The sequence below is a fragment of the Capricornis sumatraensis genome, chromosome 6, assembly GCF_032405125.1.
Source record: "Capricornis sumatraensis isolate serow.1 chromosome 6, serow.2, whole genome shotgun sequence".
Lineage (NCBI taxonomy): Eukaryota > Metazoa > Chordata > Mammalia > Artiodactyla > Bovidae > Capricornis > Capricornis sumatraensis.
Genome location: NC_091074.1, coordinates 78,808,159 through 78,863,169, shown reverse-complemented (window position 1 = coordinate 78,863,169; position 55,011 = coordinate 78,808,159). Strand labels below are relative to the sequence as shown.

The following is a 55,011-nucleotide window of genomic DNA, read 5'->3' as shown; positions in this document are numbered from 1 at the left end:
CCACCCTTATGGCAGAAAGCAAAGAGGAACTAAAAAGCCTCTTGATGAAGGTGAAAGAGAATGGAAAAGCTGGCTTAAAACTCAACATTCAAAAAACTAAGATCATGGCATCCGGCCCCATCACTTCATGGCAAATAGATGGAGAAACAATGGAAACAGTGACAGACTTTATTTTCTTGGACTCCAAAATCACTGCAGATGGTGACTGCAGCCTTGAAATTAAAAAACACTTGCTCCTTGGAAGAAAAGCTACGACAAACATAGACAGCATATTAAAAAGCAGAAACATTACTTTGCCGGCAGAGGTCCGTATAGTCAAAGCTATGGTTTTTCCAGTGGTCACGTATGGATATGAGAGTTGGACTATAAAGAAAGCTGAGTGCTGAAGAATTGATGCTTTTGAACTGTGGTGTTGGAGAAGACTCTTGAGAGTCCCTTGGACTTCAAGGAGATCAAACCAGTCAATCCCAAAGGAAATCAACCCTGAATCTTCATTGGAAGGACTGATGCTGAAGCTGAAACTCTTAATACTTTGGCCACCTGATTTGAAGAGCTGAGTCATTAGGAAAGACCCTGATGTTGGGAAAGATAGAAGGTAGGAGGAGAAGGGGATGACAGAAGATGAGATGGTAGGACGGCATGACTGACTCAATGGACATGAGTTTGAGCAAGCTCTGGGAGATAGTGAAGGACAGGGAAGCCTGGAATGCTGCAGTCCATGGAGTCGAAAAGAGTCGGACACAATTGAGCGACTGAACAACAAATATTCTCCAAGTTTCAAACCATAGATTTGTACGAGTGAAAACAGTATGACAGAAAGTTCTTTTTAGGAGACACTGTCCATCACTGATAAAGTCATGGGCTCCATTAAAAAATAAGTTAATCATTTTAAAGTGAGCATGTTACACTATCTGAGGTTCCTTCTAAAGTGAAAGTGAAAGTCGCTCACTCATGTCTGACTCTTTGCAACCCCATGGACTTTACAGTCCACGGAATTCTCCAGGCCAGAATACTGGAGTCGGTAGCCTTTCCCTTCTCTAGGGGATCTTCCCAACCCAGGTCTCCAGCACTGCAGGCAGATTCTTTACCAGCTGAGCCACAAGGGAAGCCCAAGACTACTGGAGTGGGTAGCCTACCCCTTCTCCAGTGGATCTTCCTGACCCAGGAATCAAACTGGGGTCTCCTGCATTGCAGGCAGAATCTTTACCAACTAAAACCCCTCTCCAAATGTAAGGTGGACCAGTAAAAGGAAGCTTTGTTAGTGAGACATCATCGCCACCTTGTGTTCAACAGTTTTCATTACACCCACCTTACTGCAAAAGATGACAGGATTCAACAGTTAGAGAATATAGCTTTATTTATAGAATCTTACAAATAAAAACATTTACAGTCCACATAACTTAAGTTTATTTTATTTTCTAATTTATCTTCATAACACCTGAGTCATTTAAAAAAATACTGTGTTGGAATTGCAGAACTGTAAAATAAAATATGAATAATAAAAGCTAACCTCTCTCTTTTGCAAAAATCAGACAACCTTTTGTTTCTTTCAAAGCCGATTTCCAACATATTGCTATCTCCATATTACCATGTGGAAGAGGATTTACTAAAAACAGGTCTTAGGATACCATAAAAGAGAAGCTTTCTTTTTAAAACCCAGGGTGAAGGACCAGTGAAAGGGAGACCTAAGTTGACACGAGACACAAAAACCCTTGGAGGCAAGGACAGGAGACCTCCAAGACAGGGGAGGATGAAAAGCAGCAGACGCCCTCCTCTGGAGTCACGGCTCCTGCACGTTCCACATACTTTCTTGGTTATCCTTGGAGAAAGGTGATCCACAAAGGGAGAGAGGCTGAAGACGCTAATGCCAGACGTGAAATAAGTCCTCAGAACTTGCTACTCCTCAGACTTCTAATGTGTACAAATGCTTGACACAGCAAACCCAACACTTCAAAAAGAAACTGCCACATTTTCGATTCACGAGGCAAATCTGTTGCACAATTTCAGTGTCTCTACCCCTTCTAAGCTCCAACTGGGACTGGCCTCTGGACCAATTACAGTTTGCAAACAACTCCCCTTTGAAGAAGGTGTCTGTGAAAGCACAGTCAGCTCTTAATATGGATGTGCACGAGAAGGGAAAACACCCTACTGCTCACATTTCATTTTTTAAATTTGCTCAAGGTTACATTTTTGGGCTCTTTTCCTAAAACTAGAAACCCACTAACGCTTACTTAGGATTCTACTCCACAGATACCAGTGTCTGTAAGGAAGGACAGATCTACAGGGAATGCTAAAATTATCAAGTTAATACTTCGATGTAAATTAAGGGAAGCAAAATCGTCTAAGGTCCTAAGGTTTGAGTGTTATTTCCTGCTAGCTCCTGAAAGCAGTCTGAGAAAAGTGAAACAGAAGAGACAAGGATTTGTTTCAAAACAGTTAACAGTGACAATAATAACGACAGTATAAAAAGTTAGATTCCAACATTCAAATTGGTTCTTTGGTAAAAACTGGACTGTAATCCTACCAGGAAGTCTGTCCTGACAATTCATCTAGAATCTTGAAAACTGAGTTTTCTTCCTCCTTCCGCCCATTCTCAAATCTATCCAAGTCAACAGGCAAGATGAGAAAAACTTGTAAAGCATCACCAGCGGTTTTCCTGCTCATGTTCAAGAATAGTTCCGGTTTGAGGGATGTTTCCCAAAGGAAAAAAAAAAAAGAAAAAAACCCAGAGTCGATGCTTTCAATTATTGTAGAGTGGAAAAGCTTTCCTGTCAGAACAGAAATGTGCTCGGGTGGTGGCGACGGACCAGCGCTGGTCAGCCACGCGCAGAGGTCGGTCTGCGAGCACAGCCTCTGGGCTGCGACCGCGGGCACCACTGAGGAAGGCTTCTGGAGAGGTCGGCTCCCCAGAGTGGCTGAGGAATCTCGCGTTATCAATATGATAATAATACAGCAATTCACCTAGTGAACCTGGAGACTAGCTCCCCTCACAGGCGGAGCTCTGTGGAGAGGGCTCCACAGGGCAAGCAGGTGACCTACGGTCTCCCACACACGAGTCTATCAATTCATTTTCTGAAGAGTTATTAGCATAATTCATATTCAGTTTCATACAGGATTCGCCCTTTCTGGTGTGGGGTGAGGGCGGAAGGGGGACCCAGCTGGAACTCCTGGGCCCCCTATTCTGTCAACACCAAGGACGCTCCCCTCCCAGCTCAGAGTTCTATCGCGTGTACTGTTACTTGTGGCATTAGTGAGTCCTCAGTGTTGCCTGCCCTGACTGCGCCTCCGATTACCCTTGTCAAGAAGACCCCAAGCGGCACTCCAGTACTGAAAGTCAACTTGTCACTTGGCAGCACGAGTTGTTGTCCAGGGAGGTGAATTTGTGCGGTCTCCCCTCCAACGCGGGTGTCATCACTGTGCTTAGAGTGTGCTGCCGGGGAGGCAGTGGAAAAGTCTCTCAGGAGATGGGGGTGGGGGCTGAGGCGTGGGAATTGTAGCTAACCCATTGGATTTCTCAGAGGTCTCTTCTCTGCCCTCCCGCGTCCGCCAGTGTTCATCTGAAAGGAGGGGAGGTTCAGGCAACACAAACTACTCGCTGCTCACCTGGACAACCACAAAACACCAGGTGCAGAACCAATTTTGGCCCAGGGTCCCAGTGGGAGTAAGTGACCATCCTGACAAGACACACTCCCCTCGCCCACACACAAGGATCCTTGCCTCTCCTCCAGCCCTACTCATCTGATTCCAGCTTTGACTTCTCTTTGACAGAACAGGCAACCGAACAGACTTTGAAAATATAAGAGAGATTCCTGTCCTTTGTATTTTTGCTGTAAAAGAAACAGGCAAATTCACTTAAAAATGGGTCACCCTGAGGCCCAGGAAACACACTGAGATTTTATGAGCCCCAAACTGTAGGTTCACCTCCTACTATTACTCACCAAGCTGTGAGCCCTGGCTCTCTTTCTGTGTCACCTGGCCAAGGATTCAGAATGTCTCAGTGCTGGTTGGGAGAGAAAGTGGCCAAGGTAACCAGAGGGAAAAGTTAGGCTTGTCTTTTGAGCTGCGTTGAGAAGAGGAAAGGGACAGAGGCACTACCGAGAGGCTGGTTACCAGGGCAGCTTATTCCTTGGATAGAGCATTTTTAAAACCAGCTGACATTTGAATGTAGGAATAGAGTCTGTGTCACAGTTTTTAATAGAACTGCCTCTTCTGAAGCGCTTCCTGGATGAGGCGTCCTTAGGCAGCCCAGGGCCGGACTGCCAACCCCGCTGGCTCCTGGCGGGGCCCTATCCGATCTGGATATGTCCCGAGTACATGGTGAGGACTAGCATGATGCCAAAACCAGTCAAGAGGCCCAGGTTCTGGATGACAAAGGGGATCAAGAAACTGCCCTTGCGTTCATCCTCTTGGCTCACCTCGTTCATCTCAGGGAACTGGGAAAGAAAAGGAGAGAACATGGGAGCTGCAGTTCTTTTCTTCTTGCAGCTCCTTCAAGTGCAAGACAATTCAGTTATATACACTATTGAATAATCATTAATGTTTATTATTATTATATTTTTATGTGAAAATAACACATCATCCGTGTACATGATTATTATAACTATTATATATAATATTTAATCAAGATGCATGCACGCAAGCTCAGTTCCTCAGTCATGTCTGACTCTGTGATCCCGTGGACTGTAGCCTGCCATGTCCGTACGATTCTCCAGGCAAGAATACTGGAGTGGGTTGCCATTTCCTTCTCTAAGGGATGTTCCTGACCCAGGGATTGAACCCACGTCTCCTGCATTGACAGGCAGATTCTTTTACTGCTAAGCCACCAGGGTATATTAAAAAAAAAGGATTGCTTTACAAAGAAAATCAATAGCAGTAACTTCTAGAACTTAAACATTATCACCTTTCTCCAAGGTGGTTGCCACTGCTTTGCAACTATGGAGGTGAAACAAAGTACTATACATATATGTAACCCTGGATGTTTTTAGAGGCTGGTTAAAAATAACCACTCTAATAAAACTGCCACTTGTTTAGGAAACTGTGTAAGGGGCCTGAAAATGGAGCTAAGTATCACAATGACTCAAGGTCTCCTGCATCTGGCTAGCAAGGCATGCATGCTCAGTCATGTTCGACTCTCTGCGACCCCATGCACTGTAGCTCTACAGGCTCTTCTAGTCATGGGATTTCCGAGGCAAGAATACTGGAGTGGGTTGCCATTTCCTTCTCCAGGGGATCTTCCTGACCCAAGGATTGAACAAAAAATATCCTAACCCACTGGCTGAGGATGGACCGTGGTGGTCAGTACTCTCATCATCTCATCAAAAACACTACTTTTCAGGACTTCCCTGGTAGTCTAATGGTTAAGAATCTGTCTCCCAGTGCAGGGGACATGGGTTCCAGCCCTGGAAGGCGAAGATCCCACATGCGTTGGAGCAACTAAGCCTGTGCTTCACAATTAATGAGTCTGTGAGCCCTAAAGCCTGTGCTCCACAACAAGTGAAGCAATGAGAAGCCCATGAACCGCAAGGAAGAGTAGCCTCAGCTCGCCACAACCAGAGAGAGCCTGCATGTAGCAATGAAGACCCAGTGCAGCCAAAAATAAACAAACACATGATTTTTTTAAAATAATACATTCCAAAAAAATAAATAAATAAACAATACATTCCAAGGATACAGAACATAATGCATTCAAACACGCCAAAGAATATGTCATGCCCTTAAGGAAAGAAATCAACTGCGTTAGAGAAAAAGATGCAACAAATCAGATATTAAACTAGCAAACTCAAACAAACGTTAGTGGGCACAGTACAATGTACACTTTCAGACACTGCTAATAACGTAAAGGAAGGTTAAGCTTTTTTAGAAAGCAACCTGGCAATATGTATTAAAACCTCAAACTAATGCAGCCTTTCTGAGCCAGTGATTCTTGTTCTGGATCAAGTACATTCTCTCACCAAATAATACCAGCAGTGGAGATGACGCCTTTTTTGGTTTTGTTTTGGTGTGCCACGCTGGATCTTAGTCCCCCAAACAGGGATCATACCCACAGCCCTTGACGTGGAAGTGTGGCACTCTAACCACTGGACTGACAGGGAATTCCCTGAAAAGGATGCCTTTAAAGAATATACAGCATGAAAAACGTCTAGGACGTATTAAGTGAAAAAAGAAACTAGGATACAGAAGTGTATATTCAGTGTGATTAGTTGTTTAAAAACAAACATGCTGCATTGTGAAGAAACAAGAAATAAACCCAAGTGGTAGTATTCTGAGGGAGAATAATTATGGGTAATTTTCCTTCCTTCCCTCCCTTCCTGCCTCCTTCTTTCTATTTATCTATGAATATCTAAAAGATATTTAGGTAAGGACCCTGGAGTTGAGATAGATCATTTTCTTCAGTGACATATGCCCAAGGAACATAGGCTTTTTATCCTTTAAAAATCTAATATCCCTTTAAAAAAAGCGTTGTATACTTTAAATAGGTAAATGGTGTGGTATACAAATTTGGACTTCTCACATGGCCGAGTGGTAGAGAATCCACCTGCCTATGCAGGAGACATATGAGATCTGGGTTTGATCCCTGGGTCGGCAAGACCTCCTGGAGGAGGGCATGGCAACCCACTCCAGTATTCTTGCCTAGAAAATCCCATGGACAGAAGAGCCTGACAGGCTACTAGTCCATAGGGTCGCAAAGACTTGGACACGACTGAAGCGACTTAGCTCGTGTGCACACACATGAACTGACTTGTTGATAAAGTTATTATTAAAAACAAAGTAACTAATGCAGCTTAGCTGTCATCCCACTCAATGAACTTAACTTAATAACCTGATCCAGTTTTGCCTACAAGGCATTAAAACTACGGAAGACTTACCATATCAGCCAGCGAAATATACAAGAACATTCCTCCAGCCAGTGCAAAGATCCAGTTGGCAGAGAAGTGGCTGCCGGCTAAGATGCCGAAGCCCAGGCCCACGTAACAGCAGCAGGCGGAGAGGAAGTTGAAGAAGAGAGCCTGCTGGAGACTCATGCCGGCGTTGAGCAGGATGACAAAGTCTCCTACAGCAGGGAGGACGAGAAGGGAGGGTGTGGACACAAGAGTCATATTAGGTTGGGGGACACACAGCTTGATGAGGACAGACTGCCTAAACGTTGGATGGAGTCTGGGTGAAAATCCTGATAGCCCCAGACTAGAGCTCATAATGACAGACTAAGGGCCCCTTGACCTCCACACCAAGGATGCTTGCAAGCTTGCATCTATGAGGCTGGCCATATGCGTCCAGCCTAGAGGCTGAACACAATGCACAGGATTTTCAAAAGAGAAAACCACCTAGCAATGGCTTCATGTCTCTTTTGATTGATGGTGAAATAGAAGGAGCTTCCTTCCTCAGAACTGTAATGCATGGTGTTTTTAGGAAACAAAATCAAGATGAGATGTTAAGTCATTTGCGCAAATTCACAAGCCAATAAATGGCAAAGCCAGGATATGACCTTGAATATCTGAGCCTCAAAAAAATCTAGGCTTTTTACACTTTCCCTCTGATAAAACCAAGGACTTTCCAACTGGCTCATCTCTTTCTTCTACCCACCAGACCTCAAACATGCAGCTCAGCCTTCGGAATATTAATAGGATGTAAGAGATAACCGATACTGAAAACTTAAGTCTAGTGAATGGCATGCCATAAGCCCTTTTCACTATTTTTTTTTCCTCCATGTTTCTCACAATGAATCAACGAGCTAGGTACCACTATTAATCCCAGTGTAGAAGTGAGGAAACTAAGCCACAGGTTATAGGACTCAAGGGAAACAAACATGCTGGTAAAAACTCCATCATTTCCAATGATCAATTTTTTGGGTTTTTTTGGCCATACTGTGTGACATGCAGCACCTTAGTTCCCTGACCAGGGATCAAACCTGTGCCCCGTACAGTGGAAGTGCAGAGTCTTAATCACTGGACCTCCAAGGACATCCTTATCCAATGATTGATTTTCAGTGACTGATTTGGTTGTTGAGAATCAGTGGTTTGATTTCACATAGCACATAGAATGTGTTCACTGAACTTGGTCTGTGTTCTGAAGGGCTGCGGGGAGGCAGCACAATGGACCAGGCTGGGGTGGGGGCAGTGCCCAGGCCCCTACCAAGCTCATGTGGGAACTCCTCACACAGGATGGCCACTGATGTGCTGATTCCCTGGAAGACGGACACAGTGAAGGAGGCGCCGATAGCCAGGCCATCGATGAAGTTGTGGAGACCGTCGCTCAGGGTGATCATCCAGGCCAGAGTGCCGATGTCTGAGTAACGTACGCCTTTCAGCCAGTGGCAGGCGCTCTGGGAAGCCTGCAGGTCCTGCCGGGAAGCCCGACCCCAAGGCCCCCAGGTCAAAGGGTGGATGACAGACCTTCAGGGCAGGCCTGAGTCATCAAGGCTGTTACTGTGCAAGCCCTTCCCACCTCCCAATCCCCACCTGCATCCCCCAGCAGAGGACGGCCTGCTGACCTGAACGGATAGGGAGCCCACGATGACCTTCTCGTCCACCACAGGGGTCTTCCCGTCCAGCTCCCCGCTGCAGTGCTGAGGAATCATATGATCCAGATCCCCATTCTGCAGCTTCTCTGTCACCCCCTCTTCCTGGTCCTTCTGGGAGGGGAGCGTCTCAGAGGTATAATGGCTGTGTCCGTGATGATGCTGGAGGCACCATGCAGAGGGGGTCAAACCAGAGCAACGCTCACCAAAACCATCCACCCAGCATGGGCCACGAGCACCGGGAGGACCTCACTCCCACTGTCTGGGAAACCATGAGCAGGCAATGGAGAGACAGAAGCTGAGGGCAAGGTAATGGAGAAAGCTGAAAGGGGCGGGGTGGGGCGTGGGGCTGGCATGAGATGGATCTCAGAGCAGTGACTGAGGGGCCAGTGCTTATTCTTGGCAGGAGGCACAGCACAGGTACTTAGGGAGGCTCCTCACAACGGCTGATTGTATCCCATTCAGCAACTGTTTAGGGGGAAACTAGGAGCCAGGCACCAAAGGCAACTTCTGGGAACTACACCATAAAAACTGGTCTCACTTCCTTGCGGACATACTTCATATATGGTGCCCTTCCTACATCTCCTCAAAGGCTAAAAATCTGTTAAAGAAATAATCTAGAATAAGATTAAAGAGGGCGAGTGGCTGCCTGGGAGGAGGCACACAGGCCAGACCTGGTTTCTGGTTCGCCCTTGCCCCTGCTTGTCCCCTTTCTGAGGTGAGGTGGGTTTTATCTACTCAGGAAGTTTGTGGGTTTGAATCCATGGTGGGAAGATCCAGGTAAGCTCACTGGATCAGCAGTGAGGTTAACAGCACGCCTGGGACACATTTCTGAGACAGATGCTCTCCCGAGAGGCACTTCCTTTACCAACAATTAGGCCTCACCTCGTTTTTCTGTTTAAGGAGCATCTTCAAGATCTTCTCTGTGAAAAAGAAGAGATAAAAGCCCCCGAACACCACTGCAGACTTGGAGACGTAATAGTCTTCCATGGGGTTGAAACCAAAAGCCTGTGGACCCAGGAAAACAAAATGAGTTGAACTTCCCTGGTCCCCTTTCCTCTCTTTCACCACCTCCTTGACTCCAAGAAAGGAAGAGACTGGGACAACTATGCCATCTACCTCATCTTTTTCCAGCAAAATCTAACCCTTGATGTTTTCCTCATGTCATGCCACCAGACCTGCTGGGTTTTGTCTAGCTGATTTTCTGACATCAGATCGTCTTCCGAATTTTACTTTCAGCAAGAACAGCCTCAGACAAGGCTGCAGAACATTTAACAACAACCCTGTCTTTACTTTCTCCTGGTGCTTTGTAATAAGGGCAGACTCTGCCGGCAAATTCCGTATTTAAGGAGGAGACACTTGTGTTTATTTTTGTTGTTATCTAGTCTCCCTGGATGACCTGCATGTAAACACACAGGGAGATGGCATAATTAAACCTTCTAAAATGGGAAATCCTTTCCCTGATGGAACAGTAAGAATTGCAGCATCTTTCTGACCGCAGACCTCCCAGTGACCACAAAGCTAAGGGAGCAGACAGTATTACTGCATGTATCAATCTGGGGAAGTTTGTTTTGGGTTCTTGAAACTTCGCTTATTCTGGCAGGAAAAAAAAAAAATCCTTGGGAAAGCAGACAGGAGTAGAAGTTAGGAGAATACCATTCCCAGTGAAGCTCCTAACTTGTGTGCAGCAGGTAGGGGAACTTGAGAAAGTGTCTGCTGATCTGCTCCTCAGTTTTCTGATAGAAAATGGGCCTCATGAGCAAACACCAGCCATCTCATGGATGGGCCCCAGATAAAAGTGGCTATCAGAACCAGGAACTCTGGGTTGCTTAAAAAATAAGTGTTTTTTCCTTTTCTCTTTTAAAGAGACAAAATGCAGTCTCTACTCCTGTAGAGTTTTCTAAGAGACATTAAAGGTCAAGTTCTAGAATAGAAATGACTCATTCAGGCCAACTTTCCAAGAGAGTCAAATTAAGGAAAAGTGGAGTGGACAGAGGCAACGAACAGTTCTCCACTAAAAGAACCAGGACATAAGCTCTTGTGCAGGCCGGGTTCTGCATCTGTTAAACAGACCAAACAGGCCTTGTTTCCTACACATCGCTTCCAGAAGCGATCTGAGGATCAACTCAGGAAACACAAAACCACAGCGTGGAAAACGAAGTGCTACAGGAGCGCAGGGCATCATCTTTCTGCTTCACCTCTGGCTGGTCCGGGCCTGTCAGACCGCCCACAGTGAAGCACCTCATGCTTGCTTCCTGCATCAGTGGGTCTACAAGGAGACCACACGGCATCAGAAACTCCTTCTTGGCCCTGCTAAACCTTACAAGCACAGGGCTCCTCCTCTGCCATGGAGGGTGTCCTGGTTAGCCCAGGTGAAGGGGCAGTGGGGCCGTCAACAAGTGTGAGGCCAGATTGCTGGGTTCAGTTTACTTTCTGATGCAAAAGACAGAGGGTCTTGAGAAGTTTATGCCCTACTGAGAACTAATTTTTTTTCACTGAGACCTATTGATTCTGGTTTTAGAAATCCTTTGATTTCCAAAGCTCCAAACTGGGGGCCATCATGTGACCTAATTCCACTATCTCTCTTCACCCAGTAGGTAGCGAGCACCAGGTGATTTATGAACATGAACTCATAGACCCCTCATGACCTCATCCTGAGGTCCAGCCTATTATTTTCCCCCTTTTCTGCATGGGGAACCTGCAGCAGAGAGGGGTTAGGTGACCTCCCCTAGTGCACAAGTGGAGCCGGGGTCTGTACCAGCTCTCAGACCTACTCCCTGCTCAAACTGCCTCTCCCTGCTCGTGTCTGCGTCCCGTCTTCACTTTCCAAAAGGAGAGATCTCCTCGCTACACCATCCGTGGAGATGGGGGGGGGGTCCTCCCACTGCACCCCGCAGTCCCCCAGGAGGCGGCGTGCTCCCGAGAGGGCCCTGGCTCGTCATACCTCAGGGATGAGCTGGAAGAGGGCGTTGGAGTAGAGGGTTCCAATCGCCAGAGCTATGAAGTAGAGCAGGAGCCTCTTGTAAAAAGTCTTCTTCATGAAGGGCACAACGCTGGCCCCCAGGAGGGAGCAGAGGGAGATGACGGTCACGCAGAGGAGACCGTATCCCCAAACTGCCATGGAGTAGGGGAGCCAGCCCCACCCGGGACAGAGACGAGGGCCAACGCCCCAGGGTATGGCAGCCACCATTGAGGGAAGGCAGGTGGTGGTGGGGGCGGAGGGAGTGGTCAGGAGGCGTTTGGTTGACAGATATTAACAAGGAAACAAAAGAAGAATCAGAGAGAGACAAGCAGGGAGGGAGAGAGAAACAGAACATTTGTTAGTGATTCAAGTCTGATGAAATTTCCTTCAATCAAGTTCAGGAGAAATGGGGGAGGAGCTTGAGGTGGTCTTGGAACGCTGTTTCTCTCCTGCCCCTGTTGCCTGGTGGCCGAGTCCCACCTGCCTGCTGCTGTGCCTGGCGGGGCAGCTGCTGTCTTGGCCGAAGTGTCCCCACCTGCCTGCTGCTGTGCCTGGCAGGGCAGTTGCTGTCTTAGCCGAAGTGTCCCCAGGCCAGGCCAGAGGCTGCCTGGCGGACTTTGGACTCAAGTGCCATCTGAGAGAGGAAATGAGAGCCCGGAAAGAGACTGTTGTGCTGCATGTGTTTGCACGTCTGCCCACGCTGCAGGCACATGGACACTCCTCGCACCTGGTCTGCACTGCACAGGACGCAACCAGGTCAGAAGTGCAGGGCAGAAAGGATAAACAAGGCCCGATGCCCGAAGAATTCATTCTCTTAACAGCCCAGGTTTTCTGGCCATTTTTTTCCTCTATGTTTTTTGTTTGTTTTTTCTTTTGGCCGCATGGCTTGTGCAATCTTAGTTCCCCAACAGGGGACTGAACCCAGGCCACAGCAGTGAAAGCCCGGAGCCCTAACCACAAGACAACCAGAGAACTCCCTCAGGTTTTGTTTCCATTTGCTTTGAGAGGGCTACAGCACAGAGAATAGAGTTCCAAGATCACCCCACCAAAAAATATTTCCTCTTCCATTTCTCAGGGTCGCATACTCCGGGCAGGACAAAACCGAGCCAGGACGAGGCCTCCCCTGTGAGTCCAGGGGTAGAGTATGCACCATTACTGTATTTCTATTCAATAGGCAACACAGCATGTCATTTCCGATCTTGAAAAAAAAATTAATAAATTTAATTTCCAGAGCTGGAAAAAAAATAGCCCAAGATGAGGCCTGCCCTGAGAAGTGCTTGCTAGATTCAGGTGCAATTCTGACATAGCATCAAGATGGTTCACCTTAAACCAAATTTCTTCTCTTATCATGAAGCAGGAACAGTAAGGCAAGGCCAGCATCCCATAGAGGTTGTTTTTTTTTGGTTGCTAGTACAGCATATAGGATCTAGTTCCATGACCAGGAACTGAACCCAGGCCCCCTGCATTGGGAACTCAGAGTCTTAGCCACTGGACCACCAGGGAAATCCCCATGAAGTCTTCTGATTGGGAAAGGCGGGCAGCTGCCTATGGAAGGCAAAGCCAACATTCTCTAAGTGGAGGTGGGGGGGCACATGTCACCCACTGCCCCACTGCACGTCCTTGCCTGAGTAGACGGGTGGGCAGACTGTCACCTTGGGCCTTTTTTTTTTTTTTAAGCTCCTCAGTGGTGACAATTAAAGAACAAAATTAACGAGTATTTCAAAACAGTCAAGTCAGGGCGCCAGGAAGTCATTCCTGTCAGGAAGAAGTCAAGATGCAAGGTGTGAAGGGCTGCAGGTCACTTTCACTTTTGTTTCATAGTCGTGATTCCATGTTTGGCTCTGTGTCCTGCAGATTGTTTTTGTTTAGTCCTAAGTAGTGGCTCTTTTGTAACCCCATGGACTGCGGCCTACCAGGTTCCTCTGTCTATGGGATTTCCCAGGCAAGAATACTGGAGTGGGTTGCCATCTCCTCCTCCAGAGGATCTTCTCGACCCAGCAATCGAACCCATGTCTTCTGCATTGGCAGGTGGACTCTTTACCACTGAGCCACCAGGGAAGCCCATACTGTGTGGCTTAGGGCCTGCTTAAAAAAAAGGATCTTTTAAAGCCAGTTCCACTTTCCAGTTGGTAACCTCTTTCCTTCCACCTCATTCCAGGTGGATCATCTCTTGGTGGCCACACCTGAGTACTGCCAGGGCCTCTACTTAGAATGACAGGGGTCAGGAGGACCAAGGGTAGGGGCAGCCACCACTGACCACTTTCCTTTCAAGCCCTGCCAACAGGGCTTAGGAAAGGCACTGACTGGGGAAGGAGGCTGATAGGTCCCCAGCATGGTGATGGTGTGGTGGTGGTGATGCGGGTGAGTGCTAACAGCCTTGCATCTGACAACCCCTGAAAAGGCCAGAGGTCGACCTGGGTGCCCCAGGAATGACAGGAGGCCCTGGAGATTCAGAGGCAGAAGTCATTCGGGTCCCTTGACTAGAAGAAGACGTCAATGTTTCAGGTGGTGGCTGTCAGGGGCCTTGGAGCACAGGTTGGGGCAGGGACGCCCCGGGGAGAGAGGACGCGCACGCTTCCGTTCTACTGCACCTCTGGGATGAGCTGGAAGAGCGCGTTAGAAAGCAGCGTTCCAATGGACAGGGCGATGAAGTAAGTGAGCACACGGCTGAAAAATGCTCTCTCCGTGCAGGGCAGGACGAGGACTCCCAGGAGAGAGGCCAGGTTAATCAGTGAGACACTGAGAAAACCAAAGCCCCACACTGTGGAGGAACAAGAACAGATGAGGGCCGCCATTACTGTGGGCGGGGGTGCTCTTGCTGCTGGGGGTGCGTGCCACCCCCCATTCTGAACTCAGCCACAACCAGGGCAGACGGAGTTCCACCAGCCCATCAGTAAATGCTTGCCAAGTGTCTCTTGCTGGGTGCTGTGAAGAAGCCTGAAAACATACACCAAAGTTGCTATCCAAAGCAGCTTACCTTTCAGATGGAGGGGCAGGTGAACCCATGAAAAGCTAAAGACCACAGGAGTTAAATAATGACGTGGGGCAGGACACAGGTGGCATGTGCCAGGTACCAAATGCTGGCAGCTCACACCAGGAGGACAGGATTGCAGGAGCTCCATCCAGGCCCAAGGGAGCCACGTGCACACACGTGAACCACTGTGGCTGGAGCAGAGGTCCAGGCAGAGGAGGAGGGTAGGTGGATGAAGGGGGACGAGGGCAGACTGTGAAAGGCCTGAAATGCTAAACTCAAAAAACCAAGGCATTGGCCCCCTGGTAGTTTAATGAAAACTGAAAGGGAAAAGTGGTCCAAAAGCCTCACCCTGACTGCTCACCAGCCACACTGCCCAGCCTGGTGACGTGCTGGACTGGTCTCGTGAGCATGGGAGATATCAGTTTAGACATTACTTCAGTTCACCCCTCCTGACGATGATAAGAGGAAGATAGCCGGTTAATCATTCAGTGAGCTGCTCTATCTGATCAGCCCAGTGGTCCCTGTGCTGACAAGCATGGACACCAGGCCCTGCCTCCCCGTCCCGGCTCACCTTCCACCGAGCTGGGCCTCCCCTCTTCCGTCTGCTCGTTCTCCTCATTCTCCTGGTTCTCGGAGGAGCAGGCCCTGGAGTCCAGCTGCTGGAGGATGGTGGGGCAGAACTCCTGGAACTCACGCTCCCCGATCTGCGACTGGTGGCTGAGGTTGTGGGCAGCAAAGAGTTCTCCAGAACTAAAGCACTGAAACCAAGAGGGAGGGGCAGAAAGCCTCTTAGGACCCAAGGTCACATCTTGCCCCTGAGGAGCCCTCCAAGATGAAGAATAGAAGACGGACCTGTCTAACTTTCATGGAATCTGCAGGCTAATTTCCAAGGATGAGAGCAAAGTAGTCCCTAAACTTAAAACACTGATAAGTAATCTTAAGAGATTACTTATACTTAAGAGATGGCCACCCAGACATGCCTTCCACACGCCCATCTATGAATGGCTACCCAGAAGTTCTGGCAACAACTGAATTCCAATCATTATGACCAGGGTGTGGCTGCTGGAAAACATGCCTCTGTGCATACCTGAAGATGCAATTTCTCCCAGATACCCAATCTGGCTCCACATCATAATAGCCTTGGGAGCTGTTATAGTAAAATGCAGATTTCAGATGCTTCTCCAGAGCCACTGAGCACAGGTGTCTACGGGAACAGGGGTCTCCTGGGCCATGTGCAGTAATGTCTGCAGCCTGAAGAATGTGCTGGCAGAGACTGGGGAAGGGTGGAGGGGTACCTGAAGATTCAGGGTCTGCCAGGGAGAGGCATGGGCTGCCCAGTGGGCTTGGGCTCTCAGTTCCCTGGGAGGCATCAGCTAAGTGGTTCTCACATACCATTCCCCTGAAACACTGCCATTTCACTTCTAGTTAGACACTCACACGTCAGTCTTTCACTGAGTGTGGTTTTACGTGGGTCTGTGTCTAATGAGCCAGCCCTCTGGAAGGGCTGATGAAGGAGGGTTTCCTGGGTCTACAAAGCTGGGGGCTGGACTTGGTGACCCCCAAAATCCTTGTGCTGCACCCGAAGGCCGCTGGGGTCAGGCTGCAAGAGCCCCAATCCGGGGCAGGCTCCCCTCTGACTCAGAGCTACACCATGCCCCCATGGTTCCACATCTACGCCACATGGTCCCCCACTTCTGGCCACCTGACCTCTCTGAACTCTGCTCTCCTTCAAGGTGAAGCTCCAGAACACCCCACCCACAAAGCTTCCTTGACCAGTGAGCCCATACTCACCCACTCCTGTCATTTCTGAATCTGAAAATGACTCTCCAACCCACAGCCTCTTAACACTTCATCTAAGTATCAGCTAACTCTGTCTTTGGTTGGTTGAGCTCCCCATCTGAACAGTAAACTCCCTGAAGATGACTCATTTTTTCTGTCTTTCTCACAACACTCAGCACAGGGAACAGAGGACATGTATGAAGACATTGCAGGGTGACTTATATTTGGCTGCCACACGCGGCCTCAGACTCTGATTAGCCAAGATGACATGGAAGACAGAAGAGAGAATCAGAAGCTAAAACACCCGAGTCTTAATCCCGGTCCCTGCTGTATCCCAGTATATTGTTGTTGCTTAGTTACTCAGTAGTGTTCCACTCTTTGCAACCCCATGGACTGTAGCCTGCCAGGCTCCTCTGTCCATGGATTCTTCCAGGCAAGAATACTGGAGTGGGTTGCCATTTCCTTCTCCAGGGTATTGTCCCAACCCAGGGATTGAACCTGCATCTCCTGCATTGGCAGGTGGATTCTCTACTGTCAAGTCACCACGGAAGCCCATCTCTCAGCTCAGTTCAGTTCAGTCGCTCAGTCGTGTCCGACTCTTTGTAACCCCATGGATCGCAGCACGCCAGGCCTCCCTGTCCATCACCAACTCCCGGAGTTCACTCAGACTCATGTCCATCAAGTCAGTGGTGCCATCCAGCCTTCTCATCCTCTGTCGTCCCCTTCTCCTCCTGCCCCCAATCCCTCCCAGCATCAGAGTCTTTTCCAATGAGTCAACTCTTCGCATTAGGAGGCCAAAGTACTGGAGCTTCAGCTTTAGCATCATTCCTTCCAAAGAAATCCCAGGGCTGATCTCCTTCAGAATGGACTGGTTGGATCTCCGTGCAGTCCAAGGGACTCTCAAGAGTCTTCTCCAACACCACAATTCAAAGGCATCAATTCTTCGGCGCTCAGCCTTCTTCACAGTCCAACTCTCACATCCATACATGACCACAGGAAAAACCATAGCCTTGACTAGACGGACCTTAACAGTAATGTCTCTGCTTTTGAATATGCTATCTAGGTTGGTCATAACTTTCCTTCCAAGGAGTAAGCGTCTTTTAATTTCATGGCTGCAGTCACCATCTGCAGTGATTCTGGAGCCCATAAAAATAAAGTCTGACACTGTTTCCACTGTTTCCCCATCTATTTCCTATGAAGTGATGGGACCGGATGCCACGATCTTTGTTTTCTGAATGTTGAGCGTTAAGCCAACTTTTTCACTCTCCTCTTTCACTTTCATCAAGAGGCTTTTTAGTTCCTCTTCACTTTCTGCCATAAGGGTGGTGTCATCTGCATATCTGAGGTTACTGAGATTTTTCCAGAGTTTATTGTGATCCACACAGTAAAAGGCTTTGGCATAGTCAATAAAGATGTTTTTCTGGAACTCTCTTGCTTTTTCTATGATGCAGCAGATGTTGGCAATTTGATCTCTGGTTCCTCTGCCTTTTCTAAAACCAGCTTGAACATCAGGAAGTTCACTGTTCACATATTGCTGAAGCCTGGCTTGGAGAATTTTCAGTATTACTTTACTAGCGTGTGAGATGAGTACAATTGTGCGGTAGTTTGAGCATTCATCTCACTGTATACAGGATATAATGAAGATCTGCCACCTGCACCTGGAGGTACTTTGAGGCTCACCCAGGATGATGGACAAAGGGCTTTGCAAAAACTCTGTTAGAAACACAAGCTGACCCAGGAGCCCCAGCCTAACAGCAGTTCCAGGAGCTCCCAGTACAGCTCTGTGGCAGGGTCTGGATGGTGGGCAGCCCCTACTGCATAGCTGTCTTGGGCTAAGGGCTTCAACACACCCATGGAGAAGGTTGTGAGGTGCAGCTGGAGTCTCAGACCAGCTGACTCAGACTGCAGGGCAAGAAGTGGCCCCTCTGCTCTGTCATCAAGGCTCACCTGGCCCCCACCTAGACTGTGAACCTTGAAAGGGTAGAGTCAGTGCCGGGTGGAGCTGAGGACCTTACCGTCGAGAGGTTCCTCGGGCCCTGCACGGGCTGGGAGATGTTGCCCCGGCCTACTCCCACGTCCAGGTGGTTGAGCAGGGCCTTCAGCTGCTGAAGGGTAAGGCTGTCACCCTCCCCATAGCGATGCATAAGGTTTTGCAGAAAAGAGGCTGCACTGATGGTGGGCATCCCTGTGGACACAGTACGAGCCTCAGAAGCAGCCGTCCATATGCTGAGCAGGGTCAGCAGGAAGTAGCTGGGGAGGGCTGGGCACAGCAGCTTCATGGTGACGGATGAGCCTGCAAGAACGAAGAGCCAGGTGAGAGACCCACCCTTTCCTTCCATACCAGACCCACAGGGCTGCTCCAGACAGGAGGGTCTCTCCTCAGACTCTGGATCCAGTCAGTACCAAAGCTGACCCTTCACCCCTTCTCTAAGTCTCTGCCTAACTTTTGAGAACCGTCCTTCTTTTGTAACAGAAAATAAAAATAAATTCAACAGGTCTGACTAAATTTTTAAAAAGTAGGGACTTCCCTTGTGGTCCATGTGGCTAAGACTCCAGGCTTCCAGTGCAGGGGGCCCAGGTTCGATCCCTGGTCAGGAAACTAGGTTCCACATGCCACAACTTAAGAGTTCACATGTCACAACTAAGAGTTTGCATGCTACAACAAAGACTGACGATCTCCAGTGCTACAACCAGGACACAGCACAGTCAAATAATTATATGTAATTTTTTTTTTAAAGGGAAAGAAAAACTATGTGTGTGTGTGTGTTTTAATTAACTTTTTTTTTGGCTGTGCTGGGTCTTCCTTGCTGCACATGGCCTGTCTCTAGTTGCGGCAAGCAGAGGGCTACTCTAGTCGCCGTGTGTGGGCTTCTTATGAAGGTGGCTTCTCTTGTTGCAGAGTGCAGGCTCGAGGGCGCAGGCTCAGTAGCTGTGGTGCACAGTTTACTCACTGCACATGGTATCTTCCCAGACCTGGGATGGAACCCAGGTCCCCTGCACTGGCAGGTGAACTCTTGCTAGTGGACCACCAGGCAAGTCATGTGGTTATGTTTTTCTTTTAAAGTCTGTATCTTTTTAGAGATAGTGAGATTATCCTGGATTAAGTATTTTACTTGGGATTTTCTTCATAATAACAAAGGAGGGAATATTTGCATTAGAGTACAGATGAGATAAGATTAGGCATGAGTTGACAACTAGGCATGAGTTGGAACTAAGTGATGAGAAACCATTATACTACTCTCTCTACTTTTGTATATGTTTGAAATTCTTCAAAGGAAAAATCTAAAAAAAAAAAAAAAGGAAAGTACAACTAAAAGGTGGGGGGGCAGCAGACTGGGGAAAATATACACCATCAAACATGCCAAAGAGGTATTTCTATATGAAAACGACTAGTCTTGGAATTCCCTGGTGGTCCAGTGGTTAAGAATCCTCCTGCCAAGGCAGGGGACATGGATTTTTGATCCCTGGTCCGGGAAGACTCCACATGCCTCAAGGCAACTAAGCTGGTGATTCACAACTACTGAAGCCCGCATGCCCTAGAGCCCATGCTCCACAACAAGAGAAGCCACCACACCACAACTAGAGAGTAATCTCCACTCGATCCCAACAAGAGAAAGCCGCAAGAAGACCCAGTACAGCCAATTAAAAACAAAAACCAAAAAAAGCCCAAAACTTGGTCTCCCTGGTTTAATATAAATTTAAAAGATGGAGGGTGCTACTTTGCTACTTATTAAGATAGCAAAACATTTTTTTAAAAAGATGAAAAATCAAATGTTAGTGAGGTTAAACAACCACTTCCACTGCTATCTAAATGACTCTGGAAAAGTTATATGATAATAAATGTATCTCAATCCTTTAATAATTCTACTTCTTCTAGAATTTACACTAATAGAAGCAATCCCAAAATAAAAAAGCCATTGGCAGAAAGATGTGTTGTGGTCAAGTGAATTATATCGATTTCACGCAACAGTATGCAGCGATAAAAAGCAGAATCATGAGTTTAACATTAAATAAAGAAGTGGAACAATTATGTAAACAGAGTTAAGAATGAGAAACAGAGAAAAACGAAACCTTCTGGTAGCACAACTGACAATTTTTCTTTAGTTAATCATTCCCCCCCTTTAGTTAATCATTTCCCTTAGTCATTTCCCATAATTTAATTTGTGAAATAAATCCCAGTAGGGGGAAGTGCACCTCCTATTTAATCTGGGGCCCAGGAACCCGGGTGCTTCAGTCACTTCCACATCTCCCTGGGCACCCAGGGCTCTGGCACAGTGCCTGGTGTGGATAGAGGCACCAGAGAGTGGGTAACAGCAGGCCTGCTAGCAGCCCAACTCTGCCATTTACCAGCTGTGTGATCTTGGGCAAGTTCTCTAACCAGAGTCAACATTCTAGAATCACTGTGAGCAGTGATGCAGTGTACTATGGCCCTCAGGGTCAAAAGACTTGGCTTGAATTTTCATGCCGCTGATTCCCAGAAGTGACCTTGGCCAAGTTACGTGGCCTCTCTCCACACCTCGGTTTTCTCATCTGTAAAATTGGTACCCACATCATTGGACTATTGTGAAAACTTAATGACATGAGCTTTGGCAAGTGACTAGATGCAAGACAGCACTCGATAAAACAGGGCTATAATGATTATATGACTAATCATTAGCAGGGTTCCCCCACTTCGATTCCCTCTCAGTCAGATACTAAGCTGCCAAAGGAAGCACTGTGGCTGGCTTTGCACCAGGCCTGCAACGCACACAGGACACAAGTTCCAACTGCAAGCACAGCTGGGACATCCTAGGCTCTAGGTCCCACACATGAGGCACACAACAGAATCTGGGACGTAAACCATTACTCCAGTGAATATATACCAGTGAATGGATTAGGCATCAGCCAAGAGGGTAGTTTATAAAAGTGCTATTTTGGGACTAAAAACTCTCAAATCTTTACCAAGCACCAAAGTTAAATCATGGTTAGTTAGCAGGGTGGATCTTAAGTCTAAAACAGCTAAACCTCGCTGTACAAAGAAGTCTGTTTTCTGCGGGACCATAGTGGGATTTGTCTAAGGCATGTGCTGTGCTGTTAAAACGAAGTAGGGGAGGTCTGCATGATTTAGGAAAGGGGAGGCAAACAGCTGATGAGATAAGCTGCTAGCGGTCCCAGTACTTTACTGAAGCATCTGACATTCACCAATGCCTTTAAGAGAAGGTAGAATACTTATCTGTGCCTAACAAATGAGGGCTTCCCTGGTGGCTCAGTAGTAAAGAACTTGCCTGCTAATGCAGGAGACATGAGTTTGATCCCTGGGTCAGGAAGATTCCCTGGAGAAGGAAATGGCAACCCACTCCAGTACTCTTGCCTAAAGAATACCATGGACAGAGGAGCCTGGTAGGCTACAGTCCATGGGGCTGCAAAGAGTTGGACTGACTCAGTGACTCAGCAACAACAGATGAAGCTTAAGGATTAGGGAGCGTGACCCATGGCCAGTAAGTAGACCAATGAAGCCAGAAATCAAATTTTCTTGATCTGAAGCTGGGTCTGAGTGACACTAAAGTCAGGGCGCACTTAACCACTGTCCCTGCTGTGTGGAGATACACACATACACGCCCCAGGTCTCGTGGAGAAGCCACCAAAGCCTGTGTGTCTCTGGGCAGATCTACCCCAGTCTCTATCAGTCCCAGTAAGTACCCCAAACCCAGGCGTAAGATGCCCTAAAGACTCGTGGAGGGAAACTGCCCAAGTGTGTCTCAGGGGACAGGCCATGTTATAAGTTTAAAACAAGCAATGCATCACAGAGGAGGACATGGCAACCTACTCCAGTATTCTCGCCTGGAGAATCCCTTGGACAGAGGCGCCTAGTGGGCTATGCTCCATAGGGTCGCAGAGAGTTGGACACGACTGAAGCGACTTAGCATGCACGTATGCAAGGGCTACAGATCATAATCTGAGCCATATCCTTTAATACTGGAGCCCCCACCAGATGGAAGAAGTTGACTAAATCACGACCAGAATTTAGCCACGACGTAAGTTGCTCCATCTTACACAATCTAGAGAGTTTACCTCAAGGAAATGGTAACAAACTGATCCTGGAATTGAAAATTAACTGTACTTAAAACACTGATCAGACCACCACATGAACATTTCAAGGTGACTGTGCCCCTCTGTATGTAGCCACCCCTCTGTACCAGTGCATTCCTGAAATTTCCCCTTTAAAATCTCTTGCTCCCTGATCAGCAAATGGGGATTTGGTTCTTTGGAACAGGAGTCCAGCTTCTCCCCAAGACTGTTGGCTTCCCCAATAAAGTTATCTTTGCTTTTGGCTCCCCCACCCCCAAAAAACCAAGCAATCCAATTAATCCGCAGCAACTTCAGAATACTTAGAAACGACAGAGACACAGGACCTCCCTGGTGATCCAGTGGCTAAGACTCCATGCTCCCAATATAGAGGTCGGGGGTTCAATCCCTGGTCGGGGAACTAGATCCTACATGCCTCAACAAAGACTGAAGACCCCATGTGCCACAACTAAGACCAAGCACAGCCAAATAAATAATTTTTTTTTTTAAAGAAAGAAATAAGAGACATGCAAAAACACTTCAAGGATGAGAGGCTCAAGATACTGTAATTGTACCTGGATGGGCATGGATGTGAAGGTAAGCATCTACTCAGCATCTGCTCTTTAAGGAACCCAGTAGACCCCCAACCATGGCAGCCAAGAGTGGGTGATGGCAGAGCCTTCCTGCCTGGCCCTCACGCCAGACATACCCCCCCACCCCGCCCCAATCCACCTGAGAGTCAGAGGAGAATCTATAAACAATTGGAGGGTAGTAAGAAGTCTTGGTCCAGGGATCCCGGAGTCACTAAAGACACTTCAAACCCCAGTGACCCTGGCCTTTTGGCAGACACGTGAGGGGAGCTTTCTGCTCCAATGGACACTGAAGTTATTCTAAGGCAGGGGTGGTGGGGGGGGAGGGAACTTTATAAGAGATTCTTAGGAGGAAACAAAGAAGAAAGGAAGAAAATACATACACTCTGGGAGCGGCTGGATGGTGAGGCTGGGAAGGGGTCCTCGATGCGTGGCCCCAGCTGCAGGAGGAAGCTCAAGCCCGCTCTATTAAGGGCATGGAAATGGGCGGTCCCAGGTGGGCTGCTCCCCCCAGACCCTGCCTTCCCCCCAGGGAGCTGAGCCAGCTGCCCCAGGGCCACCTTCCTTCCAGGAGGAGCAAGAAGAGCAAGTGGGGCCAGGCATTAAAAACAAGCTACAGAGACAAAGGCTTGAGTATGCTGTTGGCTCAGAGGACCAGGCTCCCCCTCTGAACAGAAGCTGGAGTCGCTCCACCCCTTTGTTCACTTGGCTCAGGTTCAAAGAAGTAAATTACTTTAGTGCTTCAGGTCTGTCTTCAAGGCGCCAGAACTAACCCTCCCCCCAGCGGCAGGGGCGGGGGCAGGGGGAATGAGAGTCAACAGGACACACTTGCTCTCAACCTGCTATGGAAGTTCAGAAGTTCCTTCCCTCCTTGGAGGAGGCTCAGTCAGGATTTTACCTGCCCATCCATCGTCCCTTCCCGTGGCCCAGAAGCACCTCTTCCTGGATGCGGCGCTCTGTCCTGTAGCATACGTTGCTGTTACATTCACCATGCCTCTCTTTCTCCATGCCCACTCCGTCTCAGAGATGAGCAAACATTTACTTCTCCTTGTGTGGTAGTGCCTTGCCATGTTGCTTGGTCCAGAGGCTGGACACTGATGTGAGCAAAATGGGCAACAGAGACCTGGGGGGCCTGGGAGCCGCTGGCCCTTCTAACATCCAGTCCTTTCCCTGACCACGAATTGGCCACGTGGTCTGCTGTTCTCCCTCTCAGATTCCTCTGGGCTGAGGAATGGAACATGGAAGATAAGATCTAGTGCTCCCAGAGACAAACTTGGCTAAGGCACAGCGATTTCCAAGGCCACCTGGCGAGCCACAGGAAACAGGCAAAGGATGTGTTTGGGACCCTACCTGCCCTATGCCTGCTTGGTGCCCGCTAAAGCACAGGCCGTGTGGGAGCACAGTGCATCGTAAGACAGGCCAAGGGGCAGCATGTGTGCAAGGGCAGTCGGAAATGGGCTTTTACAGAGCACTTCAGTTAAAACTGGGAAAAGATGGATGGTTCATACCAAAGAAGGACCAAGGTGGTTGGAGGGATAAAAAGGAGGTGTGGGTGAGGGAGCAGGGGAAAGAGGGAGGAGACAGTGACAGGAAGGATGGCTCCCAAAGTCCTCGGCTGCACCACTGACCGGCCTAAGTGAATCATCTTTAGCCGTCTCAACTGTCTCCTTCTTGTCTGAAATTCAAAGGATGTAAAGACAAGCATTGAGCAGACTTCCCCAGTGGTCCAGCGGCTAAGACTCCACATTCCCTGTGCAGGGGGCCCAGGTCTGATCCCTGGTCAGGGAACTAGATCCCACATGCAGCAACTAAGACCCAACACAGCCAAATAAAATAAATACATATTTTTGAAAAGAAGAAGAAAGGCATCGAGTCCTCTTATATTACTCTTGCAGATAAACAGCAGTCAGGGCGAGGCAGGGGGCAGTGGCGGTGCGGTCTCTGAGGTATCTGTGGCCTTAGCACATCCTCCAGGGCTGTGAGCATTAGCGACTAACCATAAGACAGTTGCCACCAGCACCCCCTTCCCGGGGGTTCTCCCCACCACTGCCCTCCACTGCCAGGTCTTTGCTATAGAAAATGGTCACATAGACTGTTCTTCCTCCAATCCCCCTCCTCACCCCATTCTAGGACTGTGGCCTGTCAGCCTAATAGGAATGTCTCCCCAGAGGACAGTCCTCACAAAAGTCTAACTATTGACGGGTGAATAGACGCAGGTGGTCTGGGTGAGCCACGAGGACACATATACGACTATGTATGTTTTATATGCCTATACCTCAGGACAGGCGCATAAAAACCCCTAAAGCCTGCAGACCAAAGACAAAGCCAGGCCTCAGGGTGGAGGTGGAGGCTCTGAGGACTCAGAAACCCTGGCGTTTGTCTTCCGAGTCACAAGCGCTAGTAACCAGGAGAGTGCCAGCTTTAGCAACAGAAGGACCACTGGGCTTAGCGGAAGGGATCCAATATGCAGTGACCCCAAGTACCTCAAGTAAAAGGCAGAGACATCACTTTGCCAACAAAGGTCTGTCTAGTCAAAGCTATGGTTTTTCCAGTAGTTATGTCCCAGTGTGAAAGCTGGACCATAAAGAAGGCTGAGTGCTGAAGAACTGACGCTTTTGAACTGTGGTGCTGGAGAAGATTCTTGATCTCCTTGAACAGAAAAGAGATCAAACCAGTCAATCCTAAAGAAAATCAACCCTGAATATTCACTATAAGGACTGATGCTGAAGCTCCAATATTTTGGCCACCTGATAGGAAGAGGTGACTCATTGGAAAAGACCGTGATGCTGGGAAAGAGGGCAAGAGGAGAAGGGGGCGACAGAGGATGAGATGGTTAGATGGCATCACAGACTCAATGGACATGAGTTTGAGCAAACTCCAGGAAATAACGAAGGACAGGGAAGCCTGGTGTCCTGCAGGTCATGGGGCTGCAAAGAGTCGGACACGACTGAGCAGCTGAACAAGTATCTCACTGATCTCACTAGGTCAGTTTCCTTATTCCGGACAGAGGAAAGCAAATCCAGAGCTCTGTGTATTAGGAAAGCTAATGTACGTTGAAACACTATATAAAAATAAAGATTTCTGAATTAAGATGGGGAATTGAAATGGAGTCATGATTTTTCCTCCCCCTGATAATTAACTTTTGAGTTAAAAAATAATAAATAAATAATAAATACAGCCTCCTTCCCCACACTCCACCAAAGTTACCAAAAGCAAGCAAACAAGGAAAGAGGCATAATCTGATATAATAACTTCCAAACCAGAGGCAAGGAAAGGAATGCAGGAGGCACCACTTGTGGCTCGTCTCCCGGCCCTGGCTGGGCCCGGAGGAAGCAGGAGGATTCTAACTAACCCTCCCCAGATGCAGAGACAGGCAACCTGCCGCCAAGTCGTCTTCCCCTTCCAGTGGGGAGTAGTGGGAAAAGGTGCTGGAAAACAAAGAAGTGGGTGACAGGGGAACGAGAACAATGGGCTGACTCCCCCTAAGGGAACTAAGGGCTGCAAGGCCACAGGCTGAATTGGGGAAACTGTCCAACTGCAGTGGGCCCTCTTCCTCCTTCAGCACAACGGAGCACTTCCCCAGTAACCCAGGGTTGAACCCTGCCACTGGAGCGCCACCAAAATCCCAGAACAGAGGCCCGATCCGGCCACCTGTCTAACTCAGGCTCCACAGAGAACACCCTACAAATGCTCGGCCCCTGGTACTGCTGTCGTTGAGGAGGGGGACAAACTCGCTTCGACGTGGTGGGAAGAAAGTCACTACCTTATTTTAGAGCCAAGAGAGCTGAAAAGCACTGGCATGAACACGATGAGAAGAGAGAGCAGGCCAAAGATGGCAACAGAAAGGAGACTACCACTCCGGAGACAGCAATCCCTCACTATAGCCTCACTCTGTGAAATTACTCAATTAGAACACTCACGCAATAAAGCCAGGGCTCAAAGGCGGGAAGAAAACAAAAGGAGATGCAGGCTTAGCAAAAAAAAAGACCAAGAACACATCACTGATGAACTAGTACACAGATTATGATGAACAGAGAACTGAGTTCTGCCAGGAATTTCAAATGGAAATACTGACAAAAGGTCTGAGGTAAGCAAGGTGAACGTGGATGGAAAAGACAAATGAAAGCAAGTAGTGACAGGCCACCAACGTTGGGATAACTGGTGTTCCTGATGTGCCTGAAAGAGAGAACCCACGACCACAACCGAAGATACGTTCAAAGATAAGAAACCTCAGGATTTCCCTGAAATGAGAGGAAAAACAGAATCTGATGATTGAAATAACACACAGTACTTCACAAAATGTTTACACAGAAGGTTCAATATTGGGACTTTGCCCAGCTAAGTTACTGAACTTAAAGAAGCTTTTTCCAGGCCACCAGAAGAAACTTCCCCCTGCCCCAAGTATTTTCTTCCAAAAATTGTGAGATATACGAAAACTTAAGGGGCAGAAAATTCAGACTGCTCTCATCTTCTCCATAGTGACATTTAGTATAAGAAGTGTAACAAAGTTTATAGAATTCTTAGAGAAAGAAAATACAAACCAATGAATGTTATTCCCAGCTGTGATGTCCAGCATCTTACAGATTTGGTAAAAACAACAAACAGAAATTGTCCAGTATGAAATAAGTCGGAGATTTCAGTCCCCTTCCTGGGGTGGGGAGTAGGGAAACGACATGATAATGAAATGCCGCTAAATGTCGCTGCTAAACAATGACGAAAAGAAAAATTTCATTGGAGAAACAAAAATGAAGGGCTCCAGGAATACAAAAACCATAGGTAAGCTTTAAAATCCTTCAAGTAAGAATTAAAAACTATGGGGATTACAGTTACAGAACAGAATCTAAATGTTATAATTATGGACAATTTAATAATAGAATTAACACAATTAAGAGATGGAAAGGAGATGGGAAAACTGTGAAAATGCTGATGCCCTCATTTTTCATAGCAGAGTCAATAAATACTGTCTAAAATGGAAACAAGTAATTATAGATATGACTCACAAGTTTTTGTGTTTTTGTAATGCCTTTTTTGGGGTCTTTTAGCAAATCATCTCTCTTGTGAAAGACACAAGACTTCACAAGTCTGTGAAGACATTTCTTCACAGCTTAAACTAGTACAGCCACTATGGGGAACAGTGTGGAGATTCCTTAAAAAACTGGAAATAGAACTGCTTTATGACCCAGCAATCCTACTGCTGGGCATACACACCGAGGAAACCAGAACTGAAAGAGACACGTGTACCCCAATGTTCATCACAGCACTGTTTATAATAGCCAGGACATGGAAGCAACCTAGATGTCCATCAGCAGATAAATGGATAAAAAAGCTGTGGTACATATACCCAATGGAGTATTACTCAGCCATTAAAAAGAAAACATTTGAATCAGTTCTAATGAGGTGGATGAAACTGGAGCCTATATTATACAGAGTGAAGTAAGCCAGAAAGAAAAACACCAATACAGTATACTAACACATTTATATGGAATTTAGAAAGGTGGTAACGATAATCCTGTATGCGAGACAGCAAAAGAGACACAGATGTATAGAACAGTCTTTTGGACTCTGTGGGAGAGGGAGAGGGTGGGATGATTTGGGAGAATGACATTGAAACATGTATAATATCATGTAAGAAATGAATCACCAGTCCAGGTTTGATGCCAGCTACAGGATGCTTGGGGCTGGTGCACTGGGATGATTAGGATGGATGGTACGGGGAGGGAGGTGGGAGGGGAGTTCAGGATGGGGAACACGTGTACACCCGTGGCAGATTCATGCTGATGTATGGCAAAACCAATACAATATTGTAAAATAAATAAATAAATAAACATTTACAAAAAAAAAAAAAAACCACCCTGGGTAATTTGGATGCACACAGTCAGTAACCCACCCTTTGAGAAGCATTAAGATGGTTGGATATTCCTCCTACATGATAAACAGCTGTAAAAAATAATAATAATAATTCCTTTAAATTTACTACAGTTTCTTTTTCTTCAGTTTCATTCAGGAAAGTTTTAATACTCTTTTTATAGGAGTATTTTAGAAAATTTATTGGAGTATCGTTGACTTAATGTTGTGTTAGTTTCAGGTGTACAGCAAAGTGAATCAGTTATATCAGTTATACATTATATATAAAGAGTGGATATTCTTTTTCAGATCCTTTTCCCATACAGGTTATTACAAAACACTGAGGAGAGCTTCCTGTGCTACACAGTAGGTACTTATTAGTTATGTTTTATATACAGCAGCTCATGTATGTTTATTCCAGTCTCCTAACTTGCCATTCCCCCTATGTTACAGGAGCATTTATGTCTATTTCTCTATATCCATTCATCTGTAAGCATGCCTGGAAGACTGCCTGGAATAATGTTCACCTAATATTAGTGATGACTATTTCTGAGTGGTGGGATTTGCAGTGTTTGGGTTTTTCCCCTCACTTTTTAAAAATGCATCACTGATGTGTCCCAATGCGTTGTGTAGGTACAACAATACAAGAAAATATGGGTGGTTATTTTTATAACCAAGGAGTTGGATCATATTTTCTAAGTATGGCACAAAACCTAGAACCTGTAAAATTAATAATTTGATTAAAAAACTGCTCAGTGTTCTATAAATAATGAGTGTTCTCCCAGTACTTATGGTCAGGCTAATAATGATACAGTCCTCTGTGTCAGTCTCAATAGACTTCATGAGAAAACCAACAGTCTCACAGCATGGTGCTCAAGAACCCCTACAGGGTGTCTGGAGTTCTGAGAAAAACTACCCAGCCTGTGGTCCTTCCCACCCACCAAAAGAACATCGTTCAGGAAGCCGTTCCCCTCTCAGACAAGCCAAAACCCCCTCTGAAATACAGTGCAAATATCACAGCCTAAAGCCAGTCCCTGGCCTTGCCCAAGAGGCCCAGGGCTCAACAGGCCCATTCTTCTCCAGCCTCCCCTGGCCCTCCCACGTAACCGCTCTCCTATATCCCTAAAAGGATGTGCTCTCTGCTTCCAGCTCACACTCCCAGAACCTTAGCCTCAGGCTGTGGCTCAGCCAGAGGCCACCCAGGGTGGGGGATTTCCAGAGACAGTACAAGAGAGCCGGCAGGGTGGAGGTGGGGCAGGGGGGACCTAGAATCGGTGGCCCACTTACTGTCCCCATGAAACCTCACGGTGCTGGGAGAGGCAGGATGAGAAAAGTCAGAAAAAAAAAAAAAAAAAGTGGTGACCCAGAAGCAGAGAACAAAATTAGAACCAGCAGCCTGCCGCGCATCGACCAATATTTACTGAGCCCCCACTGTGTCAGCGCCTGTCAGGGGAGGTTGGGTAGGGCAGAGACCGGCATCGGGGCCCTGGGCAGCCAGCACAGGCGGCTGGGATGGCTGATTTAACCACATGCTGAGCCCTGAGGGCTGGACCAGCAGAGGACTGTGCATCTGCCAGGCTCCTCCCCCCCCACAACCCCCGTCCCAGCAGAGCCTGGGCTTGACGGAGCAAGAAAGCCTTCCAAAACCAACGAAATGAGTCAGGCAGCCGGGTAAGGAGGAGCCTGCAGGACCCCCACCCCCAGCCCCACCTCTCTTCTCATCATTCATCCATCAACATTTCCCAGACACTCCATTGCAAAATTCTGACCTGTTGTCCTCTAAGTCTACTCCTGTTTGTCAGACCACGGGGCCCAGCATGTGGCTTAGGAAACAAGGTGCTCACAATCACCGCTTACATCACCCACTTGAAGCAGAACTTCCCAACTTATTACTCAGGGTCAAATGCATAAGTAAAATGTATGTGCCGGTGGCTAGATCATCAGACAGCATGAGGAGTCGGGCAGGCCTGGGTTCAAATTTGAGGCCTGCCACTAACCTACCATGTGCCCCCAGCATGATTAGGCTATGAAATGCCCAGCCTCTCAGGGGCACTCTGATAGATGAGAGAGAGCTTAAAGGTCATAACACAGCATGGACTTAGGTCTCTTCCTTCTGCTCCCTGTCCTCCAAGCTCTCAGGCCAATCCCTTCACCTAGACTGGAACCTATTGAGTCTCAGATTACCTCTTCTTCCAGGAAGCCTTCTTGGACCACTCTCTGAGAACTCATCTCCAACTACTTTGAACTCCTAATGATCTGGTCTCTTAGGGAGACTTCCCAACAGAGTTTTGTTCCATGAAGGCAAGGGGGTCCTCCCCTTATGCTTGACTAGTGCTGGGCACGCAAGAGGGCAGAAGTAGAAAATTTCAGCTAGAAGATGCCAAGTCCAGCCTCTCACGTAACTAATGTCAGCTTGCGCCACCCTTACAGCTTGATGAACATAGAACTTACTGCCTCCTTTCAGACATTCTAACCCCTTCCCCACCCCGAACGCCTTGGGGCCTTCATACATTATCTGAAGTCAGATGTCCAGAGCATTTATTCCTCTAGACTAAACAATTCCCATTCCTTCAATATGATTTATATTCATTGAACAAAAGGCTAGCTACACCTGCGACTTGAAAAAACTCATTCCAACAGTTCATTCACTCAACAAATATTCATTGCCTACAGATTTCATACCAAGAATAATGTTGGAGAATGCCTGGTACCTGCCCTCACAGAGCTGCAAAGCAAACAATTCAACAACCAACTTATAAGCACAGTGATGATGAGGGTTGTGTACTGATTGGGGTTCAATTAGACAATTTAAGCAGAAAGAGATTTTGTATAACTTGTTAAAATGGCCCAGAGAATCATGGGAAGAGTGGAAGAAACAGACTGGACTGAGCTTCCAGGAGCTAGTTCCAAAATCAGAGTGGAGTCAGCCCTCCAAGGAGCTGCTGCCCTGACCTGCCACCATCAGGAAGCTAATGGCACAAGGAAGCTACCATAATCCACACCAGCACATGGACATCCCAGGTCCATCATGAGCAAGAGGATATCCACATATTCAAGACTAGATCCAATGTGGCTCATTGGCAGAATGCAAATCACACTGGGAATTCCAGTGGAAAGATGTCTGTGGGAAGTATTGTTTTTTTCTCTACATTTAGTAGCTTAGACCATAATTTATTATCCAAAGTAATGTACACAATAGTGAAAGAAAGTGCTGTTAGTAAACACACCAGGACCAGGGCTGCCTCAGCGTGGATTCCTGGGGAACAAGCCAATCGACACCATCCACCACAGGTCATGATGAGGAGCCAAGGAAGCTTGAAGAACACAGCAGGACGGTCAAATCTAGCGTCAGGGGTCAGGGGAGGCCTCCAGAAAGAGACGTTATTTTAGCTGACACCTACAGGACATGTTCTCAAGGCAAGAATGCTGCAGCAGTTTACCATTCCGTTTTCCAGTGCACCACTTGTCATGAGTTTAAGCAAGCTCTGGGAGATGGTGACGGACACGGAAATCTGGTGGGCTACAGTCCCTGGGGTTGCAAAGAGTCGGACACAACTGAGTGACTGAACAACAGAATGATGTGTAAAAGTGGGCCAGGTGAAAAGTGATGGGGTGAGGATGGGGCGGGATGTTCCAGGAAGACGGAGCATCCTTTGGAATCCTTCGGCCAAGATGGCGCATCCAAGAACTTAAAGAGCGCGGTGTGGCCAGGGCGTACATGAGAGGATGTGGTAGGGGCCAGGACAGGGAAGGGCCTGTAGGCCATGCTAAGGTGGCTGAACCCATCTGGAGGGCAGTGGTGATCATCTTCAGCTAAGGTGCCAGCAGATCTGTGTTTTTATTATCCTGGTCAGGCTGCAGTATGGAGAACAAACCAGAGGTAGGCAAGAAGAGAGCTGGGACCCCAGGAAGGAGAACACAGTACCCAGTCTGGTCTAAACAGCAAGACTTTGTTCTCCCAACTTCAACCCTGCCTGGGGTGCTTCCCTGCCTCATGGGGCTACTGGTTTGGCAGTTTCCATTAAAGACCTGAACTATTGTTGTTGTTCAGTCACTAAGTCGTATCTGACTCTTTGTGACCCCGTGGACTGTAGCCCACCAGGCTCCTCTGTCTATGGGGTTTCCCAGGCCAAGAATACTGTCCTGGGTTGCCATTTCCATCTTCCTGACCCAGGGATCAAACCCACATCTCCTGCATTGGCTGGCAGATTCTCTACCACTGAGCCACCAGGGAAGGGAAGCCTATAAAGACCCAAAAAGGCTCCGCTTTAGCAGTTACCAGGAGAGAAACAAGTCACATCACTGTCCTGGTAACCAAAGGTGCGAGTGAGTTTGAAAACAATCCTCCCCAAACCTGCCCTACATCATTTCCTCAATCAGGCTAAGACTTCAACTCTCTTGCTGTAGCAGGAGGGCCATTTATAAAGGCCAACTCCAACGCCTGGGCAGCATCACTTGTGGGCAGAATGTGCCACCAAGGGCCTCTCATAAGAAGTCTCCTATGTTCCCTTCTTCCCAAAATGGGTAAGAGGAGTGCCCTGAGCCCTCTGGGCAGTGAGGTGGGCTCTTCCCAGACAGTGAGCCTTCACAGGACCTGTGGCTGCAGCAGGCGGAGGTTTCAGGGCTGGGTTTCCCTGGTGCAAGGAACCTTTCTCTACTAGAAGCTGGGCCCCAGGTCAGCTCCACTACTCGGCGTGCATAAAGACTCTCTGTCCTGAAACCAGCCCATCCTTCTTCTGTCACTCATGTCCTTGTTGTTTGTTGTTCAGTTGCTAAGTCTCATCTGACTCTGAGCCCATGGACTATGGCAGGCCAGGCTCCTTTGTCCTCTCCTCTCTCTCAGAGGTTGCTCAAATTCATGTCCATTGAGTCAGTGTTGCTATCTATCTCATCCTCTGTTGCCCCTTCTCCTTTGGCCTTCAATCTTTCTCAGCATTCCTGGGCTTCCCTGGTGGCTCAGATGGTAAAGAATCTGCCTGCCAAGTGGGAGGTGTGGGTTTGAACCTTGGGTTGGGGAGATTTCCCTGGAGAAGGAAATGGCAACCCCCTCCAGTGTTCTTACCTGGAGAATCCTATGGACAGAGAAGTCTAGCGGGCCACAATCCATGGGTTGCAAGGAGTCAGACACAACGGAGCAACTAACATTTTCCGATGAGTTGGCTCTTCACATCATGTCCTGCTACACCACTGTCTCCCCCTACCCACATCCTTAAGCCGGGGCAAGTCCCCTCGCTCCGCCTCAGAAGCTCTGACTATGACAGTCTCTACAGCTGAGATGCTGAACTGGGCGTGATAATTTCTCCAGGAAAGTAGTTCTCAGAGCATGGTTCCACAACCAGCAGGCAATACCATCACTTGGGAACCTATCGAAAGTATAAATTTTCTCTCCCCTACCCTTCAGACAATTTTTTTCTTTTTTTGGAAGAAAAAATTCTTAGCACCACCCAAATCTGCTGAACCAGAAACTCTAGGTGGAGCCCAGCAATCTGTGTTTTAGGAAGCTCTCCAGGGGACAACAATGTACACAGAGGTCTGAGGACCTTTACTCTCAGAGGAAGGTCATCAGGTTGCCAGTTTTCTTCCCCAAAGTGGTGTCATGAGCACATGCCCAGGGCCCCAGCAGGAAGGCCCAGGGCCCCAGCAGGAAGGCACAGGCTACATCTTGGGTCTGAGATTTCTCAGTGACCATAAACATTTGCCAGCATGAGTCATAAATGAGCCCTACTCTCTGGGGAAAGAGGGTAATTGGGAATAAGAGGGGAAAAGTCCGTATTTCTAAATCAGAGAGAAAAAGGTGATGAGACAGGGGGAAGATTGAGTAACGACATTCCTGAATCATATTCCTCCACTTTCCCGCCCACTTCCCAAATTTCCACACGGCTCATTCCCTGGTCCAAGGACACTGGCCGTCCCCATGAGATCACTGAGGTGAGAGGCCCTCTCTCATCCTTTACCTCCAGTGTGGACTCCTCTTCTTGGGATTCAGAGGAGAAACCATTGTACCAGTCTCACTGGTCACTAACACCCGCTCCATCCCATCCCCTCCAATGATCATATCACTCTCCTGTTAAAATACCTACCTTCCATCACTCCCCCTAACCAACAGCAAAGTTCAGTCCCTCTGCCTGGCAAGCAAGGGTTTTCCTCCAACTAGGCTCCCATCACCTCTCACCCTCAGCTCACTGCTCTCTGGCGGGGACCCTGGGCTCCACCCACAACACCTATTCCTGGTCCCTTTCACCCCTGCACCCTCTATCTCCGCACCGCCCACAGAACCAGGCCTGGGAAGGCTAATTAACATCTGATTCTACCAACAGTCAGAAAGCTGAACACAGTCCGCCTGTGTTCCAAGCACTTTTTCCACAAGTGTGAAGGGCTTAGATGTGTGTTTTTTTTTTTTTTTTTTTTAAAGCACAGGGCTTCCATAATGGCTCCGTGGTAAAGAATTTGCCTGCCAAGGCAGGAGACCCAGGTTCAATCCCTGGTCCAGGAAAATCCCACATGATGCAGGGCAACTAAGCCCCTGCATAACTACTAAAGCCCGAACACGCTAGAGCCTGTGCTCTGCAACGAGAGAAGCCACGGCAATGAGAAGTCCACGCACTGCAACTACAGAGTCGCCCCCACTTGCTGCAACTAGAGAAAAGCTGGAGCAACAAAGAAGATCCAGCACAGCCAAAAATAAAAAAAGGATGAACTGTCTCTGGACCATTCCAAATCCTTCCCAGCACAAGCCGCACCCTGCCCGCCTCTCACTCCAACCTCTCTGTCTCAGTGCTGTAACTGTCTCAGAATGACACTCCAAACACTTTCAGTTAGTTTCCTCGGCTGTTTCATAACAATCCTAGGAGGCTGGGAGGATCTGCTGCACAAAGATGTAAATACAAATGCATATGTACACAGATATCACCTCACTTCTCTAGAGTACAGGGCGATACACTGCACTGAAGATGCAGCATTTAGGGCCGGGGGTCGAGAGCAGGAAAGGACAAGCGTCATCTCAAAGCTCTATCTTCTCAGAGGTGAGCATAGCATAAGGACTCCCATACTTTGCCCTCCTGATTCCCCAACTCTGCCCGACCAGAGCTCAAGAGAGACTGTCAAGAGTATACTCAGATGGATTCCAGAACAAAGGCAACCACATCTCTGGCTATCATCCTCAGACATGGATCAGGGCCACATGGACAAGCTCCCCCTTTTCAGGAGGCAGTCTCTGGACAACCCGGTACGGTAAGTGACTTCCCTAACGTCACGATGAATTTCCACTTGCCCTCCCCCACCCCCTACCAACTGCTTGCCTATTAAAAAGGGATCAACATTCTAACCAGACTTAAAGGCTTATCCTCTACTGCCAACCCCAACCCCAGGGGGACAATCGGAACGCCACCTGGAAAGGGTTTCTGACTTTAGTTTGCTTAGATGGTAAAGAATCTGCCTGCAATGCAAGAGACTTAGGTTTGATCCCTATGTCGGGAAGATCCTCTGGAGAAGGGAATGGCAACCCACTCTAGTATTCTTGCCTGGAAAATCCCATGGACAGAGTAGCCTGGCAGGCTGCAGTCCACAGGGTTGCAAAGAGTAGGACACAACTAATTGACTAACATTACTACTACAGACATCCTCTAGTTTGGGTGACTCTCAAACCCAAACAGAGAGGAGAAAAAAAAATAATAAAAGACAGATATGCGAAGTCTTGTGGTAGCACTATTCACAATAACAAAAACTTTGGAAGCAACCCAAAAGCCTATCAGCAGGAGAGTGGATAAATAAACTAACAGACTTTCACAACAGAACAGTACACGACGTGAATGAACTACAGCAACAGTAATGCCAAGTGTATACCACAAGCTTTCAATAACTGCTTTTTGAATGCCATCTGCTCAAGGACAATTCATTCTTCAGGACTTCTCCAGATGATCTGGAAGGACTGCCTGAAGCTAAAGACAGGGAATCTGAGTGAAAGAAATGCCAGAATGCTGGTGGAATAAAAATACTAAAATAAAATCAAATCTCTTAACCAGATTTCAGCTTCCTCTGGGCACTTACCCCCAAACTGTCAGGGTCCCTTCTCTCTTTTTAAAGTATAACATACACACACGTAACACACCCAAGTCTTAAAGTGTACAGCTCAATGAAAGTGTCATTTTTTAAAAAATACAAATCTGATCACGGCATTTTCTTTGCTTTGAACCCTTGATGGCCTCCCAGGACAAGTGAAACCCTATCTGGGACTTTCCTGGCGGTCTGGTAGTTAAGACTCCACGCTTACACTTCAGCAGGCATGAGTTCAATCCCTGGTCAGAGAACTAAAGTTCTGCATACCACACACTGCAGTCAAAAACCAAACAAACAAAAACAAGTGGGATCAAATCTAAATCCCTTTTCCTGGCCTAGGAGTCACTGTGAGATCTGGCCCTTGCTGACCCCACCAACCTCATCAGGATCCAGTACCCTTCTTTCTGTCCCTTTAGCACATCAAAAGCATTCTTACCCCAGGGCCTTTGCACCTGCTATTCCCTCTGCCAAGAATGCCCCTCCCCTAGATTTTCATATCAAGTTTCAGCTCAGATGTCACCTCCTCAAAATGCAGGGCCACCTGGTTTAAAAAAAAAAATAGCCTGCTCCCAAGGCTATTTTTTCAAAGTCCCAACACCCTGTTTTATTTACCATATATCACTATCTAACAGAGTTTTCTTTTGTTTTGTTTACATGTTTATTATCTGTCTCCTCCTACTGACTGTAAACTCCACAACGGTGGAGACAGACTCGGCCTATTTTCTTCCCCGAGGCCAAAGAAGCCAGTGCCTGGCACCCAGACAACCCCCAGAGAATGACTTTTTTTCCTTTAATAACTTTTTTAAAATTTTTGATTGGCAGATAATTGCTTTACAATATTGTGCTAGCTTCTGCCATACATCAGCTTGAATCAGCCATCGGTATATGAATGTCCCCCCTCTCTTGAATCTCCCTCCCATCTCTCTCTCCTTCCCAACCCTCTAGGTTGTTACAGAGTGCCAGTTGAGCTCCCTGTGTAATACAGCAAATTCCCACTGCTATCTGTTTTACATATGGCAACGTACACGTTTCACTGTTACTACTCTTTCAATCTGTCCCTGCCTCTCCTTTCCTCCATGGCCACAAGTCTATTCTCTATGTCTGAGTCTCCATCCCAAAGAATATCTGCTGAATGGTGTGTTAATTTCCCATGCCCCTCTTTGTTGTAGTGTCCTCAAGTTTAGAACCTTTTTGTTCTTTGGCCTCAACCCTCAGTTAAACTACTATTAGCAATTTGAAGGGAAGAGACACCCCCTTCTGCAGCATCAATAGAGCTGAAGACACCCCCAGAGAGCCAGAGAAGTCTATCTGGAGTTGGAATATTAAAAAAAAGTAAAGTAAAAAAAAAAAAAGAAAGAAAGAAAGTAGAACATTAGGTGGAATGGAGGATCCAAAAGGAAGGTGGGGTGAGAGGCGCAGACAGGCAGCCTTCCTTCCCTACCCCAGCAGCAAACGTGCCAAGCACAGGCCACCATCTGATCACATGGCCAAGAATACCATGTTAACTTCTCTCCATGGCAGACAGAGAAAAGGAAAGGAAACCCCCAAGTACAGGCGGTTTCTAGAATTTCTCAGCTGGTCATGGAAACTCGAGTCTGGTCCCGTTGCTCACAACCTCTTTTTGTGCCAGCTGCACACATCCTGAAACGCAGGGGGAGGGGCTCGTGGCCACTGCAGCCAAGAAGAGGGAGTGGTGTGAGCAGCCAAGGTCAGAGGCGCAATCTGGCCGACAGAGCCATGCACACCACAGTTTAGCCACGGTCAAGGTCTCTGCTGCGGGAGGCACCCCTGGATGTCAGGAGGCGGCTGAGGCGGGAGCAACAGGAACCGGGACAGAATCTGCTCTGAGAGCTGGTCAGGCTGCCCCTGAGGGCACTCTGGCTAGTGGCCCGAGTCTGGGGGAGTGGGTGACTTTGTACATTTTGTGCTTTGCTGGGAACGGTGATGAGAAAACAGTTGTGGTTTGCTACCCCCTGGAAACTTCCCAGCGGCCTGGTATCCTGAGGACTTGCTCAGCCTCTCAGATAGGAAACGGTCAGCGTTGAAATCTACATACGCTCATCAGTATCACTGGTGTATCTTCTGGGAGCAGGGGGAGAGGTGGGGAGGGAATCCAGGGCCTTCCACCAGGGAACGCTGGGCCAGCTCCCCTGCCGGCCAGCACAGCTCCACCTCACCCCAAGCCTCTCGTACTCTGTGCTCTGAGAAGAGCAAGTCCCCAGGGCTGGCCAGGAGCCCTCTGGTTTCCAGGAAAAGAAGAGGGTAGCCGGCAGTACAGCTTGCTCCCTGGGACTTACAATGGCTTCCCCTGACTAGCAGGACACACATGCCCACCTCACTTGCTCCCACACAAACCAACTTTCCAGGCGTCCAGTAAAAATGAGAATAGAACAGTGGGTTTGGGTTCTGGTCTGCCCCCTCACCCCAGCATTGAGAGCAACACAGAAATTTTGGGAGTCACAAGAGTAGGACATGACTTAGTGACAAATCAAATATATCCCACTTTTCTTACAAGGGTTCTGCTTTTAGTAGCATGCTTGAAAAACCCTTTCTCACCCTGAAATTGTAGAAATATATACCTGCTTTCTTCTGGCATTAAAAAATTTACATCTCTAACTTATTTAGAATTTAATTTGATATAGTGTGAGAAAGAGAAACTCACTTAACAACAAAAAAAGGAGTTAGCTAATTACCCCAGTTGTTTTTCAATGAACAGTCTATTTTCCCAGTAAACCTCAACAGTAAAGTCTATAAAAGATAAGAAACAGGGGTGAAGTCAACAACATCCTTTGTGCAAAGAAAAGCCACAGGGGACCACTCTACCAGTGGAATCTAAGAGCATGGCTAGGGTGCCTTCTCTTTCCCTTCCTCTTTCCTGTTCAGAAATATAGGTTCAAGATCACGAGAAGGAAGTCCTACTTGCCAAGGATGGCAGAGCAGAAAGATCCACTGAAGAGAGCCTGGGTTCCTGCAGGCACCACTGAGCAGGAACCCAGCCTCATTCTATGGCTAATCGCCAGATGCTTTATATGCTGTTGCATGTAAACTGGCCTTGTTGGACTCTGGTATTTGCATCTGAACACTCCTGTAACTCATCCACAATCCTTTCTTCCCTAATTTTATAATAATAGGAATTGCTAGGATTTCTTGCTGCCAGGCACTGTGCTAAGCAATTTGTTTTCATTAGCTCATTTAATCTTCTCAATAACCTTACTAGGATAGATTCTGCAGTACTTCTCTAAGTGGCAACGGCAGGTTTTCAGAGTTGAAAAAGATACTACATTAAAGGCACACATCACTGAGACACCTCCCTAGTTCAGAAACATGAAAACAGAACAAAAAGGCATTTTAAAACTGAGGAATGAAGTACACATTCAACAACAAACATCTATCAAGTACCAACTGTTGTGGGCACAGGGAATACAACAATGACCAAAAAGACAAAAGTCCCTACCCTCTTGAAGCTTGCTCTAGTGCAAGGCTCATAACAGTGAAAAACGGCAAGCAATCTAAGCATACAAAAGAAGGGAATTGCTGGGAATTCCCTGGTGGTCCAGTGGTTAGGACTCCACACTTACACTGCCAAGAGCTCAGGTTCAATCCCTGGTAGGGGAACTATGATCCCACAAGCTGCACAGTACAGTCAAATTAAGGGGAAAAAAGGGAGGTGATTGCAAAAGTAAAGTAATCCACATAACAGAATATATAGTTCAACTAGAGATTCAGAGCTTGGGCTCCAAGTGCGACAGACCTCAGTGTAGATCCGGAAACACACGTTTACTAGCTTCAAGGCTTTTAGTCAAGTCACAACAGCAAGGACACTTCCTTCAGGAAAACAAAGCTACTAACAGTCTCCCTTGGAGCAAATGAGAAAACTGAATAAGATACTAAGTATAAATACAATGCTAGATATACAGTAATGGCTCAATAAATGTTAATATTCAGGAAAATAATGACGTGGAAAGACATCACATGCTAAGTGAAAAAAACAGTGGCTACAAAACTCTATGTATAGCAGAACCTGTTTTCCTTACAAAGTATGCATTCACAGAAAAAGATGAGAAATGTTTAACAAATTGCTAGTTCTTGGTGGTGACTTCTGTTATCTTTTTTACTCTGTATTTCCTACAATGAACCTGAATTACTTTAAGAAGAAGGTTCAGAGGGTTCTCTGGTGGCCTAGTGATTAGGGTTCCACACTTTCACTGCCATGGCCTGGTTTAATCTTAGATCGGAAACTCGGATGCAGCCAAAAAAAAAAAAGAAGAAAGTTCACTTTCAAGTTCAATGAGGAAATGGGAAAGGCTTAATGATGACCAACTGGAAGGCAGTTCTCTCCCCTTTTTTAAAGACCTTTACTTAAGAGTCTGGCAGTGGATTCCAGTCCAAATCTGCATGGTCAGGACTTCCTGTGTGCCTGGTCCCCTAACCTGGGTGCCCCCATGAGCAGAGTCTCACCATGGTTCTGAATCAGAGCTTCCTGGGTAAGACTCAGGTAACTGTACACTCAACTCTGATAGATCAGCCTGCCTCTTGTCTGGGGTACTGGTCTGACATTCTGGTCTAGTCAGGACTGCTGGACTAGACTAACTATAACATCCTGTGATTAATCTAAACTCTTTGAAGTCAGTTCCCCCTCTGGCCAATAGGTACCACCGTTTCTGCCGTGTCCTTCCTACAGGGAAACTAACTCTCAGTGAGAACTCCTTGCACAGAGACAAGTTGTTGGCATTACAAAGAGTCTAGAATGTAGGGACTCTGAGGCCAGAGTCCTCAGTAACTGATATCCACCTGGTTCTCAGACGTGTAGCAACGTGAGGGGAACGGGCGACCTGAGGCTAGGCCCTGGTCTCCCCAACAGCCAGGCCTGCCTTCTGTCTTTAAAACCAAATCCATCATTTTTTTTTTTTTTTGCAGCTCTGTGAACCAGAGTTTACAAAGGACAGTTCCCCGAGTCCTGAGTGTAGTGGGTAGATTGTGTATGCTTGGGTGCTAAGTCACTTCAGTCCTATCCGACTCTGGTGACCCAGTGGACTGCAGCCCGCCAGGCTCCTCTGTCCATGGGATTCTCCAGCCAAGAATACTGGAGTGGGTTGCTGTGTCCTTCTCCAGAGGATTTTCCAAATCCAGGGCTCAAACCTGCTGTCTCCCACAACTCTGGCACTGCAGGCAGATTCTTCACTGCTGAGCCACTGGGGAAGCCCAATGGGTTGAATTAAGTTCAGTTCAGTCGCTCAGTCATGTCCGACTCTTTGCGATCCCATGAGCTGCAGCACGCCAGGCCTCTCTGTCCAACACCAACTCCCAGAGCCTACCCAAACTCATGTCCATTGAGTCGGTGATGCCATCCAACCATCTCTTCCTCTGTCATCCCCTTCTCCTCCTGCCCTCAATCTTTCCCAGCAGCAGGGTCTTTTCAGATGAGTCAGCTCTTCACATCAGGTGCCCAAAGTACTGGAGTTTCAGCTTCAACATCAGATCTTCCAATGAACACCCAGGACTGATCTCCTTTAGAATGGACTGGTTGGATCTCCCTGCTGTCCAAGGGACTCTCAAGAGTCTTCTCCAACACCACAATTCAAAAGCATCAATTCTTCGGTGCTCAGCTTTCTTTATAGTCCAACTCTCACATCCATACAGGATTACTGGAAAAACCATAGCCTTGACTAGACAGACCTTTGTTGGCAAAGTAATGTCTCCGCTTTTTAATATGCTGTCTAGGTTGGTCATAACTTTCCTTCCAAGGAGTAAGTGTCTTTTAATTTCATGGCTGCAGTCACCATCTGCAGTGATTTTGGAGCCCCAAAAAAGAAATTCTGACACTGCTTCCATTGTTTCCCCATCTATTTGCCATGAAGTGATGGGACCGGATGCCATGATCTTAGTTTTCTGAAAGCTGAGCTTTAAGCCAACTTCTTCACTCTCCTCTTTCACTTTCATCAAGAGGCCCTTTAGTTCTTTACTTTCTGCCATAAGGGTAGTGTCATCTGCATATCTGAGGTTATTGATATTTCTCCCAGCAATCTTGATTCCAGGTTGTGCTTCATCCAGCCCGTGCTTCATCCAGCCCACCGTTTCTCATGATGTACTCTGCATAGAAGTTGAATAAGCAGGGTGACAGTATACAGCCTTGACGTATTCCTTTCCCTATTTGGAACCAGTCTCTTGTTCCATGTCCAGTTCTAACTGTTGCTTCCTGACCTGCACACAGATTTCTCAAGAGGCAGGTCAAGTGGTCTGGTATTCCCATCTCTTTCAGAATTGTCCACAGTTTATTGTGATCCACACAGTCAAAGGCACACTTTGGCACAGTCAATAAAGCAGAAATAGAGGTTTTTCTGGAACTCTCCTGCTTTTTCCATGATCCAGCAGATGTTGGCAATTTGATCTCTGGTTCCTCTGCCTTTTCTAAAACCAGCTTGAACATCTGGAAGTTCATGGTTCACATATCGCTCAAGCCTGGCTCGGAGAATTTTGAGCATTACTTTCCTAGCGTGTGAGATAAGTGCAATTGTGTAGTAGTTTGAGCATTCTTTGGCATTGCCTTTCTTTGGGATTGGAATGAAAACTGATCTTTTCCAGTCCTGTGGCCACTGCTGAGTTTTTCAAATTTGCTGGCATATTGAGTGCCGCACTTTCCCAGCATCATCTTTCAGGATTTGAAATAGCTTAACTGGAATTCCATCACCTCCACTAGCTTTGTTTGTAGTGATGCTTCCTAAGGCCTACTTGACTTCACATTCCAGGATGTCTGGCTCTAGGTGAGTGATCACACCATCGTAATTAACTGGGTCATGAAGATCTGTTTTGTACAGTTCTGTGTATTCTTGCCACCTCTTCTTAATATCTCTGCTTCTATCAGGTCCATACCATTTCTGTCCTTTATTGAGATCTCTAGTCTTTCCCATTCTATTGGTTTCCTCTATTACTTTGCATTGATCACTGAAAAAGGCTTTCTTATCGCTCCTTGCTATTCTTTGGAACTCTGCATTCAAATGGGTATATCTTTCCTTTTCTCCTTTTCGCTACTCTTCTTTTCACAGCTATTTGTCTGGCTTCCTCAGAGAGCTATTTTGCTTTTTTGCATTTCTTTTTCCTGGGGATGGTCTTGATCCCAAAATCCGTGTCTACCCCAAAACCTCAGAATGTGACCTTATTGAGAAACACAGTCTTTGCAGAAATAATGATTTAAGGATCTAAAGATGAAGTCACCATTGAATTTCAGTAGTCCCTAAACCCAATGATTAGTATGTTTACAAGATAAAGGAGAGGGAGATTTGGTCACAGACACACAGAAAAGACCATGTGGAGACAGAGGCAGAGAGGAGAGCGATGCTGCCACAAGACAAGGAGCAACTGGAGGCCCCAGAAGGTGCAAGAGCCAAGGAAGCATGTACCCCAAGAGCCTTTGGAGGCAATGTGGACCTGCTGACCCCTTGATTTCAATCCTCTGGCCTCCAGAACTGAGAGTAAATTTCTGTTCTTTTAAGCCACAGAGTTTGTGGTCATTTGTTAGGATGGGCATAGGAAACTAATACTTAGATGCTGGAATTAAGGCTTGATGTCTTTTATCTGGGGCTTCCCTGGTGGCTCAGTGGTAAAGAATTCACCTGCCAATGTAGGAGGATCTGGGTTCAATTCCTGGGTCACAAAGATCCCCTGGAGAAGGAAATGGCAACCTATTTCAGGATTCCTTGCCTGGGAAATCCCATGGACAGAGGATCCTGGTGGGCTACAGTCCATGGGGTCACACACAACAACAACAATCTTTTATCTGAAACTCTCCTGCTAGAGTTGGCAGAATTCCAAGATAGGCCTCAATGACCTTCTCCTTTGTATGTGGACAGGAGCTGAAAATATGAGATATCACTCCTGTTATTAGGTAACATTATCTGCCAAAGGGGTTTTGTTGGTGTCAGCTGACCAAATCAGTTGACCTTAAGACAGGGAAATTGATCTTGTATGAGTCAGAACTAATCAGGTGAGCTCTTAAATGGGATAGGCTGGCTCCTCCTGGCCAAAGGGGTTTGAACCATGAGAAGGATTCAACATGAGAGAATAACTTTTCCAGTGTGGAGGTCCAGCAGACACCAAGTAACCAAGTGATCCAGGAAAACATCACCACTAACACCACGAATGCCTTGATATGATGCTCTTAAAAGGATGCGACATCATTTTTGTTGATATTCTTGCTAAAAATGTGTGACCTTATTCTAAGGGAGAAAGATATGGGATGGTTACAAATTGGAGCAGAGAAATGACAACTGAATGCAACGTGGGATGGCAGACTGGATCCTGGGACAGAAAAAAGACATCAGCAGAAACAGTGGTGAAATTTAAATGAGGCCTGCAGTTTAAAGTTTTGTGCCAATATTGATTTCCTGTTCTTGATGATTATACCACAGGGTGAGGGGATATAAAGGAACTCTGCCTCTATTCTTTGTGACTTTTAAGTCTAAAGTAAGTTGAAAATTAAAAGTTTACAATAAAAGGAAATAATTGACCAGAGTAACAGAGGATGCCTCACAGCCTCAGGATTATACTTTTTTCTCCCATACTTCTTTATCTTTTCAGTAAGTATGCATTACTCTTGATAATCAAGGACACAAGTTTGGCTGGAGTAAGTGGACTGGTGCAAAGGATGTTTATTTGGGGCCAATGGTGTTTTTCTGGAAAAGAGCAGACTGACCCTAAGACAAGGCTGAAAAGACCAGCAAGTCTTTGATAAACAGCTAATACCTACCAGAGACTACTGGTACCTTAGACCCCAGAACCCTGGTGATCCAGGAACATACATCTTAGTGCCACTATCCATCGTCTTCCTTGACGGGGAAGTAAAAGAAGTCTGTCTGCAATGCAGAAGACGTAGGTTCGATCCCTGGGTCGGGAAGATCCCCTGGAGAAGGAAATGGCAACCCACTCCAGTATTCTTGCCTGAAAAATCCCATGGGCAGAGGAGACTGGGGGGCTACAGTCCATGGGGTCGCAAAGTTGGACACAACTGAGCAACTAAGCCCACACACATCATTATTCACAACAGCTTCCCTGTCAGGAACCCCCTGGCTCAATTCCACCTCTAGGAAGCCTTCCCAGATCATTCCTGCCCCCCAGTCGCCTCACCTTCGACTGGCCTCTTTCAGTGTCTCTTGGCTGTTCCACTCAATGGAGCCTAAAGAATGCCACAAATAGCATGTGACGCTTCCAACATGTACTCAGCTCATCTCAACACATATTTTACAAGCCTCCTTGTGGAGTGGGCACTCTCTCAGCTGAGCTCTGCTGGCTGGGCCCATCCCTGCAGCAAAGAGGCCCTCTCTGTTGTCACTGTCCAGGATTCATTTACTGAGAGTCTGCTGTGCCTCTTTTCAAACTTCTTTATGCCAGTTCTGTTTGGTTTAAACAGTAACTGAAATATAGATGCAGAGAGGAAAACTTTTCATTTCTACAAAAATGAAACTAAGTGCTCTAGAATGGCAAATCCCAATATTGTGATCTTAGACGACACCTGGATACACTGAGACTGCGTGAGGAGGCTGGAGAGGTAAAAACTAGTTTTATTAGAAAATTAAGATGTTAAAAGCTTTTTCACTCTCATTTTTCAGCGGCTATGTGAAGTATGATGAATGTGTGCCTGTGTAGTTTTCTGAAATTTCCGAGGTAGAAGTTTAGGGTATAAATATGTGTGTTTTCAGAGATTAACTCAGTTTGTTCTCCAGACTTCCACTACCAGCAAAATTATTCTATACCTACTATAATCTGTTATATCTAATAAATCATTATTTTGAAGTCCCGAAGATATGCAAAAATGTAAAAATAATGCCACTTTTTGGACTTTTTAGAAGTTATTTTCCATAAAAACATGCATTTTATGTTACCATGTAATTATTTTATTTCTATTATTTTAAATGAATAAACAACTTTTTATATTTGCTTTAATTTTTAACATGGTAAATAGCAGGTTTAGCCAATAAGTGGAAGACTAAATTAAGGAATCCTAGGATCAAAAAGTTTGAGAACTGCTCATCTCGAAAAATGTGTTACAAATGGGGGGAAAAAAAGATTAAATTCAGTTCAGTTCAGTCCAGTCACTCAGTCATGTCTGACTTTGTGACCCCATGACCTGCAGCACACCAGGCCTCCCTGTCCACCACCAACTCCCAGAGTTTACTCAAACTCATGTCCATTGAGTCAGTGATTCCATCCAATCATCTCGTCCTCTGTAAATTAGGTGTGTGCATTAAAAAAGTAGGATTCTGCACATGGACTGATTTGCAAATGTCTTAAATTCTTGCTCTATCATTATTTTTTAATGGAGACTAATTAACAGATGTATATATCCTGTCACCCAGCAATCTCACTTCTGCGAATTTCTTCTGTAGTCATACACGTTGGAAATGCCATTTAGTAAAGTTATTCCCTGTAGCACTGTACATAATGACAAAATATTGGAAACAACCCAAACTGGGGGAAAGAGGGAAGCAACACATGCTGGTTTAAAAACTATCGTGCTTCCCTATCCTGGAATAATATGCAGCTATAGTAAAAGTGCTTCCTGGGCTGATAGGGAAAGATCCAGAATAGTTGCTAGATGAAAAAAGCAAAGTGCTAAACAATGCCTAAAATGCTAACTTAGAGCATTTCTAAAACTGGGATGGGGTGGGCAGAGGTGAGACTTTTTACTGTACTAGGTGGGAGTTTGTGGGGGTGCAGTTAATGTATGTGTAGTTGCTTTTTAAAACTTTTTTATCCTTCTAATCTTTGAACTATGGACTATATGGCGTAGGAAAAATTTTTTCCTGTTAAAATTTTTTTCTTCCATTTTATTGAGACATAATTCACATATGGTTAAAAAAAATGTAATAAAAGAAACCAGAAATCACAGGTCATACATACAGATGTGATTTTTATATACAATTTGCAAGTGTAATTAGCAGAGCTAGACCCAAAGACAAAGCCTCAGCCCTAAATCAAAATTTTGGCAAACAGAAATATATATGCACACAGAGGTTGTAGAGAGGGGGAATTGGATCAAGGCAGTCAAAAGGTAGAAACTTCCAGTTATAAGATAAATAAGTACTAGGGAAGTAATGTGTAACATGCTAAATATAATTAACACTGCTACAGGTCATATTTGGGGGTTCCCTGGTAGCTCAGCAGTAAAGAATCCACTGGCAATGCAGGAGATGTAGGTTCCACCCCGGGGTCAGGAAGATCCCTTGGAGAAGGAAATGGCAACCCACTCCAGTATTCTTGCCTGGGAAATCCCAAGGATGCAGAGCATGGTGGGCTACAGTCCATGGGGTCACAAAGGTTGGACACAACTGAGCAACTAAACCACCACTAAACTTTCATATGTGAAAGTTGTGAAGAAAGTTAAATCCTAAGACTTCTTATCACAAGAAAAAAAATTTTTTTTCTATTTCTCTTATCTTTTACCTCTGGGATGATGTATGTTCAGTAAATTTATTGTGGTACTCGTTTCATAACTATATAAATAAAATCATTATGCTGTACACCTTAAACTTATAGTGTTGTCAGATCTCAATAAAATGGGAAGAAAAAAATGCATGCACATGCTCTTAAGAAAAAATGAACAGTTTAAAACATTGATTTTAAAAACATCCCCAACTTTTAGATAACATTTTAATTACTAACACTGCTAAGAGCCTCTAGGGACCCAATGGTAATAAATTCAGGACAGTCACATTCTCATTTCACCAAAGCCCAGAACTGTCCCAGGGCTGAGGTTGGAGAAAGGTTAGGAGGCCTGATAATGCAGTCAGATCAGAGGCAGGTAAGTTGGTTTTCCACAGACGGACATGCCAACAGCTCTCTCCAGGCTGATTCCGTGGCCACCTTCCCTGTCGCCTGTGGGAGGGTCCACAGGGGTCTCTGCTTCTTCTTACCCAGGGCCCAATAAGGAGTCCCCTCTGGGAGCCTCGATGGCCACAGTAAGGGTGAAGACAGCTGGGCCTCCGAGACCTTGTGGTGAGGCCATCCTGCTTGCCCCGGACAGCGCACGAAGCCCCTGGCTGGTGCACTCTGGACTCCTTATCTGGCCGGCAGTTTGCCAGCCCGCCAGCCTCAGAGTTCAGAGAAGTTCCACTGTATCCAGAGAGTCCAGGCTAGGGCCCTAGCAGCATGACCCTTCCTTACTCACTCCCCATCCTCCTGTGTTGCCAGGGAGTCTGGAAAAAGGAGAAGGGAGAAGAGTCCTCCATAATAAATTTCTATCCACACAAGCCGAGAACTCCCGACCCCCAAATAAGCACAGGGACAACTGGCTCCTTTTTCTTCATGTTTTCAAGGAAATGTCTGAGATTTCCAGCAGTTTTAACATCACACTTATGAATAAAGGTTGCACCTCTTTTTCTGGCGGGCTACAGTCCACAGGGTCACAAAGAGTCGGATGCAACTTAGCGAATGAGAACGCATGCACGCTGGCCCTATCGAGCCTCTTGGCCAGTAGCAAGTAACGTGACTTGGAAATACCAGTTAACCTCTCTAGATCCAGTTTCTTTAGCTGTAAAACAAAGGGTCTAAACTCGAAGATTTCCAAAGTTCCTATCGCCATCGGCGGTTCTGCAAAAACGCCTAAGCGTAACTTTCTTCAGGCATCAAGCGCGAAAAGGCTGGATTATTTCGGAGGTCCCGATTTCCAGAAATATACATTTATTCAAGGCACTAACTCTTAGATCTCAACATCCCGTAAATACTGGACCCGGATTGAGGCTTCCTCCTGGAACTGAGGTGTAAACAGGTAAGGAAAAGAGGAAGTAGGTGGAACAGTTCTAAAACAATCCAGTCCAGTGACCGATCTAGCGCGTGCGCATGCGCAGACGTGCGCGCATGCGTTCAGATACACATGCGTCGCTAGTCCTTTCCGCCTATGACCCGTCCGGAAAAACAGTACTTCCATTACCTGAAAGAATCATCATAGCGTGCAAAACTAAAGGTGGGGGAAAAAAGGCTCTGTGGAACTGAATATGCCAATGCCTGGCACACCACAGAAAAGGAGCCTACCCAGAAGGGCACGGAGGTTGCCTCCACATTCCCGAGATGAATCAACCTGAAGCCTGGACTCACACTATTCCTACAACCCAAGCTCCTAGGACCCTAAATCATCCACTTCACCCCAGAGAAGATAATGTTGATTCATATGATAACAAACCTCTACTACGCTCCAGGTACAACCACGACATGCTGCACAGCGATGAGGACAGGTCTGCAGAAGTAATGTTTCCTGCTGGAGAGTGATGGGGCAGGATTTGAACAGATTTATGGGCTTCCCTGGTGGCTCAGAGGGTAAAGTGTCTGCCTGCAATGCAGCAGACCTCGGTTCCATCCCTGGGTCAGGAAGATACCCTGGAGAAGGAAATGGCAACCCACTCCAGTACTCTTGCCTGGAAAATCCCACAGACAGAGAAGCCTGGTAGACTGCAGTCCATGGGATCACAGAGTCAAACACAACTGAGGGACTTCACTTTCTTTCACTTTCATGTGACTCAAAGGGCTCCCCAGGTGGCTCAGTGGTAAAGAGCCCACCTGGGTTTGCTTTCTGGATCAGGAAGATCCTCTGGAGGAAATGGCAACTCACTTAAATATTCTTGCCTATAAAATCCCATGGACAGAGGAGACTCCTGGGCTATAGTCCATGGGATCACAAAGAGTCAGACACAACTAAGCAAGCACATGCATGTGGCTCAAAAGCTGATAATTCTTCTGCCACCTTGTACCATCTCTAGTAGAGTGCTGTCTTCTCTGAACTTGACCAAACACAACAATGTGACCTCTATTATGTTGCTACCTTATTCTTCATATAAGGATGGATGTTCTTTCTCCCTCCAACAAGTGGAGCCAGGAGCCAGATCCCATACCCTCTTTGTACTCTCCAGTGGCCAAGTGCAGAGCCAAGCACAGATCAGGAACTGCGTATTTACAAACTAAAGTGATGAAATACTGAGAGTCACAGGGCTCTGGTACCTCAATGCAGTGTTCTTGCCTCAATGACAGGGCCAATCATTCTGTTTGGTGCTCTCTAGTCATACCTGCAAACCAGGAAGCATACCACTATATAGTGGCTATCACAGTTTACGAAAAACTCACTTCTGAGCATCCAACAGGAAATGGATTGCGTAGTTTTTAAAATTTCACCTACTAAAGTTATAATTCTCGACATTCTTTCTCTTGCTTCATCAAGTTTCTCTCCGTTTTTATGGCTCTTGTTTTAAGAGTTAAGGATTCATTGTAGATGCTGTGGATAAGAGACCACAGATCTAATCTGCCCTTAGCACTGACTCCATGGGGCAAGTTAGGAGCAGAGGTGGGACAGAAGCCAGGTAGCTAGGCCAGTACTCACCAGGTTACCACCGCTTCACAAGCAGGAGACCTAAGGAGCCTGGGGTTCCTAGAAAAGAATGACTCCAGGCAAATCCCAGCCCAGGCAGGCTCCAGGAAGAAGGGTCAGGTCAAAGCTGCTCCTACCCCCACCCTATCTTAGGTTCCCAGGAGAGAAGTCAGCCCCTCACCAAATCATGCTCACATGCTCAGGATACCCAGACCCTAGCCGACTCTAGATCCTCCAAACGGAAGACAACCCAGAGCAGAGGAAAATGTGACTCAACTGGACCTCCGGATCACACGGTATAACTGTTTGGATGGTATTTTGTCCCATTGCTCTAACCCACCAAGAGAGGGCAGCCTGCGCCAGACCACCTAACCCGGTCGGTAGGAACCAAAAATAGCTAAAAACCCATGCCCACAGGATGAGCCAGGTCAGAGTTTAGTTAGTCCCTCCTTTGCTCTTCAGCTCTTGGTCAGGGCCAGCTGGGAAGCACCGGGCTTTTGTCTTCAGCTGCGAGGTGGTCTGGTCCAGGTGAAGTGGGCACTCAGCTCCTGGAAAGCCAAGTCTAGATACTACTGTCCCATCAGAGCCATCCTGAGAGCTGCCCACCAGATTCGCTCGTCTACTCTCTGCTTTTCTCCGTGCTCGAGTCCATGGACTCCAGGACACCTCTTTCAGCATTTTAGTGCGTATACCGACATCCTCTCTCGAGCCCAGATCCCGCGCTCTCCAGTCCCAGGGGCCGTAGCTACACCTTCCCCTCCCTCGCCACTGAGGAACCCTCGTCGTGGCACCGCGGCCAGGTGGCCAGGTGTCGCCTCCATGTAGCGTCCGGGCCCGCCCGAGCGACTTCCGAAACCGTGGCTGGGCTCCGGTTCTCGGAGCAGCCGTGCCCCCACCCCCACTCGGTGACCCCGAGCCCCGGAGGCGCACTGCTCCTCCGCGCAATGCCCCATCCCCGGGGCACGGAGCTGCCCCTCCCGCATGTCCTTCCCCCCTCACCTGAAGCTGGGCCGACGTCACCTGGCCCCGCGCACCCTCACAAGCCAGGTCCCCCGGGAGACCCGCAGCAGCAGTGGTAGCGGCAGCGCAGCTAGATCGACGTGCCCGCGCAGGCAGCCCGCGCGCCCTCAGCCCCCTGCCGGCGTCCTTCCTCGGCGTGGCGCGCATGCCCCGCTATATACCCTGCGCGTCACGGCCGGGCCCGCCCCCGCCCTCGCCCCGCCCCACCCCACTGTCCCCAGGGCTTGCCACGTGGGCTCCGGCCGGTGGCAGGGCGATTTGAGTGCTGCCTGCCAGCCACCCGCTAGACCCGACAGGAGCTTGGCTTGCCCAGGCTTGCGGGGCAAGCCAGCGTCTTTCCGAGCCTTGGGGCCTGAGCTCGAGCCCCTAGCTCGCCGAGATCCTAGCTCATCTCCTAGCTCTATCGGCTTCATCTTCTAACCCTACTGCAAATTCCATTCATCTTTCACTGAGGTTTCCTCGGGAAAGCTCCCATCGAGACCTTTCCCTCCTTCTGTGGGAAGCTCTCATAACCTGGTCTCCATCCTCTCGGAGTAACAGTGCCACCCACCTGATGTGTGTGTGTGTATCTTAACACATCTGATTAATATAAAAAGCTGCTTTTTCCTCCCCAACTCGATTCTGAAATACTCCTGGGCGGGTGGGGGGGAACGCACCCATAGGTAATAATGTTTCTTCTGCATTTTGCCACCAAACAAAAGAACAAAAAAATTCCTGTTCAGGTTCCAAATATGCCATATCATACTCACTTTTTCGAATAAGATGTCTCACCACTCTACCAAAATGATCAGACTCTCTAAGAAACCATATTGCTTAACGGAGGCTGGGAGGAATGTTAATTTTTGTGTGAGGAGTGTCCTAGGACTCTTTTCTGATGTGAAGCAGTTCTATTGAGATGGATATCTAGCCTCGGAAATGCAAATTTCTTGGAAAAATAAGCCACCCATTAAACTCCCATTGTTCTAGTCTGCTGGACGTCATGATTATTTCCTCTGCAGCTAGGCCAGCTGCCACCTGTGTCCAGGGAACCCAAAGGAAAGGCCTTCTAAGCAGAACTGCAGCCTGTTAGTACCCAAGGCCTTGTTCCAGCTCAGTGACTGGCGCTCGGTAGACACCAAGTGTCTCTGAATTTGCACAGAGAAGGGAAACTGCATCCCACTCTTCAAGTCCTGGGGAGAAGGCGGCCCAGGACAGCAATGCTTATGATGAAAGGAAAAGGATTCAATCCCTGCAATGGATGGCAGGAAGAATCCAGGCCTCGGTGGCAGCCTGTTCCGCCTTAGGAGGAGGGTAGAGAGGGAAAAAGAGAGAAAGCACTGAACCAAAGCCAGAGCAGGCCCCAATGTTTATGCCATGTGAAGAGACAAGCTGGGCTGTGGGGTTTTTCTGAAATTTAATTATCCTTACCCTCCAATTATAGTCCTCTAGTGGAGATAATGGGTGGGGTGATATTCCTCTCATTTTCCAAGGATTGCAAGGTAATGGTATCCCTGCAGAGTCTCCTTCAGAGCCCCTTCATCTCAGTAATAATCCTTTATCTTCCCTGGTTAAACTCAAGTATTTTTCAGACATGATGTCATCCATTTGGGACTCTCAACCCCATCTCCAGTGGGCTGTCAGAAATGGCCCAGTCTCTATCACGCCTTCCTTTTCTTGAAGTTCTGGAAGAGGAATGTGAAACTCACCCAGTGATTAAGTAAAACAAGCATGCTTCTAACACAGAGCTCTGAACAGTTTGAAGCCCATAAATACAAATTACAAAGAGGTGTTACACTGTTCCTGAAACTGAGGTCTCAAAGCAATCCCCATGGCTCTTCCAGGCAACATGTCAATAGTACAGGCTGGGGGGAAGGGTACCTGACACAGAGATGGGAGGGGAGGGAGGGCACTGACACCCTACCACAGGGCCTATCACTTGTTTGCAACCAGCAAGGAGCAGAGCTGCCAAAGTCCACCAGAGCTGATAAGCTATCAGTAATCCATTAGGGAGTTTAATTAATTATTAACACAGCTAAAAATCAAAAGGTCTTAGCTCTACATATCCACCCACCTACAAAATTCTTTAGGTATACCCCAAGTCCTCCCTTCATCACTCAGTCTTTCCTGCCTACTGCCAGATGTGGAGGCCTCAATTCTCCCTTTCTTCAAAATATGCTCCTTTTCCCACTCATTCCCCCATTTCCACTTGTTAAAATTCTAATTCTTCAAAGCCACCACCTCCATTCAGAAAGCTTGATTCTCCTGAAGCCTATTTGATCTACCCTTTCAAATTTTTTTTTTACTGTAACCCACTATAAAAAAACATTTTGCACTGCATCTGTTACAAATAACACAGCAAACAAAAATCTTTAAACATTGCCTTAGCATATGCAATGTACTGATATTTTTATAGGCTATTTCAATTTTTTAAAAAGTGGTTAACAAACCCAGTAAACTGAATTCATTGGACTGTAATTCACAGAATTAAAACATTTTATATGGTTTATGATAGTTGCTCCTTGGAAGGAAAGCTATGACCAACCTAGACAGCATATTAAAAAGCAGAGACATTTACCAACAAAGGTCCATCTAGTCAAAGCTATGGTCTTTCCAGTAGTCATGTATGGATGTGAGTTGGACTATAAAGAAAGCTGAGTGCCGAAGAATTGATGCTTTTGAACTGTGGTGTTGGAGAAAACTCTTTAGAATCTCTTAGACTGCATGGAGATCCAACCAGTCCATCCTAAAGGAAATCAACCCTGAATATTCATTGAAGGCCAGATGCTGAAGCTGAAGCTCCAGTACCCTGGCCACCTGATGTGAAGAACTGACCCAATGGAAAAGACCTTGATGCTGGGAAAGATAGAAGCCAGGAGAAGGCGACAACAGAGGATGAGATGG

The 55,011-nt window shown here is 47.1% G+C and overlaps 1 protein-coding gene across 2 annotated transcripts; it reads right to left on the bottom strand.

Annotated features, from left to right (window-relative positions):
- Positions 1 to 1,349: 1,349 nt before the first annotated feature.
- SLC39A14 (solute carrier family 39 member 14) lies at positions 1,350 to 52,236 on the bottom strand. 2 transcript variants are annotated; one of them, XM_068974053.1, is made up of 9 exons: positions 52,111 to 52,236; positions 18,246 to 18,523; positions 15,023 to 15,209; positions 14,069 to 14,238; positions 9,401 to 9,523; positions 8,489 to 8,677; positions 8,131 to 8,338; positions 6,867 to 7,051; positions 1,350 to 4,433 (listed from the first exon to the last, which is right to left on the bottom strand). In XM_068974053.1, the coding sequence occupies exons 2-9, from the start codon at positions 18,507 to 18,509 to the stop codon at positions 4,287 to 4,289; spliced, it is 1,473 nt and encodes a 490-aa protein (XP_068830154.1). In that variant the 5' UTR covers positions 18,510 to 18,523; positions 52,111 to 52,236; the 3' UTR covers positions 1,350 to 4,286. The 2 variants fall into 2 exon arrangements, with proteins under 2 accessions (XP_068830154.1, XP_068830155.1); XM_068974054.1 differs by lacking the exon at positions 14,069 to 14,238 and adding an exon at positions 11,460 to 11,629.
- Between the last annotated feature and the right edge of the window lie 2,775 nt (positions 52,237 to 55,011).

What these genes read in the sequence shown, in the direction of transcription:
- SLC39A14 (XM_068974053.1), bottom strand. Translation starts at nt 18,509, where the DNA reads ATGAAGCTGCTGTGCCCAGCCCTCCCCAGCTACTTCCTGCTGACCCTG. An exon ending in TGGGCTCCCTATCCGTTCAG is followed by an intron (nt 8,339 to 8,488) that starts GTCAGCAGGCCG and finishes GCTTCCCGGCAG; the next exon opens with GACCTGCAGGCTTCCCAGAG. An exon ending in ATATTTCGCTGGCTGATATG is followed by an intron (nt 4,434 to 6,866) that starts GTAAGTCTTCCG and finishes TTTCTTTCCCAG; the next exon opens with TTCCCTGAGATGAACGAGGT.